This window comes from Arachis stenosperma, chromosome 9 (assembly GCF_014773155.1).
Source record: "Arachis stenosperma cultivar V10309 chromosome 9, arast.V10309.gnm1.PFL2, whole genome shotgun sequence".
In the NCBI taxonomy this organism is placed as follows: Eukaryota; Viridiplantae; Streptophyta; class Magnoliopsida; order Fabales; family Fabaceae; genus Arachis; species Arachis stenosperma.
This window is the reverse complement of record NC_080385.1, coordinates 17,559,054-17,630,106: the sequence shown is the minus strand read 5'-3', so window position 1 is coordinate 17,630,106 and position 71,053 is coordinate 17,559,054. Positions and strand designations below refer to the sequence as shown.

Below are 71,053 nucleotides of genomic sequence, written 5' to 3'. Positions count from 1 at the left end.
AATCATTCTGAGTTGCAAAGGATAGAGTGAGATGCCAAAACTGTTCAGAGGCAAAAAGCTAAAAGCCCCGCTCATCTAATTAATACTGATCTTCATAGATGTTTTTGGAATTCATTGCATGTTCTCTTCTTTTTATCTTATTTGATTTTTAGTTGCTTGGGGACAAGCAACAATTTAAGTTTGGTGTTGTGATGAGCAGATAATTTGTACGCTTTTTGGCATTGTTTTTAGTATGTTTTTAGTATGATCTAGTTAGTTTTTAGTATATTTTTATTAGTTTTTAGTTAAAATTCACTTTTCTGGACTTTACTATGAGTTTGTGTGTTTTTCTGTGATTTCAGGTATTTTCTGGCTGAAATTGAGGGACCTGAGCAAAAATCTGATTCAGAGACTGAAAAGGACTGCAGATGCTGTTGGATTCTGACCTCCCTGCACTCGAAGTGGATTTTCTGGAGCTACAGAAGCCCAATCAGCGCACTCTCAATGGCGCTGGAAAGTAGACATCCTGGGCTTTCCAGCAATATATGATAGTCCATACTTTGCCCAAGATTTGATGGCCCAAACCGGCGTTCAAAGTCACCCTCAGGAATTCCAGCGTTAAACGCCAGAACTGGCACCTAAATGGGAGTTAAACGCCCAAACTGGCATAAAAGCTGGCGTTTAACTCCAAGAAGAGTCTCTACACGAAATTGCTTCATTGCTCAGCCCAAGCACACACCAAGTGGGCCCGGAAGTGGATTTTTTATGTCATTTACTCATCTTTGTAAACCTTAGGCTACTAGTTTTCTATAAGTAGGACCTTTTACTATTGTATTTTAATCTTTTGATCACTTTAGATCTCTAGATCATATCGGGGTAGCTATCTTCATTTTATGCTATCTTAGATCATTGGGAGGCTGGCCATTCGGCCATGCCTAGACCTTGTTCTTATGTATTTTCAACGGTGGAGTTTCTACGCACCATAGATTAAGGTGTGGAGCTCTGCTGTACCTCGAGTATTAATGCAATTACTATTGTTCTTCTATTCAATTTCGCTTGTTCTTTGTCCAAGATATCACTCGTTCTTCAACTTGATGAATGTGATGATCCGTGACACTCATCATCATTCTCACCTATGAACAAGGTGACTGACAACCACTTTTGTTCTACAAGCAACCAAGGCTCTAGTGAATATCTCTTGGATTCCTGATACACGATGCATGGTTGATCGCCTGACAACCGAGTGCTCGCCTGACAAACGAGCCAGCCATTCCATGAGATCAGAGTCTTCGTGGTATAGGCGAGAACAAATGGCGGCATTCAAGAGAATCCGGAAGGTCTAACCTTGTCTGTGGTATTCTGAGTAGGATTCAATGATTGAATGACTGTGACGTGCTTCAAACTCCTAGCAGGCGGGGCGTTAGTGACAGACGCAAAAGAATCACTGGATTCTATTCCGGCCTGACTGAGAACCGACAGCTGATTAGCCTATGCTGTGACAGAGCATAGGAACGTTTTCACTGAGAGGATGGGAGGTAGCCACTGACAACGGTGAAACCCTTGCATAAGCTTGCCATGGAAAGGAGTAAGAAGGATTGGATGAAGACAGTAGGAAAGCAGAGAGACGGAAGGGAAGGCATCTTCATACGCTTATCTGAAGTTCCTACAAATGAATTACATAAGTACCTCTATCTTTATCTTTATGCTTTATTCGTATATCACTATACCCATTTGAGTCTGCCTGACTAAGATTTACAAGGTGACCATAGCTTGCTTCATACCAACAATCTCCGTGGGATCGACCCTTACTCGCGTAAGGTTTATTACTTGGACGACCCAGAGCACTTGCTGGTTAGTTGTGCAAAGTTGTGTTTATGCCATGGTATTGAGCACCAAGTTCTTGGGGCCATTACTAGGGATTATTTGAGTTATGAAAAGTAGTGATCACAATTTCGCACACCAGTGATATCATTGGTATGGGTGATATGTGGCTTGAAACTAACATGGGATGCAAGTTGCAGTTGAAGAATGTTAGGCATGCGCCAGATATGCGGTTCAATCTCATTTCAGTGAAGGCGTTGGATCAAGAGGGGTATTGCACTTCCTTTGGTAGTGGAAAATGCAAGATTACCAAAGGGGCTCTCATTGTTACTAGAGAAGACAATAGTCTTACTACTCTCTACCGGTTGCAAGCAAAGTTGTATAAAGAAGAGATGAATGTAGCTGATGATTCCTCTTCTGATTTGTGGCATATACGTCTTGGTCACTTGAGCGAGAAAGGACTAAGCGTCTTGGCCAAGAAGCACTCACTTCCAGTGAAAGGTACAACTTTAAATACTTGCACTCATTGTTTTATTGGAAAGCATGCTAGAGTATCATTTCATAATTCTGGACCTCATAGGAGATCACATGTTCTAGATTTAATTCACACTGATGTTTGCACTATGGATGCTAAGACACTAGGTGGTGCATCATATTTTGTTACTTTTATTGATGATTATTCTCGAAAAGTGTGGGCTTTTGTTTTGAAATCTAAAGACCAGGTGCTCGGAATCTTCAAACACTTTCATGCAAGTGTTGAAAGAGAAACAGGAAGGAAATTGAAATGTGTTCGAGCAGATAATGGTGGTGAATATAGGGGTCCATTTGAAGAGTATTGTAAAGGACATGGAATCAAGCTTGAAAAGACCGTTCCTAAGACTCCTCAACATAATGGAGTTGCTGAGAGAATGAATCGCACTATCAATGATAGAGTCAGGTGTATGCTCTCTCATGCAAAGTTGCCTAAATTCTTTTGGGGTGAAGCGATGAGAACTACAGTAGATCTGATCAACCTTTCTCCTTCTGTTCCACTAAATGGTGATGTTCCAGAGAAAGTTTAGAGAGGGAAAGATGTCTCATATAGTCACTTGAGAGTGTTCGGTTGCAGAGCTTTTGTTCACATTCCAAGAGATGAAAGGTCTAAACTTGATGGGAAGTCAAAGCAGTGTATCTTCATGGGTTATGGTCACGAAGACTTTGGTTACAGATTATGGGATCCGGTGAGCAAGAAGATAATTAGAAGCCGAGATGTGATTTTTCTTGAAGACCAAACTATTGAAGATCTTGAGAAGACAAATAAGCCAACAGTAACTGTTAGACGTTCTGTTGATGATGAACCTGGTCCTTCCACTAGACCTCCTATTGATGGGGGAGATGTACAAGTTGATAATGATGGTGATGATTTGCATGATTGGTGCGCGAAATTGTGAACAATACTTTTCACAACTCTCATAATCCCCGGTAATGAACCCTAAAAACTTGGTGTTCAATACCATGGCATAAACACAACTTCGCACAACTAACCAGCAAGTGCACTGGGTCGTCCAAGTAATAAACCTTACGCGAGTAAGGGTCGATCCCACGGAGATTGTTGGTATGAAGCAAGCTATGGTCATCTTGTAAATCTTAGTCAGGCAAACTCAAATGGATATGGTGATATACGAATAAAACATAAAGATAAAGATAGAGATACTTATGTAATTCATTGGTGGGAATTTCAGATAAGCGCATGAAGATGCTGTGTCCCTTCCGTCTCTCTGCTTTCCTACTGTCTTCATCCAATCCTTCTTATTCCTTTCCATGGCAAGCTTATGCAAGGGTTTCACCGTTGTCAGTGGCTACCTCCCATCCTCTCAGTGGAAATGTTCAACGCACCCTGTCACGGCACAGCTATCCATCTGTCGGTTCTCGATCAGGCCGGAATAGAATCCAGTGATTCTTTTGCGTCTGTCACTAACGCCCCGCCTTCAGGAGTTTGAAGCACGTCACATTCATTCAATCATTGAATCCTACTCAGAATACCACAGACAAGGTTAGACCTTCCGGATTCTCTTGAATGCCGCCATAAGTTCTAGCCTATACCACGAAGACTCTGATCTCACGGAATGGCTGGCTCGGTTGTCAGGCGATCAACCATGCATCGTGTATCAGGAATCCAAGAGATATTCACCCAATCTAAGGTAGAACGGAGGTGGTTGTCAGGCACACGTTCATAGGTGAGAATGATGATGAGTGTCACGGATCATCACATTCATCAAGTTGAAGAACAAGTGATATCTTAGAACAAGAACAGGCGGAATTGAATAGATGAACAATAGTAATTGCATTAATACTCGAGGTACAGCAGAGCTCCACACCTTAATCTATGGTGTGTAGAAACTCCACCGTTGAAAATACATAAGAACAAGGTCTAGGCATGGCTGAATGGCCAGCCTCTCAATGATCTAAGATAGCCTCAGAACAAAGATAGCTACCCCGATCTCCAAATACAATAGTAAAAGGTCCTACTTATAGAGAACTAGTAGCCTAAGGTTCACAGAGATGAGTAAATGACATAAAAATCCACTTCTGGGCCCACTTGGTGTGTGCTTGGGCTGAGCAATGAAGCATTTTCATGTAGAGACTCTTCTTGGAGTTAAACACCAGCTTTGGTGCCAGTTTGGGCGTTTAACTCCCATCCTTGTGCCAGTTCCGGCGTTTAACGCTGAAAATTCTGAAGGTGTCTTTGAACGCCGGTTTGGGCCATCAAATCTTGGGCAAAGTATAGACTATCATATATTGCTGGAAAGCCCAGGATGTCTAAATTCCAACGCCGTTGAGAGCGTGCCAATTGGGCTTCTGTAGCTCCAGAAAATCCACTTCGAGTGCAGGGAGGTCAGAATCCAACAGCATCTGCAGTCCTTTTCAGTCTCTGAATCAGATTTTTGCTCAGGTCCCTCAATTTCAGCCAGAAAATACCTGAAATCACAGAAAAACACACAAACTCATAGTAAAGTCCAGAAAAGTGAATTTTAACTAAAAACTAATAAAAATATACTAAAAACTAAACCAAATATACTAAAAACATACTAAAAACAATGCCAAAAAGCGTACAAATTATCCGCTCATCAATGATGAACCTACACCTCAACCTGAGGTGCCAGATGTTGAAGTTTCACCTGAACCACCAGTTGAGCCTGAATTGAGAAGATCTACTAAAGAGCGTCATCCTTCTCAGAAATACTCTCCTCATGAGTATGTGATGAACACTGAGACTGGGGAGCCAGAGAGCTACCAGGAAGCTATGTCTGATGAGCATAAGGAAGATTGGTTGAAGGCCATGCAAGAAAAAATGAAATCTTTGCATGAGAATCATACTTTTGAATTGGTGAAGTTGCCGAAGGGTAAGAGAGCATTCAAGAATAAATGGGTGTTCAAATTGAAAGCGGATGAAAGTGTCTCACGGCCAAGGTACAAAGCTCGATTGGTTGTGAAAGGCTTTGAGCAAAAGAAAGGTATTGATTTTGAGGAGATTTTCTCTCCAGTTGTGAAGATGTCCTGTATTCGAGTTGTGCTTGGATTGGCGGCTAGCTTGAATTTAGAGGTTGAGCAGCTTGATGTGAAGACTGCATTCCTTCACGGTGACATAGATAAAGAAATCTATATGGAGCAACCAGAGGGTTTCGAGGTTAAAGGAAAGGAGCATCTTGTATGCAAGTTGAAGAAGAGCTTATATGGGCTGAAGCAAGCGCCAAGGCAGTGGTACACGAAGTTTGATTCCTTCATGAAAGCTCATGGGTACAGTAAGACTTCTTCTGATCATTGTGTATATGTTAAGAAATTCTCTGATGGTGATTTTATAATTCTCTTGCTTTATGTTGATGACATGTTGATTGTTGGTCATGACACTAAGAAGATTGAAAGTCTTAAGAAAGACTTGAACAGATCCTTTGCTATGAAGGATTTGGGTCCTGCAAAGAAAATCCTTGGCATGAGTATCACTCGTGACAGGAAGAATGGAAAACTGTGGTTGTCACAGCAAAAGTACATTGAGAAGGTTTTAGAGAGGTTTAGTATGAGTAATTCCAAACCTGTTAGTACTCCACTTGCTAGTCATTTCAAGCTGAGTTCGCAGCAATGTCCTACATGTGAGAAAGAGAAAGCGGAAATGAAGAAGATTCCATATGCATCTGCAGTTGGCAGTTTGATGTATGCTATGGTTTGCACCAGGCCGGATATTGCTCATGCAGTTGGAGTTGTTAGTCGGTTTCTCTCTAATCCTGGCAAGGAACACTGGCAAGCAGTGAAGTGGATTCTCAGATACCTTAATGGTACTTCCAGAGTTTGTTTGTGCTTTGGGAGTGGCCAACCTGTGTTGGATGGTTACACAGATGCAGATATGGCTGGGGATCTTGATTCAAGGAAGTCTACTTCTGGTTATATGATGACTTTTGCAGGGGAAGCTGTGTCGTGGCAATCTCGACTTCATAAATGTGTTGCTTTGTCTACTACAGAGGCAGAATACATTGCTGTTGTTGAAGCTTCTAAGGAACTCTTGTGGATGAAGAAATTTCTACAAGAGTTAGGCATCAATCAAGAGAAGTTTGTGTTATTTTGTGACAGTCAGAGTGCTATCCATCTCAGCAAGAATCCGACGTTTCATTCCAGATCGAAGCACATAGAGGTGAGGTATCATTGGATACGTCAAGCACTTGAGATGAAGTCATATGCACTTGAGAAGATCCATACTGATGATAATGGTTCAGATATGATGACTAAGAGTTTACCTGCAGTGAAGTTTGATTTCTGTAAAGAGAAGGCGAGCTTGGTAGAGCAGCCTATCCCCACTTAGTTGGTGAGGGGGAGATTTGTTGGTGGGTCCCCAAACTAAGTGGGGCCCACAAGTTTTAAAAGAAAAAAAATAAAAGAAAACAAGAAGTGGCTAAGAGCCACGGGGAGAGAGAGTGAACTTCTTTCAATTTGAAAGAAAGGAAGCAAAGCACAGTGCTGCGGGTCGAAGGAGAAGAGAAATTTGGGGGAAAAGGGCAAGCCAACCTTGATCACATTGACTTGGTAAACTTGCTCCATTTCTTATGAAATTTTAGTATGTTATTCCTAGTGTAGAGATGAACATTAGGATATAACTTGTTAGTTGTATTGCCTTCTCTTTTGCCTGATTTGAGATACCCACTTTGTGGAGGATTTATGTTGATTCCACCAGTTTTGGTGATGTATTTTGTTGATTGTTGAGATGCCTAGTGTCACTAGAAAGACTATTTGTGTACCCATTATTCTGATAGTGGAAGATTTTTCTGGACTAGGTCCCGTGGGTTTTTTGTCCCTCTTTTGGGGTTTTCCCACGTTAAAATTCTGGTGTCTGATTATTTAATTTCTGCCATTATATTTGCTGCTTGGAGTATCTTTGGTGTTGCCCATTTAATTGCACAGGTTGTGGAAAATTTTTTTTGGTGCTTCTGCTGTTAGACAGGTTCTTATTTTAAACCTGTGTTGAGTTTTTCCAACAGAATCGTAGTGTATCCACCTCACCTACTTTTATTATATAAGATTATAAAATAGAATTTTGAATAAATACTTAATTTGGTCTCAAAATTCAAATCGTGTATTAATTAAATTTTTTAGTTTGAAAAAATAATCATTTGTACCCATGAACTTTACGAATGTTGACAACTCATTAAAAAAGGAAACTAACGTTGTATCCATCAAAGATGGATTCCATACGACAAAAGTACCCAAATCCTAAATTTATGTTGACTTTTTAATAAAATTCCAGAATTACCCCATCCTTTATCTTCAACCCCTCCTCTCTTCTTTTCCAAATCTCAAACACCTCCATTGCCACTACCTTAACCACCCTCTATTCTCTACTACTCCACTAACCATCACTACCGCCATCTTTACACGCTGACGATGACAAAAACGACAACAAGGCAACCATGCAATCCATCTGTTCCCACGCAACGCTACCACCTTCAACTGCAGCCGCCCAAACTCCACAGCGGCCCCAGCGGCGCCTCAAGTCCATGCACATATCACCTATACCTTGGCACAGTGGGAAGTTCAGAGTTTAAAGCCACTAGATTCAATCTCTAGCAGCACCGTTGCACAGATATGCCGCAATGCCTCTCCGGCCAAGACCCCGTCTAATGCCGCCACAAGATGGAGAAGCTCCGGAAGCGAAACTGAACCGAGATCCAACGCGCAAGGTCCCTTCCTGTTGTGCGATTCAACTCCTCCTAGGTCCACTTCAAGCTCATGAACTCCATAGAGAAAGGTCCTATATTTACAACAGTACAAATTACAAATTTATTATATAATTAACAAAGTTGAACAAATCTCGTGTAACTAATAATTTATTTGTTTTTATCTATACCCAAATTGAACCAATTGACTGTATTCATTGTTCAAATTCTCTCAGAAATATCCAATCATATCTAAGTTAGGATACTTATCAAGTCAGAGAATGACTCCAATAACCACAACGGCAATGGAGGTGTGTGGCGTTGACCGTGACGAAGATGATGCGGAGTTTGGGGAAGAGGGGAAGAGGAAGGGGAAGAGGGATCCGGTTGGAGAGGTTGTGTTGGTGGTCAAGTTTCTTGGAGATGGGTTCATGAAGATGAAAATGCCGTCATGGTAGCGGTGGTAAAGTAGCAGAGAAAAAAGAAGGTGGTTAAGGTGGTGGTAATGGAGGGATGTGAAAGTTTGAGTGAGAAAGAAAAGATGGTTGGGAGTTGATGTTGAAGATAATGGTGGGGTAATTTTGGAATTTTATTAAAAAGTCAACATAAATTTAGAATTTGGGTACTTTTGTCGTACGGAATCCATCTTTGATGGATACAACGTTAGTTTCCTTCTTTAATGGATATTTTTGTTAGCGTTCGTAAAGTTTATGGGTACAAATGGTTGTTTTTCCTTTTACTTTTGTAAATGACTAACTACGTTCCTTAAATTAAGAATTTTACGTCTGTTTCTGAGTGAATTGCTGTCTTAATAAGACTTATATGTACTATTAAGTATCAACTTAATATTTCAGCTGTACGCTAATATGTTCAAATTGGTCCCAAATTTATTTTTTAATATCCAAAGTAGCTTATCTTGAATTATAAAATCCTAACCCTCCTTCGCTCCCAATTTTTATCTCTTCTCTTCTGATCTTTGTCTTTTTTTCTCCTACTCATCTTTTATTTATCTGTTGCATGAGAAATCTCTTTGGTCTTTTTCGTCTTTTTGGAGTTCTTTCCCTTCTTTTCATAAGCTTTTTCAACAACACCTTCCTCTTTTTTCTTTTATTCATTGTCTTCATCGTCGTTAAGGCTGCATTTGTTTCTGAGAATGGGATAAGACAAGACACTAAGAACAAGACATCAAAAGCAGAGACACAAAATTTAGTGTTCTTATATTCTGTTTGATAATAAAATAGAACAAATTATGAAAATATAATTATTTTTTATTCAAAAAGTTTAAGAAAAAAATATAATTATGAAAAATTAACAGAAATAATGAAAAAAATGAAAAATAAGTTGTGTTTCTTATTGATGTCTCTATATCCTTCCTGTTAAGATGGACACAAAATACACTAATTCAGTATCTTTGGATACAATGTCTCTATCCATGTCTCATCTGTTAAACATGATTTTGTGTCTTTATGTCTTTGTCTCAATGTTCCATCCCTATAAATATACACAACCTAATATCTTTTTTAGTAGTCTTCTCAATCCAAAGATAAATGGAATACCGAATGAATTCTAAATGTTTTTTTACAAATTCCTTAATAATCCTCTTCTCCTCTAAGTACTCCAACGGTTAAAACAAAAAATAATATCAATCACTTGGCCATTATCTCCTATTGTAAGATCAAATTAAATCAACTTTCAATTAAAAAAATTCTTAAAACATTATAAAAGTTTCTCCTAAAGTCTAAGATCTAAGCATGCACAATGATTTAAATTGATGTACATACTTCAATGTGTTTCTAAATAAATTCATATATAAATAAATATATTGTTCTTTACCTGATTCTTCTTGTGAGTAGAAGTAAATTTAGATAATAAAAAATATATTTTTTTAATTTTTTTAATTATCTAAAAAAATGTATTTTTTTATTATTTAATATTTTTATATATATTAATTTCACTTAAAAATATAAAGTGAGATATCATATTTTATTAAATAACTAAAAAAAAAATCTATTCTCCAAACAATTTGAGTGAGGAAGAAGTTGTGACAAGACATGAATTGAAGATGTAGAACTATGGATGACAATGACAAACAACGGTGAATGCAAATATGATAGAGTGAGTAAATTAAAGAGGAAGAAAGTTGGAGTTTCGACTACTAGTAGATCAATTGTGGATGATAAAATTCTCATATTAGGATTAGCATAATATTTGGACTACCTTTATCTAACAAATGGAAGTTTTTATTTATTTATAAAATTTGTTTCTTAATATTTTCTTTGTTTATATAATAAATTTTATTTATTTTTAAAATATTAATATAATATAATTAGTTTAAATTAAATATTTATTAAAATTAAAAGATTTAAAATATACATGTTTCAAATAAAAAAAAAGATAAACTTAAGAATTAAAATATAATTAAACTTAAAAATTTTTAAATTAGTGATCTAGTAATTAGTGGTCGATTCGGTTATAGCTTATAAGAACTTGGTCTGAATTTTTTATTTCATTATTGGTGAGAAGAGAGTTTTACTTAAAAATGTTTATAAACGGTGTTTAACAGGAGATTGGAGGCGCGATGGAACAAAAATTCGTCCCCCTTGTATTGTTTCTACCGCCTTTCATAAAATACTTGCATGATTGACATGTGACAATACATTTTTATTGTATTGTATTTTTGTATATAGAAAAATCTGCCTAAATATCCGCCAGAATGTTAGTCCTCAAAATCTTGCAAAACACCACAACATCCCATAACAAGGTATTATACTAACAATTACCCAATATCCAAAAAAATGAGCTCCTTAGTCTCTACTATGACCATAATTATTAAAATTAGACTGGACCGATCGGTTTGACCGAAAATTTGGTGAATCGAACTTAATGCCGGTTCGGTCTAAGATTCTAACCGTTTAAGGTAGAGAACCGGCACAAACCGGACAAATCCGTAGTAAATAGGCAAAAATCGATCAAACTCAGTGAAGATCGGTCCGACCGAATCGCTCGATCGCAATTGAACACTAGCATTTTGTAAGTCCACTGTGCTCCATATGCTCCTGCGCTGTGTTAGCTGGGGTTTAAACCCCTTACTTGAAGGAATTAACAAAGATGATAGGACTATCAGACTGCAATGCTTCTTACTAATATAACTACAAATTATAATACATATATGATTTTTATTTTATTTATATTCAATTTATTTTAATTTTAAAGTCACTTATTTTTAAATCAATTATATTTTATTTAACTATAATTTTATATTTAATACAAATTAAAAAGATAAATAAAAAAAATTTATTAATCACAATTTATTTATTTTTTATAATTATACGATATCTATTAATATTATTTTTTCAATAAATACTTGTAGTATATAATAATAGGTAAAGACTCACATACATTTGTCTTCATATGAAATTAATAGTTAAAAATCGTTAAATAATAATTTAGTCAAATTTATCAAATTATCTAACGATTCTTAAATATCAAGTTCACATAAAAATAATAAACAATGATCCAGTGATCCACCTAACTGTTGTGATAAGAATGGGTTATCACATCTTATGTGGATGCCCATTTTCCATAAGATAGAGTTTTCCAAGGATGAATGAATTTAATGTAGTTTGAAAAAGAGAAGCCTTGCACATGTATAAATAGGAGCATAGGCTGAGGCCTTTGAACACACAAAAAAGCAATAAAATAATTCTCTCTCTCTTTTATGTTGCAATACTTCTCTCACTCTCTTTATACTTCTTATTTTATGTTTGTTACCTCTTCCTTGTTTATTTATTTAGTTATTTTATAACACGTTATCAGCACGATGCTCTAACGAAGTTTTAGGAAGACTTCAGGTAACAAATTTTTATTATGTCAAAGCTTTTTCATCTTGAATATAATGCTCTTGATATATCTGAAAATAATTATTTATCATGGATACTAGATGTTAAAATCCATCTTGATTCAATGGATCTTGAAGATACCATTAAGGCTGAAAATAATGCATCCCAGAAGGATAAAGCCAAAGCCATTATTTCTTTCGTCGTCATCTTGACGTATGATTGAAAAATGAATATCCCATATTAAAAGATCCTGCAGATCTGTGGAAAGACCTTGAAGAAAGGTACAATCATGTGATACTTCCTCAAGCCCGATATGTTAGAAAAAATTTTCTCGACCTTCCATGTCTCGAATGTGCTCCTGCAGCAGCAGTATCGAGAAAAAGAAATTTAAAAGTATTTTGAATTAATTTCTTGCTTTCTTGTTGCTGAATGCAACAATGAGTTACTTTTGATAAATCATGAAGCGCGTCCAGTTGGCGCCGCCCCATTTCCTGAAGTAAATGCGGCAAATTATAACCCCAGAAGAGGTAAATGACAAGATTTTGATAACAAGAAAAATTATGGAAGGAAAAGAAATTATGTTCATAAGAAAAGATCTCACCAGAAGTGGGATAAAGAAAGAAACACTGAGCAAAAGAAAATCAATTGAGGATAAATGCTTCCGTTGTGATGGAAAGGGCCATTGGTCACGTACCTGTCGTACCCCAAGGCACATTGTTGATCTTTATTAAGCATCCTTGAAAAAGGATGACAAAAAAAAAGAAACAAATTTTGTTTCAAATAATGAAAATTCCACCACTTATTATGATGTATCTGATTTCTTTGAGGATTCTGAAGGAGATATTGGCTATTTAATCAATGATGGAATAATTTAATATGTGTTTGTTAAGTATTCAGGTGAATAATTTTTACTGTGCATGTACTTTTGCTCATTTTATTATTATCATTTATTTTTGAAGAAAAATGACAAGGACATATCCTGAAAATATTTGCCTTGCGGATAGTGCAAGTTCGCATACTATTCTCAAAAGTGATATATATTTTACCCATCTTGTGCCAAAAGAAGAATATGTTAATACTATTATTGGCTCGGGCAATGTGATAGAAGGCTCTGGAAGAGCTATAATTTTGTTTCCCGGAGAAACAAAATTTATAATAAATAATGCATTATTATCTACCAAGTCTCTGAGGAACTTGTTAAGTTTCAAAGATATTCGCCGAAATGGATATCATATTGAGACTATGAATGAGGGAAATCATGAGTATTTATGTATCACAACTCATGATTTAAATAAAAAGGTTATATTAGAAAAGTTACCCTCATTTTCATCTGGATTGTATTATACCAAGATTAGTGCAATTGAATCACATGCCATTGTAAACCAGAAGTTTACTAGCCCAAATGAATTCATAACTTGGCATGATAGATTGGGTCATCCGGGAACAACCATGATGAGGAGAATTATTGAAAACTCTCATGGACATTCACTAAAGAACCAGAAGATTCTTAAATCTGGTGAATTTTGTTGTGCTGCATGTTCTCAAGGGAAGTTAATTTTAAGGCCATCACCAGTAAAGATGGATTTGAGTCCCCTGAATTTTTAGAAAGGATTCAAGGTGATATATGTGGATCTATTCATCCACCATGTGGATCTTTTAGATATTTTATGGTCCTAATAGACGCATCTTCGAGATGGTCACATGTGTGCTTATTATCTTCTCGCAACCTGGCGTTTGCGAGATTACTGGCTCAAATTATTCGATTAAAAGCACAATTTCCAGAAAATCCAATCAAAACAATTCGTCTTGATAATGCTGGTGAATTTACTTCCCAAGCATTTGATGCTCATTGTATGGCTAATGGAATAAGTGTTGAACATCCAGTAGCTTATGTTCACACACAAAATGGGTTAGCAGAATCACTTATTAAACGCCTCCAATTGATTGCTAGACCCTTACTTATGAGAACAAATCTCCCAACTTCGGTTTGGGGCATGCTATTTTACATGCCGCAGCACTTATTTGTTTGAGGCCAACGAGTTACCATCGGTTCTCTCCTATGCAATTAGCTTTTAGCCAGCAGCCAAATGTCTCCCATTTAAGAATATTTGGGTGTGCGATATATGTTTCCATTGTACCACCTAATCGCACCAAAATGGGACCCCAAAGAAAATTGGGGATATATGTTGGATATGATTCTCCCTCTATAGTGAGGTATCTTGAGATACAAACGGGAGATGTATTTAAAGCCCGGTTTGCGGATTGTCATTTTGATGAATCAAAATTTCTAACATTAGGGGGAGATAATAAGCTTCCTGAAAAGGAACTTAATTGGAATGCATCATCGTTGATGCATTTAGATCCTCGATTAGGGCAATATGAACTAGAAGTTCAAAAGATTATACATTTGCAAAGAATAGCAAATGAATTGCCTGATGCATTTTCCAATACAAAGAAGATAACCAAATCTTATATACCAGCGAAAAATGCCCCAATTCGAATTGATGTCCCAGTAGGACAAGTAGCCACTGAAGCAAATTCACGCCAGAAGCGTGGCAGGGCGGAAAATGCCCCAATTCGAATTGATGTTTCAGTAGGACAAATAGCCACTGAAGCAAATACACGCCAGAAGCGTGGCAGGCCTGTCGGTTCCAAAGATAAAAATCCTCGAAAGAGAAAAGAGGTAAATATTCCTATTGAAAAAGACATAGTAAAGACACCTGCAGTTGTCCAAAATTTTGATATAACGCCAGAAGACGTTCAGGTACCTGAAAATTGTGAAAATGACGAGATCTCGATAAATTATGTCTTTACAGGAGAGAAATGGGACCGAAATAAGACAATTGTCAATGAAATATTTGCATACAATGTGGCATTGAATATCATGCATGAAAGTAAGGATCTTGAGCCAAGATCAGTCGAAGAATATCGACAAAGGAATGATTGGCCAAAATGGAAAGAAGCCATGAAGGCTGAATTAGACTCACTTGCAAAACGTGAAGTCTTTGGACCTGTAGTCCGTACACCAGAAGATGTAAAACCTGTTGGATACCGGTGGGTATTTGTGAAAAAACGAAATGAGAAAAATGAAGTTGTGCGCTATAAAGCCCGACTTGTGGCACAAGGTTTTTCACAATGGCCCGGTATAGATTATGAAGAAACGTATTCCCCAGTAGTGGATGCGATAACATTGCGTTATTTGGTCAGTTTATCTGCATATCATAAACTGCATATGCATTTAATGGATGTGGTAACAGCCTATTTGTACGGCTCATTAGATCGGGATATCTATATGAAAGTCCCTGAAGGACTAAAGATATCTAAACCATCCAGTGAATATTCGCAAGGGTTATACTCAGTTAAATTGCAAAGATCTTTATATGGTCTAAAGCAATCTGGACGAATGTGGTATAATCATCTTACTGAGTATCTGGCCAAAAACGAATTCAAGAATGATGATATTTGTCCATGTGTTTTCATAAAGAAATCTGCATCTGGATTCATTATAATTGCTGTGTGCGTTGATGATTTAAATATCATTGGAACTCCTAAAGAGATTCCAACAATTATAAAAACTCTAAAGGAAGAGTTTGAGATGAAAAATCTTAGAAGAACTAAATTTTGTCTCGGCCTGCAGATCGAGCATATAAAAAATGGGATCTTTATTCATCAAACAACATACACAGAGAAGATCTTGAAAAGATTTTATATGGATAAGTCACATCCATTAAGTACCCCAATGATCGTAAGATCTTTGGATGTGGAGAAGGATCAATTCCGTCCTAAAGAAGAAAATGAAGATATCCTTGGTCCTGAAGTACCATATCTTAGTGCCATTGGAGCGCTAATGTATCTTGCCAATAATACGCAACCTGACATATCATTCGCGGTGAATTTACTAGTAAGATATAGTTCCTCTCCAACCAGAAGACATTGGAGTGGAATCAAACAAATCCTTCGATATCTTCATGGAACGGTTGATATGGGATTGTTCTATCCTTATGGATCTAAGTCACAACTAGTTGGCTATGCAGATGCTGGATACTTGTCTGATCCATATAAAGGGAGATCTCAAACAGGATACCTGTTTATATATGGTGGAACAGCTATATCATGGAGGTCCACGAAACAGACGATAGCAGCAACCTCCTCTAATCATGCTAAAATACTAGCGATACATGAGGCTAGTCGCGAGTGTTTGTGGCTGAGGAGTGTGATCCAATATATTCTGTCATCATGTGGACTGATTGATCAGAAGATAGCTCCAACTGTCCTGTTTGAAGATATACAGCATGTATTGCTCAACTTAAAGGCGGATATATCAAAGGTGATAGAACAAAGCATATTTCTCCCAAATTCTTCTTCACTCACGATCTTCAAAATCAAGGGACAATTGATGTCCAACAGATCCGCTCAAGTGATAATCTGGCAGATTTATTCACAAAGTCACTCCCAAAATCTTCTTTTGAAAGATTGGTACATCAGATTGGGATGCGCCGATTTCGAGATATAAAATAATGTCGGCAAGAGGGGGAGACTGTACTCTTTTTTCCTTGGTCAGGTTTTTTTTCCATTGGGTTTTTCTTGACAAGGTTTTTAATGAGGCAGTCCCCATCACAAAGGATATTGTACTCTTTTTCCTTCACTAAGGTTTTTCTCACAGGGTTTTTCTTTAGTAAGGTTTTAACGAGGCAATAATCCTAAATGGTCATCCAAGGGGAGTGTTGTGATAAGAATGAGTTATCACATCTTATGTGGATGCCCATTTTCCATAAGATAGAGTTTCCCAAGGATGAATGAATTTAATGTAGTTTGAAAAAGAGAAGCCTTGCACATGTATAAATAGGAGCATAGGCTGAGGCCTTTGAACACACAAAAAAATAATAAAATAATTCTCTCTCTCTTTTATGTTGCAATACTTCTCTCACTCTCTTTATACTTCTTTATATTTTATGTTTGTTACCTCTTTCTTATTTATTTATTTAGTTATTTTATAACACTAACTAGTGATGGAGTTAATTAGTTCGACCAATAATTCACTGATCGAATCAATAACTCAATAATGCAGTAATCCAGTAATCTGACGCTCGATCCCGATTCTGTTGTAATAACTATGATTCGGACTCCTTTGTCGGTAAGAATTAAGAAACACGAATTAGTAAGGGCTTTTAGGGAATTGCAGAGTGTTATCCTTTCAAGCGGGAACCAACGGTTGGAGGAGGGCGCCACTGCCAACAATGGCGTTGGTGTGTTCTACGCTTTCTTCCATCCTTTCCCTCCAAACCCATCATCTTCTTTTGGATTCTCAAACTTCAACCACACCATTTCGTTCTTCTTTCCTCTTCATCAACACAGATAACTCTTTTTCTCTTGTATGTCATGCCAAGAAGAAGCTCACTTTTTTCGACCAAATTCTCGATTACATCGAAGGTGGATGCTTCTCCACGTACCCTCTGTTTTTCTTCTTGGCTTCTTAAAATCATACTCCTCCTGTTTTTCTCACATTATAGATTAACGAAAATAAATTTGGATACTATTTTTCCTCTATAATCAAACATGTATTAATTAATTAATTTCTAGGGGGTCCAAAATTAAGGAAATGGTATGGTGCACCTGATCTCCTTCCAAAAGATGACACTAACACACAAGATGAAGAGGATGATTATCCGGGTAAGTTATTTTAGTGGTGAAAATTTAAGTACAGTTAACTTCGTTAATATGAACTTGAATGTAAAGTTGATAGTTGAGAGCATGATAATTTAATCAAATTTGTCAAACTATTTAATGAGATTCTTAGTTATTAACTTTGCACGAAGGGAATTACATTTACTTGATAGTTTACTCTTTTTTCTTTTATGCTTATTTGTTCTGAAATTTTGATATCACACAATTGTATTGTACCAACGCAGAAGATGAAATCAGGGATGCAGTGCTAGTAACAGATGGAGATAGTGAGATGGGTCAGGTCTGCTTGCCAATTTTTTTTTAAAAATTATTATTACAAGCTTTGCCTTATTATTGATATATCAAAATCTTGTAATTCAAGAACAATATTCTTATCAACAATGTTATTTACAGAGGCAGAAAAGTTGGTCCCTATTTCTACACTAAATTTACAACTAACTGAAACATTAAGCAACATTTGTATAGATGTAATACATAGGATTTACATTGAGTGGAAAGAGTTTAGTGTAAAACGTTTTACATAATCGTCAAGTTACATCCGTTCTTTTAGATGATCATTTACGCGATTAATGTAAAGGTGATTGCTCGCATATATATTGTAAGCATACATAGAATTCCGAGGTGAGAGAAAACAAACATGCGAGTCCCTCTTTTTCTTTTTTCTTTTTTTTTTCTTCTCTGCATTGAATACACCTTTGTATTCTATGCATTGTTTGAGTATATATGCGAGTCTTTTCCTAATGTAAAAGGTAATTATTTTTACTCACATGATATTACATGATTAAATGTACGTACAAAACTTCTTTACATTGGCAATGTATCAAAATTAAATTCTAAAGAGTATTGCCTCTGAAATTCTGGGACCTTATACTTCATAAATATGTATCCATTGTCTTGATTGACTTATATTAAAGTGAAAATTTTACTAACTAGTTTGGTGAAATTCATCTTGACAACTTCTATCAGATTAGGAAGATTGATTTTCCCTTGAAGTTGTTTTTTAGGAATAGTGTTATAGTTAGAGGAGTATTTAGTGCTATATTTTACAAAATATATAACTAAGAGAGCTGGAATTTTCTTTTTGGGGTTAGTAAGGAGCGAATTTTAATGTTCATATAAGCTTGATACCATGTTGTGATATCACTTTTTCTAAAAATTTAAACTAATAGGAGAAGATATACAAATATTTATATCTCTAACACACAAGCAATATGCATTACCCTGTATTAAAGGAATCCATGACATTAAAGCCTTGTTGAGTAAATGTTTTCTGGGTTTTACACAGATGGTGATATTGTCACTAATTGTGAAGCGAACTCGAATAAAGGCACTGGTAAAGGATAAACGGGCTGCACTTGAAGCCTTTGGAACTTATGTTGAGGTGGATAAAAGTTAATAACTTTTTTTTTCATTTTTTTTATAGTTCCTTATTTAATCATGATTATTATTAACTCATTGCATGATATTTGTTGGGAACAGTCCATGACAGGTGATACAAGTGACAATCGATTCCTCAAGAAAGCTCTCAGAGGAGTTCGCACAATTATATGCCCAAATGTATGTATGAACACCTTAACTCATTTGCATTTGTAAAATTTGAACAATGAAACTTGATCATTTTTTAGTGTCAAAATTTTGCACTTATAAAGACAAAGACAAAGGTGATACTATTATATTTGTTGTCCTTAGAATAATGTTCCAAATAGATAAATGATTGAATTATTTCATTATTGTTTTCCAGGAGGGTTTTCTTTCCAATGTTGGGAGCCTTCAAGGGGTACAACATATAATCCTCTTATCACAGGTACCCTTTTCCTTTATTATCCCTAGTAATGCTATTTTCTAACAAGGGTAAACTATCAAAATGGTACCCAAAAGTTTATGGTGTTGACAAAAATAATTTTGAAAGATACAAACGACAAACAAACTCTCAAAAAGTCAAAATACTTAAAATAGTGACAAAAATAACCAAATATTAAATATATATTCTAAAAAAAAAGCTTTAGAGATAATATCTTTTATGCGATTTGTTGCAAGCATTATTGGAAATAACATTTGGATAAAAATATCTAAATAGATATAAGATTTGGAAGAATATACTAGCTTTTTTCATATAAGATTTGATGTTTTATGAATGCTAATTTGATTAAGTATTTACCCAAACATCATATTGATCCTAATTTTTTTAATTTTCTATTGGTCGATTCAAAACTTTATTTCTTCAACAAAGTTGAGTCATAGGAGAAGCATTACTCTTCTCAAGGTTACTTTCCGTTGAAGAAAACAAGAAGAGTGTTTATTTGTTGCCTTGTTTTGTTTTTTTAACAAAGTAGCAGTTGTCAGTTTATAGTGGTAAAAGTGGGATCCAATCTATGATGAAAAGCAATGCAAAGAAATTGGCAGAGCAAGATGAATCAGTGTTGAAGAGCTCAGGGATTCCTTACACCATTATTAGAACCGGTGCATTTCAAGATACAGCTGGTGGAAATCAAGGCTTTACCTTCGACCAGGTACATACAACACCCTACATTTTTATTTTTCTTCTTTTTGATGATGGAAACAATCTGAGACATAATAAGTAAATGTTTCATAGGATGTTTTTACTTATCAAACCCAAAACAAAGCATGCTATTGCTATCAACTAATCTCTTCACTATTTGATATTGCTACTTGTTATTAGAACATTTCTGTGAGTGCTATTCTGATCTAATGTTAGCAATCCTCTTTCTATTAAAAGGGTTATTTCTAGTTTATGTTGGATCAATATGATACAAGTATTGAATAAGGTACAATAAAATATACAGAAATACCATGTGCACATTAAAAATCAAATACCAAATCAGCTACTATGTATTTGTATATAAATACATATGTAGTTTAACGAATTTTTATTATGTATTTTTGTATTTCAATCTGCATTTCTACTAGTGGTTGATTTTAGAATACACCTAACATGGTTGTAAAATATATGCATATAATAGGACAATCTGGCACAAAGTATCTCGTGTTATATAGGTCCGGTCGTTCGGAAAAGGACCGCATAGAAAGAGTGTAATATAGACAATTTGATTGACTTGCATTATATTTGACAGAATACTTATAATAGTCTCAATAACAGAGAAAAATAAACAGCCTCGTATTTTAGATTTAAAAAAGAGTTACAAGTAAAAGTTGAAGCAACAATATTTGATGAAAACAAAAGTAGTATTAGCATGGCATTGAACTCTATTTGATATGCACTAATATACAAAGCAGGGTTGTGCAGCTAGTGGAAGTATTAGCAAAGAAGATGCTGCCTTTGTTTGTGTACAAGCCTTGGACTGTGTCCCACAATCTGGATTCATATTTGAGGTGGCGAATGGCCAAAATCAAGTTTCAGATTGGAAACAATGTTTGACAGCGTTGATGGAGAAACCGAATCAATGACTTCAATGATCTTTCACATGGCACCCTATTTATTTTTTCAATTCTAGTGTTTGAAATTGTTGGTGAATACTAGAACCGCATTTTCATCAACACCCTGTTGTGCAAATGAATGGGGATGAGATAAGTTTATTTAGACTCATCGGCTCAACTATTTTATTCATTTTTTTTTAAATTCTAAATCGACTTAATGTTCACATGAAAGGATAAGGTTAAATCAAATTCAAACTCGACATGCATATTAAACCAATCGGGATGGCAGCATTTTCATTTGTTATGGCAGTCACCAAAGTCCCAATCAATTCATTAATACAGGGTTACAGAATTATAGTTCACTAGTCTATTTAAACAAGTGTCGCGACGGATTAGTCTTTGACCTGGGAATATCGTGGAAGACCAAAAAGAAAAGCATGTCATCATTCTTTTATTCCTCCTAATTTTTAAGCATATCATCGTTCTCTATCATCAGTTCATCATTGGGACGACATGGATTCTCTTGTAGTAGACTTGGACAACATTGGTTCTCTACTACAATATTACATATATGAGAAAGTATATGTAATCAATAGTTTTTTAGCTACAGCTAATAATTCCATTACTGTTAATATATGCATGTTGGATAATAGTCATCTTGTTTTCTTAGGTGTTGGATGAATATTAGCTAGAAAATTGAAAATTGTTGGTCATGTAGCTGGTCTTCAATTCTTAAGTCCAAAATCAACCTTAGCTTACATTGCTTTTTACTTAAAATTTTACCCATGATAACTATGATAACAAAAAAATGTGCCAGGTTTTGGATTGTATAATTTCATTAATTTGAGACTCCTTTCTGTATGTTTCTTTTATTTTTATTTTATTTTTCCTGGTCTATGTCTATGGTATTTTTAGATCTATAGATGAGAGAGCTAATTTCTCAAAAAGGAAAAAAGAAAAAAAGGTTGGGGGGATGAGAAAATAAAGGGTAAAAACTAAAGTAAAAACTGAAAATAATGGGCATTGAGTAGTTTAATAAATCTAATGTGAATTAAACTTCTGCACATGATATTGTGCTCTAATATGGGTATGTGCATAGCATTTCATTTTTACATTATTATCATTTTATTCTAAATAATTCATGTATGTCTTAGCTTGAAAGGGTAAATTATATTTAACCAAAAGATTAAAACTTTTCCATTATCCCAAGAACAATTTTTCTCAAAATGTATTATAAAAAAGTACAGTGCAAAAAGCTTGTTTCCTCTATAAAGCTCTGTAGTCTTTAACTCCTAAGAAAAGAGAAGGGAAACTGGGAAAGGGGTTGCATCCTAAAAAGTAAAAACTAATAAGCATCTCTGACCAAGAAAAAAAAAAAAAAACTAATAAGCATCCAAGACCAAGAGGCTCCAAATAAAGGCTTCATCATGAATACACCCTTCTTTAATCTTTCATTTGCTTTTTAGTATTCTTGGTCAATTATTTATTGCCACTTTTAATGGTTTGGCAGAATGCCAACTTTCTTTTCTTTTAGTAATCTTTCTACAATCACAATCATATGCAATGCCATTGCCCCCACCCAAAAGCCAGGAAAAGGTACTCATGTCTTACAACTTCAATCATATTCCATGTGATTATTAGCAGTGACTAGTTACAATATGGGTGTGTTTGGTTACCAAGATGGAGTTAGGCTACCTATGATCACTTTCTTTATTCAGACAAAAAGCATCTTCAACACATTTAGCAAAAAATAGCTCCTGAAGTTATCAAATTATTAAATATAATCCTCCATTCCAATCCTAGAAAAGCACATGAAAACAAAACAATACTCCACCCATATTCCCTTTTATTTGTCACAATCAATTTCATCACATAATTATTGTATTTATTTCATGAGTATTACCGGAATGCCCAAAATCCCACATCTAATAGTATTAAATGCCTGATGTTGTATTTGAAAATGGTTATTCCTCCTGTGATTCTCCATGTTCCTTTTAGTACTCAACATCTACTATAAAAAGTAACAAATGATTAGCACATTTAAGTGATAACAGACCAGCACACAACCTCCCATAATTTTAATCCTCAGAGTGTGTTAGTCGAAGAGCACAATCATCAATAAATGATGACATTTAGTTTGAGTTGCTGGATGATTGGATCATAGACATACAGAACCAGGAAGGAAACTAAGAATGACCCATCAAATATTATCAAACAATGCAGAAAAATTTAATCACTATCAGCAATGTCAAATAAGTTCAAGCTTGGAAAATTGAATTAATGGCCCACTGTTTTCCATTTCACGGGGCTAACGAGTTGTTTGAAATTACAATTATATGGTACATAAATTGGTACAAGAGATTAGATCATTAACTAAAGCTCTATGCCCTCCAGACATAAACCCAATATGGAACACAAAAAATAATTTGGAGAGTACTTACATAGTCCCACTCGACAATTTCTATCCGCCATTAGAACGAACATGTTGATTTAACTGCTTTCAAACTCAAATATCAATGATCAATCAGGTAGATCTAATTCTCTTCTGACTGATTTTTCCATCAGATTTCAATGTTCCACTTGAATCCCCTTCAGATGAAGCTTCCCGAGACTTGGTGAAAGAACCGGAAAGATCAGCATAGAGATCAACCACCCTTCTGATGTTGCTGTTGAGCTCTCGAATCAAACCGACATTTCTGCTCAAGTTATCGGGCCTCTTGGATTCATGGTTTTGGTTTATCTCATTGATTAGTAGCCTATTCTGGTTCAAGATATCTTGGGCTTGCAACAAGTTCTTTTGAAATATTTGTAGAATTCTACTATCTACTTGAGTTGTATTGCCTAATTCTCCAAATATATCACCTTCCATTTCAATTATGCTTATGATTCAGTTGACAAATGCACTGGAAGAAGAAGTAGAAGAATGAATGAATGAATAGAAAGCAAATACATTGACCAATATGAAGAAGAGAAGTGGACAAAAGAAGTATGAGTTATCTCACAAAATTTTAAAGAAGAAAATAAAAAGTGAGCAATTGGATGGGATGCTAAATCTATTTGATTGCAGGAGAGGAAAGAAACTCAAAAAGTTGGCTCAGTATTTTTTAGGCCAAAGAGAAGCACAAGACAATCAATACACATACTTTTATCATATTCTTTCCTCTATCAGTTAAGCAACCAAGAAAAAGGGTGCCCTGTGCAATAAGAGTTTGCATAAGATTCCGAAGACCAAGCAAATGACATTATCATCAACAATGCTAGTGTTAAAGGTCGCTGGCTACTGTTAACCTAATTATTTTCCAACAAAACATCATTTCAGTTTCAAATTACAGCATTACACAATACTTCCAAGAGTAAAAATAACCAAGAGTGAAAGGACAAAAGTACTAACACATCTTGCAAATCCATTTCATAATTTTCTCTAATCTAAATACAATCTGTCAATTAAAAAAAAAATCATAACCAAGCAGCCATTTGCAGAGCTTGTCCCTCTAATTGTAAAACTTAAATAATTGTAAATGTTTCCAAAAGCCCTTCATAGTTCCAATGAGTTCAAACTGAATAATCATGAATGAAAAAAAAATTATTTGTAAATAGAAGTAACCATTAGATATAAGATTCAATCTAGATTTAAAAAAAAAATCAAAATCTTACCTATATACAACGGGGAAAGAAGAGATATTTGGTGTAAACAGTATATTTTGATATTTCTAAAATTTGAATCAATACCTCTTAATTCAAATGTAAGATATTTATCATTTTGACTGGTGTTATATTTATTATTTTTAAACATATTTAATGAATAGAAGGCCAGATTACTAGGCACTAAGAAATACACTAGAAATAACCATAAAAACATTGTCCACTCACACAAATGTTTCGTCGAATCTATCTCTTAGGGCCGCCAAAATTGAGGATTGATCTCCCCGGGAACCTGAAATTAGCATAGAAACAATTATTCACAAGTTAAATGTGAACATACAATTTAGGATCTAATCCCAATTCTCAATCCTCTTTCTTCAACCTCATAATAAAACATTACTCTTATTAATTCACCCACTCACATAACAAAAGAAAAGTCCATACAAGAATCAATGCAAGCCACCAAGAATAAGTGGGTTGAATCATTGCAAAAAGCGCCTTTGACCATCCAAGAGGAAAACAGAACAGATCATGCCACTCAACTCTAAAGGATGAAGGAATAAACCCAAGGTACAAACTCAGAATTTCTAAGAAACAACCAAGTTGAACATTCATAAATACTAAAACACGTAAGAATGGATCCATGTATTCATTTCAAATTTATATTTAAGAGTTCAAATTAACAATAGAACACAAAATCATTTTATCAAAACAAAATCAAGCAACTAAGAATCATAAAAGTTACATTCCATAAGCAATAGAAGAAAGTATAAAAAAGAAAATCAAGAATAGAAAATCACACAATAATCACCATGAACAACCGAGAGAGAATAAGTAAATACACCTTTCAACTAATGGTGCAATTTAGTAGCAAAGGACCAAAACAGACGACAGAAAGAACCTACTTGTTATTGGGGCATTTCATCAAGCATGTTAAACGCAGTCATGTAAAGGAAAAATACATTGACCAAACGCATCAATTTATCATCCCCGTGAACACTACAATAAGATCAAGAGAAACCATAACAAAAAAGAAAACACCTACGACAAGTTAAGAGGAAGAAAGAAGCGAACCAGAGAGGCGCAGAGAGAGAGAGGAAAAGCGAGCGGCGACTGAGATGGCGTAGCGACGACAGAGACTATGGCGGAGAGAGAGTCAACGCATTGAGAGAGAGAGAGAGAAACATGGATCGAAAAGTATGAAGAAGAAGAAGAATAAGGAATGAGGGGCTTAGCATGAGCCACACCTCCCAAAGTGTTTCCAGGACCTTACTTCAAATATCTTTTTTATTTTATTATACAGATATTAATTAATAAAACTCGTTTGTTTAGTACACAAAATCACAAATTGTTGTTTTTTTTAATATTCTAAAAAATAAATTACGAATATGTTTATTTTATTATATATATTTTTTAATAGTAGTTCTCGTTTTTAAAATATTTCTAATATTAATTTGTGAGTTGTTACGATATAGATGATCATTAACCATTTTTCTAATTAAAATTACTTGATCAGTACAAATATTTAATAATAAATAATACTATTTTTTTTTAAGTTGGAAAAGTTTTTTAAAGTTTGAAAAGTTACACTTATACCAGTATAAATAGAAGACATAGTCAGAGACAATATAAACACAGCAATAATATTAAATATTCATATCTGTCTTTATGTTGCCACATATAATATATATATTTTTTTGGTATATAAAATAAAATAATTAATTATTTCTCCAAAAAAAAATTTTTAACTTTATTTTTAAGAATACAATTTTTTTTTTGAAATAAGAGCAAGTTTGTCACACCCTAGTGAACTCTATGATGAGTTCGAAAATAAAAGCGTATTGAAGAGAAAGATCAAGTAGCCACAATTTTTCTGTTTACTTTCTTTCTCGCTATTAACATTGTCGCTATGATATCAGGAAATCCATTGTTATCCATTCATTACGATGGTGAAATAGTATATGATGAAGAAGGTTCAATTGTCTTTAGATCGGGCCAACTGATAATTACCTATATGACACCAGAAGTCAACAGTTTAACAGCTTTGAAGAATTTGATATTGCATTCCGTCGGACAACAGGAATCTAAAAGGGTGAAAAAAATTTACTACAGATATCTGACCGAGTTAGATTGCAATTTGTTTTATAAAAGGTATATTACAGTTGTGTTGTCTTTGTCTTTGTTACTAATATATTTATCAGACTATCGTTGTGTGCGGTATTTCTATTGTTTTGAATTAGGTACCGGTTGCGCGACGACGAGGACGTACGATATATAAGGTCGTGGCACAATATTCATCTGTTGGAATTATACGTGTTTTTTGTTGACTTTGGTGGCCGGGGATCATCTGCAGATACTGTCGATGATAGTCCGACGAGTGGAGTTGTTAGACAAACTATCAGAATGACGATGGTGGATCTAAATATGCCACCTGAGGGTAGTTAGGAGGGGTCTAATGTTGAAGTTCGTAACGTTGACTTAATGGATGACGGTCTTGAAAGTCATGATGGTTCTGCTATCAGAGATCTGATGATGGAGCAGTATGAAGTCAACCCCGATGATAGAGACGATGTTGATGAAGAACCACCCAAAATCCCTGATGATGGTGACGAGAAAGAGGAGATGAACTACTACGATGACACACAGATTGCTCTGACACAGCTTGCCATTTCTCGACCATATGAGCGGCCGGATCATTTCACGAGGTTGAATCTTGATGCAATGACTTCGGATTGGTCGTTTACCCAAGGAGGTCCTGAAGAAGCCCCAAGCAACGAGTTTAAGATTGGACAACAATTTAGGAACAAGGAAGAAGTCATGTTGGCAGTTAAGCAGTACAGCATCAGGAGGGCTGCGGAGTACAAAATAGTAGAGAGTGACCATTGGAGGTACAATGCATGATGTATCCAGTTCGGACCCGGTTGTAATTGGAGCATACTCATATCATATTGCCGAAAGCAAGAAAGGTGGGAGGTTAGGAGATATACTGGTCCTCATACTTGCATGCAAACTTCGATGGAGCAAGATCATCATAGGTTGGATTCAAAAGTGATTGCACAACACATTTTCACGATGGTCAAGGCCGATCCAACAATCAGCATCATGGTTCTACAAGGAGGTGTGGAGAATCATTTTGGTTACAAGGCGTCCTACAGAAAGGTTTGGCTTGCAAAACAGAGAGTCGTCGCTAGAATATATGGCGATTGGGAGGAGTCATACAACAAGCTTCCTCGTTGGTTATTCGCTATGCAGATGTACTTGCTAGGTAAGATTTATTTATGGTTTAGTTACTCGCTATTAAATAATTCAGCCGTGTACCAATAGCCGACTAATGTATGTCCATTTAGGTACTTGGGTGCAACTAGTGACACAACCCTGGCTTGCCTCCACCGACACTGTGATGTTTCATCGGGTCTTTTGGACGTTTTCACCGTGTGTTGAGATCTTCAAGCATTGCAAGCCACTTATCTCTATTGATGGCACCCACCAATATGGTAAATACGGTGGAACTTTGTTGATATCCATAGCGCAAGACAACAATGCAAACATTCTGCCCATTACATTTGCAGTTTTTGAGGGGTGAGACAAAGGAGGCATGGTCGTTCTTTCTTTCGTACTTACGGGAGCATGTTACACCACAACCAGGGGTGTTAGTGATTTCAGACAAACATAAGCCCATTGATGGAGCACTAAATGCCGAAGGGAGTTTATGGAAACCGCCGCATGCCTTCCAAGCGTTTTGTACAAGACACATTGCAACCAACTTCATGACCCACTTTAGGAACAAAGACTTGAAGAAGGTTCTTATTAATGCAACATACTCGAAGTCACATTGTGAGTTCGCTCATTATTATGGCCGTCTAAGGGGCGAAAACGTAGCTATTACAAACTGGCTTGAAGAATTGCCACGGTCACAGTGGGCACATTATGCTGATGAGGGTCGTCGATTTGGTCACATGACGACCAATATCTCCGAGTGCATTAATGTTGTTATGAAGGGTTCCCGCAATTTGCCAATCACGGCTCTTGTTAAGTCAAGTTATTTTCGTTTGGGTGAACTTTTTGCAAGGAAAGGTTCCGAGGCACTGGCCCAACTTCAGGTCGGTGCTGAATTTTCACAGACATTGATGAAGGCCATAGAATTCAACTCGAAGCACGTGAACACTATGAATGTTTACCAGTTTGATCGATCAAGGACAAACTTTACGGTTGAAGAGTTAGCGGCAGTTCCGGGATCCAGGCAACAAAATTATCAGGTGCTGCTTGATGAGCGCAAGTGTGATTGTGGGTAATTTCAGACACTTCATATTCCTTGTCATCACGTGCTTGCAGCTTGCTCTTATACAAGACTTCATTGGAAGCGATTTGTTCACCTTATGTACCGCATGGAGTCGGTCTTCAATGTTTACAGATCAGAGTTTCGACCGATAAAACACGAGGATGTCTGGCCATCGTATGACGATCCACGAATCCGTCCCAACTCTCGGACGATGAGAGTGAAAAGAGGCCGGCCCGTGAGCTCCAAGATTCGTAACAACGTGGATGACGTTGAGCATAACGGGGAGAAGTGGTGCGGATTGTGTTGCCAAAGCAGGCACACGCGGGGGACTTGCACCACTCTTGGTGATGGAGGGGCATCTTCTAGTCGACGATAGTTGTAGTTGTTTTAAATAAATTATTTGTGTGCATGAACTATAATGTTATATGTCATTAAATAAATTATTTGTGTGCATGAACTACAATGTTATAAGTCATTAAAATAGTTGTCTGTCGCCGTGATATATAACGCAATGATATATAACGCAGTGATATATAATATTATACATAACTACTATTTTCATCATAAATAATCTATAAAGAACTAGATGCTACTAACCCCGCCCTCGCTTCCCACCACGTGGGCCAGCATGTCGTCCGTGGAGCCTAGGATCAAGACACACACCTGTCCCACAAGCAGGTGGTTTGACACCTCGCTGACCATGACCAAGTGGAGGGACCGGGCCAGGCACTAGAGTACTCATATGAACCCTCATCGTCGCATAATCCCCAGTGGAGGATGACCCACTAGAATGATCAGTATCGATGTGGCATGGCAAGTATGCAGACTGAGGTGGTGTAGTGTGCATCTATGAGAATGGTTGGGTCTGCTGTGGCATCGTCAGCATATCTCCAAATCCGTCCTCACCTCCCTGTAGGGCGCCTGTCATCCAGTTCGGCACCATCAACATGACATCAATCATGTCCTGCGTATCCAGTATGGGCTGGTACTTGGGCTGGGGTCCAAGATCGGATGGGCTGAAAGGTATCTGAAACTGGGTGTCGATGTCAAAATGAACGCTCGTCTCTCGCCGTGACCCCTGATGACTGGTCCTGGCCTCCGAATGATGTGACCTAGGCAGTCTCAAAGACAAGTAGTCACCAAGAACGGGTCCTGACACTGATCCCACCATCTGGCCTGCATCCTCGGCACCGTGAGCCGGCGTGCTAACAGGGTCTCTCTCGCAGGGAACCTCGTCGGGACCCTGCCTCCCCCGCCCTCTGCCGCGTCTACCTCTCCCCCTGGCATCCCCCGCCCCTACCTCTCCCTCCTTCGGCATCTGGCCTGAGCTCCAGCAAGTGACCATCATCTGGCTGATGCAGGTTTGGAGCAAGCGGATGATGTATGGGCAGGTCCTCTGGCACCACCCCAGCAGCGACTAAGTGCTGGTCACCCAGACCAAATAACTTTGTGTGCGCCCACTGCAGGTACCATGTCATATACGGGAGGGACGGACGCAGGTCTATATAATGATATATCAATAGATGATGGTCGGCCCGAGCATCCCACATCTCATGCTAGCCACCAAGCAGCTGCGGGAACCACTTGCCACGACCGAATCTCCCATCCAGCCTATGCATGTCGTTAATGTTCAGTGGCCTAGTCAGAATGTGCTGCAGGCCACCAAATTGATGTACTACCCGGTCTACCTGATGCCACTCGACGATAGCGAAGCAAAGCAGTGAACATACAACCGCCGCCGAGGCATCCACCTCTGCTATCGCCGGTGGAACAAGCCCAACCAGTTACGGGTCAGCATATGGGGTCCACTCAACTTGTTCACAAAAGACAGATGTCCGACGAAATTCAGATAATCATATGCAACAGGTACAAAAGTAAACTAAACATTAATTTCTTAAAAATAAACATTAATCACTTACATTCAGCATCCCAATCCTGTTCAACGTACGCTTGTATTGCCTCAGCCTGTTCTCACCTGTGGCATTGTCCGGCCGATACTGAACCCACCTACACAACCAACAACAATAATATTTTATCCTTTATTATTAATAAACAACTTAATAATGATATGAATAACTTTAGTAAGTGTTTATAATACCTCTCGACCAGGGGAAAGCGATGAGCATCAAAGTCATCGGGCCGTACTAACGAAATACGGTGGTAGGCCCAAGAAAGCATCAAGCTAACGCATCCTCCCAAGTTACGCTGAACATACTCTGTGGCCCGGCACATCTGGCGGTACAGCCATGCCAGCACACCCGAACCCCACGATAACCGGCCACACGTATCAAGGTCTTCCAACAGGGGAAGTCACCTGATATGCACCCGAGAGTCAGATGCATCGGGGAAGAGGATACTCCCTATCAATTGCATGATGTATCCTCTCATGTACCTCATCAAGCACTCCTCTGTGGCATCCTGCTCCAGCTCTCCACAAACCGTATTGTGGAACCAAGTGAGCTTCACAGACCACTTTGTCTGTGACTGTCTGTCCTCTGGGCTGAAAACAACACCCAAAATCTACTCACATAACTCCTCAATGGTCCGTCCCTGATGGTGTTGCTCCCACCCACCTATGCATCCACTCACAGGATCACCATCAATCTTGAGTCCCAACTGATAGGCCACATCCTGCAGGGTGATAGTTATCTCCCCGCAAGGTAAACGAAATGTATGGGACTCAAGCCTCCACCTTTCTATCAACGCCGAGGCAAGCGACCAATCGTGTTCGAATTCGACCATATAGGCCACGTACTCAAACCCGGCTCATCTCAGATATGGCCTAATATGCTCCGGCAGCCGTGTCATCAGATTCCGTCTGGTGCGCAAGATCTGAGACGCCTAGCAAACGGAAAAAAATTAATAAAAAATGGTACTGTGAAGAAATATAATAGCAAGTTCACATTTTATTCAATACAATAAAATAAAAAAAAAGGTTAAAAAATCATACCACTCGATCATGCCTCCCAGCAATGTACTTAGCGTGATCCAATCTATACATCTCATGCTCATAACCCAATAACTGTTGCTCCATCGAAACACAATCTAGTATAATAAAATCACACACTAGGTTATTAAAAAATAAACTAAATGAAAAATAGCTTATAACCCTACTAATTTTAAGTTTAACCTATTTAACTGACGTCGTCATGTAACTAATTAATTTATAACTAACTCAACTCTATATTTTATTACTCACGTTTCTTTCTTATCTAAGTTAACCTAATTAATTATTCCACTAATTACCTTTTAATTCACAATGCAAGCTGATAACTCTGACTAAATTAACTAATAATATACTTTCTTATATTCATTAACATGTTTATAGACAATAAACAGTAACTATACTAAAAAAATGGTAACATAAAATAATTTACCTAACATAACAACACTTAAAAGTACGTCTAACTAACTAACATGTAAACTGTAAATCTGTTATTCTAACCAATAAATAATCTATAACTAACAATTTTATCTAACATATAAATAGTAAACCAAATAATTCTAATTAAGATAAAAAATAGACTATTATTTACTAACCTGGAACTGAGAAAATTGCCCACACTAAACTTTACGAATGTCGAAAAGACAGAAAAGAGTAATAGAGAAAATTTGGATTGGAAAATAGAAGAAGAAAGGGACAAAATAAAAATGGTCCCACCAGCTTAAATAGTGTGGTGAACTTATCATAGAGTTTGCCGGAGGATGCGGCGAACTCTATATAAATCATAGAGTTTGCCAAGGGGTGCGGCGAACTTGCTCTTATTCCCAAAAAAAATCGTATCCTTGAAAATAAAGCTGAAAAATCTTTTCTTGGGAAATAATTAATTATTTTATTTTATATACGAAAAAAATCCTATATATATATATATATATATATATATATATATATATATATATATATATATATATATATATATATATATCATTTATTTTATTGAGATAATAATATTGGTGGATATTAATACTAGAGTCTTCTATTTATACTTCTTTATTTTATATTTATTTTCTCTTCATTATTTATTTATTTTACAACACGTTATTAGCACGAGACTTTGATCAAATTTTAGGAAGACTCGTGTAATAAATTTTTCTTATGTCAAAGCTCTCTCATATTGAATTTAATGCTTTTAATATATCTGGAAATAACTACTTATCATAAATATTAGATGCCAAAATTCATCTTAATTCAATGGATCTTGGCAATACCATTAAGGCTGAAAATAATGCATCCCAAAATGATAAAGCCAAAGTTATTATCTTTCTTCGTCATCATCTTAACGAAGGATTGAAAAATGAATATCTCGCACTAAAAGATTGTGCATATCTGTGGAAGAACTTTGAAGAAAGGTATAATTATAAAAAAACAATGATACTTCCTCAAACCTAATATTGAGTAGACACACTTGCGTCTATAGGATTTTAAATCCATAAATGAATACAATTCAGCAATGTTCTGAATTACCTTACGAATGAAATTATGGGAAAAAATAATTGATAATGACATGTTAGAGAACATTTTCTCGATCTTCCATGTTTTGAATGTGCTTCTACAGCAGTAGTATCAAGAAAACGAATTTAAAAAATATTCTGAGCTACTGTCTTGCCTTCTTGTTGCTGAACGTAACAATGAATTACTCTTAAGAAATCATGAAGCGCGCTCAGCTGGCGCCACCCCATTTCCTGAAGCAAATGCGGTAGATCATAACCACCGAAGAGGTAAATGACAAGGTTTTGGTAACAAGAAAAATTGTGGAAAGAAGAAAAATTATGTTTACAAGAAAGGATATCATCAGAAGTGGGATAAAGAAAGAAGTAATGGGTAAAATAAATCAACAGAGGATAAATATTTCCATTGTGGTAGAAAGGGTCATTGGTCACGTACCTGTCGTATCCCAAGGCACTTAGTTGATCTTTATCAAGCATTTTTGAAAAAAGATGTCAAAGGAAATGAGACAAATTTTGTTTCAAAGGATGTTGCTAAAAATTACACAACTCATTATAAAATATCTGATTTCTTTGAGGATCCTGGAAGACATATTATCCATTTGATCAATGATAGAAAAGTTTAATATTTTGGTTTGTTAAGTATTTATATAAATAAATAATGTAAATTTTTTTGTTAAGTTTTATTCCCAATGTATTTAAATTTTAAGTATGACGTATATAAATAATATTTAATAAAATATTTATATTTATGAATTTCAAAATCACTAAATGTGTCAAGTTCTGAAATAATAACAATAGTAATAATAATAATATTTTAGTATATGATACTATTTTTATGTACATTACTTTTTAGAAAAACAATTTCAATCAGGAATACAATTTTATTCTGCATGTACTGCTACTTATTTTATTATTATTTGTCTTTGAAAAAAATGGCAAGGATATATAATGAAGATGTTTGTCTTGCGGATAGTGCAAGTTCGCATACCATTCTCAAAAGTAATATATATTTTACTCATCTTGTACCAAAAGAAGAATATATTAATATTATTTAGGGTTAAGTATTTTTTTTGTCCTTCACGTCTGAGGTCAAAATCAAAATCGTCTCAGACCTTTTTTTGTTATTAAAATCATCCTCAATATTATAAAACGTTATAAAATCGTCCTTTTCTACTTCAATTTTATTTTATTTTTATCAAATTACCCTTAATAATTAATAAAAATAATATTAAAAACAAAAACAAAACAACCCCCCTAACCCACCCCCCAGGTATCTCTTCACTTTCTTCCCTCTCCAACCATTCCTCCATCCCCTTTCAGAGACTCATTATTAGCTGAAGATGACCACTTTCCCTCCTCCATGGCCGGATAATCCATTTTCCGGTCACCATTCTCAACTGCCGGTGCAGCGGCCTGCCTCACCCTTGCAGGGGACTGATTTGTTCCTCTTAGATTGGCTCTGATCCACGACAGATCTAGTTGCTCTATTGTCGGTTCGGGTTGCCGGAGACCTAGAATGCCAGTTGGAATTCTCACCGGCGTCACGGCGTCGAGTCTGATTCCTCGATAATACATTCCCCATTTGGTCCCTGCTCTGAACAAGCCTCACCGACGCACCATCACCACTTGCTTCTTCTTCTTCTTCAGTTATGGCTCCAATGCAAATTAGGGTTCCCAATTTCTCTTCAATCTTGAACAATAATGGTGGATTCAACGCTGTTCATCATCCACAATAGCAAGAACATTGGGATTATGCTTCTTCAACTTCTTCTTTTTCTAATTTTTATTCAATCTTGAACAATAACGTTGGATTCAATGCAGTTCATCATCCACAACAGCAAGCACATTGAGATTATTGGACCAATAATGAAATTGCTAGTAGTAACAATCTTAATACTTTAGGATCATGCGATTTTAGGAACAATGCTATAATTGCTGCTGTTAATGGTAATGCTATCATGTTATTGTTCTCTGTATGGAAGGTTTGGGTTTGTGGGGTTGGAATTTGGAGAAGGTTGGTGGTAGGTTCCATTTGGGTGTCTCTGAGAGGACTTCTTTGGGGTTGGGGGGTTCCGAAGAGGGATAGGAGGAAGGGGATGGGGAGGGGAGAAAGTGAAGAGATACCGGTGGGGGGGTGTTAGGGGAGGGGTGATTGTTTTTGTTTTTAATATTATTTTTATTAATTATTAAGTGTAATTTGGTAAAACAATTAAAATTGAAGTAGAAAATGACGATTTTATAACGTTTTATAACATAGAGGATGATTTTAACAAAAAAAAGGTCAGGGACGATTTTGATTTTGGCCTCAGACTTTAGGGACGAAAAAAGTACTTAACTCTTAATATTATTATTAGATCAAACAATGTGATAGAAGGCTTCGGAAGAGCTATAATTTTGTTTCTCGGAGGAATAAAATTCATAATAAATAATACACTATTGGTTACCAAGTCTCTAAGAAACTTGCTGAGTTTTAAAGATATTCGTTGAAGTGAATATCATATTGAAACAATGAATGAGGAAAATCATGAGTACTTATGTATCACAACTCATGATTCAAATAAAAATATTATATTAGAAAAGTTGTCCTCACTTTCTTCTGGGTTATATTATACTAAAATTAGTACAATTATATCACAATGCCATTGTAAACTAGAAGTTTACTAACCCAAATGAATTTATAATTTGGCATGATCAATTAGGACATCTTGGAACAACCATGATGTGGAGAATTATTGAAAATTCCCATGGACATTCACTAAAAAACCAAAAAATTCTTAAATCTAGTGAATTTTGTTGTGTTGCATGTTCTCGAGAAAAATTAATTTTAAGGTCATCACCAGTAAAAATTGGATTTAAGACTCCTGAATTCCTAGAAATGATTCAAGATGATATATGTGGACTTATTCATCTATCATATAGATCTTTTAGATATTTTATGATCATAATAGACGCATCTTCGAGATGGTCACATGTGTGCCTATTGTCTTCGCACAATCTGGCATTTGCGATATTACTTGCTCAAATTGTTCGATTAAAAGCACATTTTCTAAAATTTCAATCAAAGCAATTTGTCCTAATAATGCTAGTGAATTCACTTTCCAAGTCTTTGATACTTATTGTATGGCTAACAGAATAAGCGTTGAATATCCAGTAGCTCATGTTCATACACAAAATGGATTAGTAAAATCACTTATTAAACCCCTCCAATTAATTGCTAAACCCTTACTTATGAGAACGAATCTCCCAACCTCTATTTGGGGTATGCCATTGTACATGTTGCAGCACTTATTCGATTGAGGCTAATAAGTTACTATCAATTATTTCCTATGTAATTAGTTTTTGGCTAGCAGCCAAATTTTTTCCATTTGAGGATATTTTGGTATGCGATAAATGTTCTAATTGTCCCACCTTCTCGTACCAAAATAGGAACTCAAAGAAAATTGGGAATTTATGTGGGATATGATTCTCCCTTTATAGTGAGGTATCTTGAGATACAAACAGGAGATCTGTTTAAAACTCAATTTGCAGATTGTCATTTTAATGAATCAAAATTTTCAATATTAAGGGGAGAGAATAAGCTTTTTGAAAAAGAACTTAATTGAAATGCATCATTCTTGATGCATTTAGATCTTTGATCAGGGTAATGTGAACTAAAAGTTCAAAAGATTATACACTTGCAAAGAATAGCAAATGAATTGCCTGATGCATTTTCTGATATGAAAATGATTACTAAATCTTATATACCACCTGAAAATGTTCTAATTCGAATTGAGATCCCAGTCGGACAAATGGCCACCAAAATAAATTCACGTCAGAAGCATGGTAGGCCTATCGGTACCAAAGACAAAAATTCTCAAATAAAAGAGGTAAATACTATTCATGTTGAAAAGGATAAAGACATAGCAAAGATACATATAGTTGTCCAAAATTCTGATATAGTTTTAACGCAAAAAGATGTTCAGATACCTAGAAATACTAAAAATTGTGAAAATGATATCTCAATAAATTAGGTCTTTACATGAGAAAAATAAAACCGAAAAAAACAATTGTCAATGAAATATTTTCATATCATGTGGCATTACAAATCATGCATGAAAGTAAGGTTCTTGATCCAAGACCAGTCGAAGAATGTCGACAAAAGAATGAATGGCCGAAATGGGAAGAAGTTGTAAAGGTTGAGTTAGACTCACTTGCAAAACGTGAAGTATTTGGACCTGTAGTATGTACACCAGAAGATGTAAAACCTGTTGGATACAGATAGGTATTTGTGAGAAAATGAAATGAGAAAAATGAAGTTATAGGCTACAAAGCTCGACCTGTCGCACAAGGTTTTTCACAAATGAAGTTATGAAGAAACATAGTCTCCTGTAGTAGATGCAATAACTTTGCGTTATTTGATCAGTTTATCCACATACCATAAACTATATATGCATCTAATGAATGTGGTAACGACCTGTTTATACGGATCATTAGATTGTGATATCTATATGAAAGTCCCTAAATGATTAAAGATATCTAAATCATCCAATGAATATTCACAGAAGTTATACTCAATAAAATTGCAAAGATCTTTATATGGTCTAAAGCAATATGGACAAATGTGGTATAATTGTTTTACTGAGTATTTGGCCAAAAACGGATTTAAAAATGATGATATATGCGCATGTGGTCTCACAAAGAAATCTGCATCTGGATTCATTATAATTGCTATGTACGTTGATGATTTAAATATTATTGAAACCGCTGAAGAGATTCTAATAATTATAAAATCTCTAAAAGAAGAGTTTGAAATGAAAGATCTTGAAAAGACTAAATTCTGTCTTAGCCTGCAGATCGAGCATACAAAAAATGATAAATTTATTCATCAAACAACATACACAAAAAGATCTTGAACATATTTTATATGGATAAATAACATCCATTAAGTACCCAATGATCGTAAGATCTTTGGACGTGGAAAAAGATCAATTCCGTCCTAAAGAAGAAAATGAAGATGTCATTGGTCCTGAAGTACCATATCTTAGTGCCATTGGAGCGCTAATGTACCTTGCTAATAATACACGACCTGACATATCATTTGTTGTGAATTTACTAGCAAGGTATAGTTTTTCTCCAATCAAAAGAAATTAGAATGGAATCAAACAAATCTTTCGATATCTTCATGGAACAGTTGATGTGGAGATGTTTTATTCATATGAATCCAAGTCACAATTAGTTGGCTATGCAGATGCAAGATACTTGTCTGATCCACACAATGAAAGATTTCAAACAGGATACCTATTCACATATGGTGATACAGCTATATCATGGAGGTCTACAAAACAGACGATAACGGCAACATCTTCTAATCATGCTGAAATACTCGCGATACATGAGGCAAGTCGCGAGTGTTTTTGGCTCAAGAGTTTAATTCAATATATTTTGTCATCATGTAGACTGATTGACCATAAAATAGTTCCAATAGTTTTATTTGAAGATAATACAGCATGCATTGCTCAACGTAAAGGTGGATACATCAAAGGTGATAGAACAAAGCATATTTTTCATAAATTCATCTTCACTCATGACCTTCAAAATCAAGGAACTATTGATATCCAACAGATACGCTCAAGCAAAAATCTGGCAGATTTATTTAAAAAGTCACTTCTAAAATCCTCCTTTGAAAGATTGATACATCAGATTGGGATGCACTGATTCTGAGATATTAAATGATGTCGACAAGAGAGGGAGGCTGTACTCTTTTTTTCTTGGTCAGATTTTTGTTCCTGATGAATTTTTCTTGACAAGATTTTTAATGAGGCAGTGCTCATCACAAAGGATATTGTACTCTTTTTCCTTCACTAAAATTTTTTCCAATTAGATTTTTTTAATAAGGTTTTAATGAGGCATATTCATAATGGTCATCCAAGTGGGAATGTTACAATATGGATGACCATCAATTATTCCTCCAATTAAAATCACTTGGACGATACAAATATTTAATGATAGACAGTGCCATCTTTCCAAAGCTTGAAAAAATTAAACTTACATAAGTATAAATAAGAGGCATAGTCAGAGACAATATACACACAGCAACAACATCAAACACACACACACATATCATCTATATTTTGTTGAAATAATAATATTGGTGGATATTAATACTTATTCATACTTCTTTATTTTATATTTATTTTCTCTTTTTTATTTATTTATTTTACAACATGAGTCAAATAAAACTCATTTCTTTAGACTTATGAATTTGTGAGTAAAGTCAAAATAGAATTTAAACTCATATATCAAATAATTAAAGTTCAAATTTTAGTATTTTTTTTGAAAGCTTAATTGTATAATCTTAACAGTTTATTAATAAAGTAAAAATTTAAATTAATAAAATATAAATTAAGCAAAAGCAATATTAACAATAGAGTAATATCTATTGAACTAATGATGATAATTATTATCTAATAATACTTATAATATGAACAAAATACGAACTTGTATTATAATAAAAAAGGTTTTTTTTTTCAAAGTTAAGAGTGAAACTCGAATCCGAGATCTCTAGGTGGGGATGGGGAGATTAGCCATTTGAATTATAACTCGTTGACAAATATTTTTATCATAATTTTTTTTCAAAGTTAGGTGTAAGGCCCACATCGATTGGAGAGGAGAACGAAGCATGCCTTATAAGGGTGTAGATACCTCTCCCTAGCATGACGCGTTTTGACGAGTAAGTGTGGGGGTTTCGGCTATCATCCCTATCGTCAAAGGTAAAACCGTGAGGCCTTGTGTGCCAAAGCGGACAATATCGTGCTAGCGGGTGGTCTGGGCTATTACAGATGGTATCAAAGCCAGAACCTGGATCGATGTGCCAGCGAGGGCGCTGGGCTCCCTTAGGGGGGTGGATTGTAAGGCCCACATTGGTTGGGGAGGAGAACAAAGCATGCCTTATAAGGGTGTGGATACATCTCCCTAGCATGATGCGTTTTGACGAGTGAGTGTGAGGGGGCTTCGGTTATCATCCCTATCGTCAAAGGCAAAACCGTGAGGCCTTGTATAACAAAGCGGACAATATCGTGCTAGCGGGTGGTCTGGGCTGTTACAGATGGTATCAGAGCCAGAACCCGGATCGATGTGCCAGCGAGGGCACTGGGCTCCCTTAGGAGGGTGGATTGTAAGACCCACATCGGTTGGGGAGGAGAACGAAGCATGCCTTATAAGGGTGTGGATACCTCTCCCTAGCATGACGCGTTTTGACGAGTGAGTGTGGGGGGCTTCGGCTATCATCCCTATCGTCAAAGGCAAAACTGTGAGGCCTTGTATGACGCGTTTTGACGAGTGAGTGTGGGGGGCTTCGGCTATCATCCCTATCGTCAAAGGTAAAACCGTGAGGCCTTGTGTGCCAAAGCGGACAATATCGTCCTAGCGGGTGGTCTGGGCTGTTACAGATGGTATCAGAGTTAGAACCCGGATCGATGTGTCAGCGAGGGCGCTGGGCTCCCTTAGGGGGGTGGATTGTAAGGCCCACATCGGTTGGAGAGGAGAACGAAGCATGCCTTATAAGGGTGTGGATACCTCTCCCTAGCATGACGCGTTTTGACGAGTGAGTGTAGGGGGCTTCGGCTATCATCCCTATCGTCAAAGGCAAAACCGTGAGGCCTTGTGTGCCAAAGCGGACAATATCGTGCTAGCGGGTGGTGTAGGCTGTTACAGATGGTATCAGAGCCAGAACCCGGATCGATGTGCCAGCGAGGGCGTTGGGCTCCCTTAGGGGGGTGGATTGTAAGGCCCACATCGGTTGGGGAGGAGAACGAAGCATGCCTTATAAGGGTGTGGATACCTCTCCCTAGCATGACGCATTTTGACGAGTGAGTGTGGGGGTTTCGGCTATCATCCCTATCGTCAAAGGCAAAACCTTGAGGCCTTGTATGACGCGTTTTGACGAGTGAGTGTGGGGGGCTTCGGCTATCATCCCTATCGTCAAAGGCAAAACCGTGAGGCCTTGTGTGCCAAAGCGGACAATATCGTGCTAGCGGGTGGTCTGGGCTGTTACAGATGGTATAAAATGTGAGGTTTAGTTGTGTTAATAATTTGCTGTTGAAGTTGGTCGGTTTGGAAAAAGACTTAATATTGGTATTTGTTTGACTTTTTGAAATAATTTGTTACTGGAAATGATTTGAAGGACTGAGAGGTGTTTGATTTGATAGTTGGGACCCTTGAAGAGTAGCAGAAATTTGAGTTTTAGAGGAGATATTGCCAAAGTTTCTTTAAGAATTGGAGTTTTGATTGGAGGTAATATGTTAAAAGGGAAAGAGATTATTATGTGGCTGGTGTATTTGAGACTATTTGTTGACCCTCTGTCGCAAGATGTGACCGGACACTTTAACTCTCCGAATTCCCCCATGGGCATGCATATATATATATATATATATATATATATATATATATGAATATTGAATATTATATTTGAGCTTGGAGTTTAACTCCATGGAATACTATATCATTGATCTTGGAGTGTAACTCCATGAATATTATTGAGCTTGGAGTGTGACTCCATGGAATATTATATTTGAGCTTGGAGTTTGACTCCATGAAATATTATTGAGCTTGTGGATGCGCACACAGAGGGACTGTCCAATGGTTAACTACCAGGACATGTCGGGTTGGCTGTATAACCGACAGATGAGATTCATCAGCCATAGAACAGGCATACATCATATGCATTTGTTTGTTTGCTTGAGTGTGCATTGTTTTGGTTTGCTTAACTGTTTAATTCTGCTTATCTGCTACTTGTTCTACTTGCTGTAAATGCTTCTCTACCTGTGCTTTTCTTGCTTGAACTATATGTGTATGTTTTCTGAGAAATCCTTCTTGGCGAATGTGTGAGGAGAGAGGATTGTTCCACCAATGATTCGGAGGATTAGAGGAGACAGAACGTGAATTATTAGGTTAAAGTTAGATTCAGAATTAGAATACCTTAGACAACTTACCTAATTTCTGGTTTAGTTGAATTCTTAAGCTGAAATCTGAGTGTCGAAGTTCTAGGAATGCCTTTGGCTTTTCCGAGACCTTTTATATTAACTATGCAGGCACCTTTACCATACTGAGAACCTCTGGTTCTCATCCCATACTATGTTGTTGTTTTTCAGATGCAGGTCGAGAGACACCCCGTTGAGCGTCTAGATATCCTCATTTCAAGCGAAGAACTACCTTTTAGACTGTCATATCTTTATTTTGGGCTATGTATACATGTTTATAGAATCTCCACATGTATATTTTGTGTTTTGTCCCTCCTAGAGGTCGACTTGGAGATACAGGGGTTTATTTTGTGGATTGAGTTTTATTTTGGGTTGTGTATATATATATATATAATCATATACTCTAGCCGGCCTTAGCTTCGCAGGTCGAGTTTGGAGCTTGCTATCTAAGTTTTGGAACTCTGATATGTATATATATGTTTTCAGCTTCCTTTTGATTTTTTTTCCTGTTCGTTTTACAAATGTCCATGCGAGTGTGACACGATTTTCTGTTTATCGTTTTTGATTAGCTTATCCTTCAAGGCTCCTAGATATGATTTCATCCAACTATATCTATGTACATATCCTTTTCTTTTAGAGGTCGTAATACCTTGCCACCTCTGCTTTACGACTTAAGCGTAAGGCTCTGTGTGGTAGGGTGTTACAATTGTAAGGCCCACATCGGTTGGGGAGGAGAACGAAGCATGCCTTATAAGGGTGTGGATACCTCTCCCTAGCATGACGCGTTTTGACGAGTGAGTGTGGGGGGCTTCGGCTATCATCCCTATCGTCAAAGGCAAAACTGTGAGGCCTTGTGTGCCAAAGCGGACAATATCGTGCTAGCGGATGGTCTGGGCTGTTACAGATGTAAGGCCCACATCGGTTGGGGAGGAGAACAAAGCATGCCTTATAAGGGTGTGGATACCTCTCCCTAGCATGACGCGTTTTGACGAGTGAGTGTGGGGGGCTTCGGCTATCATCTCTATCGTCAAAGGCAAAACCGTGATGCCTTGTGTGCCAAAGCAGACAATATCGTGCTAGCGGGTGGTCTGGGCTGTTACAGATGGTATCAGAGCCAGAACCCGGATCGATGTGCCAGCGAGGGCGCTGGGCTCCCTTAGGGGGGTGGATTGTAAGGCCCACATCGGTTGGGAAGGAGAACGAAGCATGCCTTATAAGGGTGTGGATACCTCTCCCTAGCATGACGCGTTTTGACGAGTGATTGTGGGGGGCTTCGGCTATCATCCCTATCGTCAAAGGCAAAACCGTGAGGCCTTGTGTGCCAAAACGGACAATGTCGTGCTAGCGGGTGGTCTGGGCTGTTACATTAAGAGTGAAACTCGAACCCAAAATTTCTAGGTGGGGATGAAAAGACTATGTCATTTGAGTTATAGCTCGTTTGCTATTATAATACAGAAGCTTGAAAGAAATACAAAGATGATTATCAGATTGTGATTTGTGAAATAGTAAGAGAAAAAGTGATTGAACAATGATAAAAGAGAAACTAAAAGAGCGTTATATTTTTTGTATATTAGGTACAAGTAGTGTAGTGCTTTTATACATAAACCAGAGAGGAGATATTAGCTACATTTGGTGTGAAAGATACTAATCTAACTAACTTGTAACAAATTTCTAAAGATATTAATCTAGCTAATTTCCTGTAACAAACTCTTATCCTTGATCTTTAGCTATTAGTCCTTCAATATGCTGAAAATATAAAGACTGCAACGAAAGCTTTAGATATTACCGAATATGAGAAATTGTGTGTATAAAAGTAAATGCTTTAACACCTTCTGCCATTTCCTTATTTATAGGGGATTATCCCCTTTATTACAATAGCTATTTTACAATTTTATCCTTACTTTTTGCAAATCTACATGCTCTTTTCGTGGATGATTCAGGAGCTGTGACTTTCTGTGGGTTGATTCAAGGATTCTGTCCTTATTTTGGTAGCTTCTATTTTTTTTAATTCTATTATAGTTTCTTCTTTTTGCCGGCAATTTTGTAGGCCTTATATTTCCAGCAACCTATATGTTGTAGAAATATTCAAGTTTTGAAGCTAGCTTACAGTAATAGGTTATGATATAATAATGTCATTTATATCTTTACCTACTGAAAGTCCTCTTGTTCAGAATAGGTGGATTGAGACAACTTAATTTTGACTGGTTGAACATCACTAGCTGCTTTAGCAATAGGTGTTGCATCAATAGGTAGCACATTTCCTCCTTCAGCTTCTTGGTTGGTTCCATCAGAGACAGCAGCACATGTTTGATCGGCTGGTGAATCACTCTCCACTTTGCTCTTTTTGTTTTTTTGCAGTAGCCTCAGCCACCGCAACAGCAGTAGCAGCTGCAGCAACTGTATTAGCCAATCTCTTCTTTTTGCAACCTCTCTTGGTGTGACCTTTATCACTACAGTAACTACAAGTAAAATTTTCAAGCCGCCTTTTCAAATGAGTGTTATCGTTTTTTTTAGTGTCAAGCATCGATCTCTTTTCACCTCCATATTTTTTTATCAGAATCCATTCTTCTTTTCATCTTCAATTTTTCTAGTGGCCTCTTAACCTTTGGTGCACGTGGCTTATTGAACTCTGAAACCTCCCACAGAGGTTGTCCAGGTATTGGATTTATGTTATGGTTATATGTTACTTTGTATGCATCCATAGTCATCAATGGATGACAAAAATCTTCTGGTGGCTTGTTCATAATTTACTTATTTTCTCAGTATCTAGAATTGGCATGTACATAATTTTTTTCTCAAATCAACAACATGATTTTGTGGGATATCTATGAATCTCAAATTTTTCATATCCATCATCTCCTATTCATATAGGGTGATAGTTCTTGTATTTCTTTCTCACTTTTTCAACCAACTTTTGATAACTGGTGGTAGTTTTTCGACATGATTGCTCAATTTTATTTTGTTCCTTGCGATGGTTCTCATGACAAACATTCGAAGCTCCTCCAAAAGAGTAATGATAGGCTTTGTTGTTGCTTCCTTAATCTTGGAGTTGAACATCTCACATGCATTGTTGCATATGCTGTCCAACTTTAGCTTATGACTAAATTGGCACTTAGTCCATAACTCTCTTGGTCACTTGTTTAGATATGTCCAAGCATCCTCACTGATCCTTTGATCTTGTCCATGGTGTCCCTAAACTCTTGAAATGTGGTAGCCCAAACATATTCCCATAGTAAATCCCTTAATTCCAAATCTTTTTAGTTCTTATTGAAGTTTGTCCATGGATGCCAAACACAAAACTGGTGATACACGTTAGGCATCACCTCCTTTAATGCAGAAATCAAACCCTGCCATAAAAACCATTATCATAATCTCATATGCGTAAGACTCTCCATTATAGTCCCTAATTAATATCATCGATTCCCATAACAATCCCTCACTTTTAGTAGGATTTTTCATGAAAGTCCTTCACATTTTGGACAATTATGTACATAACAGTCTCCTAAATTTTTAAAATTGTGCATCAAGTCAGTCCATGTCAACATAGACAACAACAACACAAGAATCATATAGACAATTTCTAACCTAAGAACAACAACAACAATACATTTTTAGATATAAACCAAAGCTATAAGTATTTCAATATAACTATTTCAATTTTTTTCTCCCAATAATTATGCCCTTTGAATTCTAATTATCTTATAGATGACATGACATGACGCAAAAATAGATTTATTCATCCATTTTTATATTAATTTGGTCAAACTAAATAAGTGATAGATACTAACTAAATAATTCAATGTACCTTAAAACTTATTTGTTAGAAAGGAAAAGCCTTCCTTCTAATATAATTATTGTGCAAGGACAAATGAAGGTTAAAAGATTAAGTACAAAAATAACTCATAGTTAAGAGTGAGAGAAACTAGTGAAAACTATTGTTATCAAAGTTTAAGAGAATAAAAGTTTTCATATGATACCTGATACATAGATAATCCAATCGAAAACTAGTGTTATCAATATAAATAATAGTACAGAACAGTCCTAACTTGCAACAATAACAATACAAAATATAACAATTACAATTACAGCAAGTATATTCTCCATCATAAATAATAATGAAGACAAATATTGAAGTTCTTGTTGAAAAACCTTATGTAAAAATAATAGTACATAACACTCCTAACTTGCAACAATAATAACATAAAATATGAAAATTATCCCTGCAGCAAGTATATAAAAAAATATTAAAGTATACTCAGCAAGTGTTACAACAATGAGCACAAACATTAAAGTTTTTGTTGAAAAAATTTATGTAAATGTTACCTTCTACATGTCGGATATGAAGCACCATTCTTTGTCCTTGTAGTATTCTAAGTTTTGGTGAAGCAACTTGAGGAAGCATTTCCAATTATCTTTGTTTTCTACATCATCAACTGCCCAGGCTATGACATATATATGATGATTGGCATCCTGTCCAACCACGGATAGAATTTGGCCACCAAATTGAGTCTTGAAGAAGGCACCATCCAACCTAATCAACGACCAACATCCAGTTATAAACACGTCCCTACAACCACTTAAACATTTATACATTTTATCAAATATCACGGTCTCATCTGGTTGAGGAATGGTTGAAATATGAACAGTTGATCCAGGATTTACTTTTAGCAATGTCAGACCATAATCTTGCACCATCGTGTACTGCTTTTTTTCATTACCATACACGATACTCATCGCATCACACAATGCCCTAGAGATTAAATTCTTATTCAAAATAATATCAAATCTTCTCTTGAAATATGTCATCACCTTACAATACTTGTTGGGTACTTTCTAACCCTTTTTCACCTACTTACTATACACCCAATTACGGTTGGCATTCTTGTTTTGTCCTTTCTAGGACAAGTGTGATCACTGTTGAATGTCTTTATCTGCCAACAAATATCCTCGTCGTCTCTTGAGACATACGTCAGCCATGGACATTCTTTTATTCTATACACAACCTTCATTCTTTTACTATCATTGTTTTTCAACTTGATCCTCCTTCCTTCTTGAATTGTGTATTCCCTAATAGCCTCTTTAAACTTTCATTTGGAGGTGAATTTTATACCAACCTCCAGCACTAACTCTCCAAACCTACCATCCTCTCTAAACAATGGATAATCATCATCTGAGTTAATATCTATTAGCTCCTCATTATAGTTTAAAGGGGTCTTCATCTCTTTAAAATGCCACGAATTAGCCCTATCAGAATCAGCACTAAGATCAAGTCCAAATTCTGCACCATCACTCGCATTACCAATAAAACCAATGTCAACTTCTCCATCAGAGACATTCTCCACTAGTCCATCATCTTCAATAACAAGCTTCTCTTTAATTTTTGCAAATGTAGAGGTAAGGACATGTTTATACTTAAAGAGAATTCCTTCCACTTTTGATAACCATAAACCCTTCATCTAAAAATGAATAGCTACTCTCCAAACCTGGCCTATATAGTTCATCTTCTGCGCTCTTATAAGTGTCAGAAGAATCATCATCATTAACTGAGGTTTGAGTAACATGTGTTATTCTTCTCTTGAAAGCAGACCTTGTGCATGACTTTCTGGCTTGAGTGGGTTTGTTGGGATTTGTGGTCTTTTTGGGGTTGGTGAATTTAGTGGACTTTGTTGGGTTAGTGGACTTGGTAAAAATTTTTGGATTAGTGGGGTTGGTGAATTTTTTTAAGGACATGGCCTTGGTGGATTTAGTTGGGTTAGTGGGCTTGGTGATCTTGGTAGGCTTGGTGATCATGAAAGGTATAAAGAACTTGGTGGTGTTGTTGGACTTATTAGAGATATTGGTAAGCTTGGATGGTTGTACTTTAAGTATAGAAATAATGTTGGTAGTAGTAGGGATAGATGTTGGAGCTACACTTAGTCCAGGATTGGAGTTAGACTTTTGTTTATTTAGCTTAGAATTTGGAAGGGGAACATCAAGTGAAGTGGGTTTAGAATTAGAAAGTGGAGTCTTACTTGGTCCTTGCCTAACATCTTCTTCATCTAGTATTACCTTCTAATATCTCAGGAATTGAGGCGCCATGTTCATAATACACGTCAACCAACTCTTTGGTTTTCTGATCTTGGTAACACATTTTCATGAATTCATTATCAGTGTCTAGGTTCCTTAGACCAATTTATAGGCTCCTCCTAGGAATAAGTCACTGGCATTTCTGTATCTCGCCGTAACTAAATTTTTTGTGGTAGTTCCCCACATAAAATATGTCCAAAGTATCCATGGCAATATCACTCAGGCAAGCCATGTTATTTGGAGAATAAACTAGTTTTTCGTCTTTATTTTTCTAGAAACTACTTCCATGATGTATCATAATATCAATCAATTCAGTCATCTACACAATCACAAAAGAGAGCATATAACCTTAGAATAAAATTATACATCATTAGCATCATGAATCAGAGACAAATATCATACATTATATACTACTTTTTACATACTTCAAAGATGAAAACCAAAATCCAAAAATTAGTTTAAAATTGTATAGCCCTTTTTCCATCAATATCATCTCCTGTTTCATTCATAAAAAATAGAGCATCCTCAATACCCCCCGTCTAATATAGAAGCAATCAAAGAAATTCTAGAAAAATATTAGCAAGAAAGCATAATGATATTCCATTGACAAGAACACTAGCACTATAAAGCACAGTGATACATGTATTTTAAAAATAAATTGAAAAAAATTAAAACCATTAAACTCCAGTATTAATAATTACCTTGGCTAAGAACGAGAGGAGAGCAACCTCCTTCTTCTGAAATACTATGATTTTCACTCTAACATAGCCGTGCATTAGTTCAACCGAAGTGACGAAGGATTTCAATAACCTTTCATTGGCGCCATTGTTCAGAGATGAGAATTTATTTTGGGTCAAAATCGTTTCTTCTCCCTTCGTATATAAAGCGACGACGTTTCTAACGTCAAAGGATAAACGATGTCGTTTAGTCATTATCCAACATGGTAGGAAAGTTGCCATATCAGTATTCCGTTTATCTAGTCATTGTCGAAAAGGGTCGAGGGACCACATTAGTACCCGGACTTGAATATAGAGGACCATTATATGTAATTTTAAATTTCGGATATCAAAATGAGTAATCGCGTGATTTTTTTCAGGGACCAAAATGAAATTTAGTCTTGATCCTAAACCTGTATGTGAGTTTTAATTTAGTCCCTAAAATTTTCAATGTACAAATATTAACGAATGCCTTCATAGACACTCGAATGTCAAGTTAGTAGATCTCATTGACATTCGTAGACGGTCGAATGTCAAGTTAGCTGATCTCATTGAAACTTTACTTAACAAAACAAGTGATACGACACTATTTTTTTACTATTTAAATGCCAAAATCAAAATTGCATCATTTTACAGGTTTTAGCGTGACACCTTTATATCAGTGTTTCATTAGCATTTTTGTATTGAAAATGATATGAGGAACTAATTTGAGACACAATTACAAAATGGGAGCCACTCAAATAAAGACGTCTAAAATATCTTTTTTTAAAGATATTTTTTAATAATTAAAAGTTAACACATATAATTAATTAAACCGTATTATTTTTGTCAAAATTAGGCCAGACAAATTAATTTGACCGAAAAAACAGTGAATCAAATCTTGAACTGGTCTAAATTAATAATATTTTTTTATAGAAAATGACTACAATATTCTTATTATAGAAAATGACTAAAATACTCATATCATATATATATATATATATATATATATATATATATATATATATATATTAAAAAATATCTTTTTCTATACGTCTTTATCTAAGTAGCTCCCTTACAAAATTTGGAGGCTAGATAGAGATGCAAGTTTAATGCCAAATTGAATATTAACTCGAATAATAGGCTCCTTCCAAAATTAGAATTAGAGTAAAGTAATAATGAGGTCCCTGAAGATTTCGATTTTTGACAAATTAGTCCCTTAAAAAAGTATCAATTTAATCCTCTACGATAGTAAAGGGTGGACACATGATGTGCTTTTATCAATTCATCAACTAAAACCTAATAGTAATGCTTATATGTACTGTTAATTATTTTGACATGTCTATCTACAAAAGATAGTCATGTAGATAACAACTTTTGAAACGAAACTTTACTTATTTTGATAAAATTATGATAAATAGAGAAAAGTTGATAAATGATATATGAAAACTTAAAAGATAATAAATGTTTCATTATCTAAAACTACATCATTTTTTTACTCATGTGATAATAATAAAATATGCACTACTCTAAATAACGAAATACATGAATAATTTAATTTAATTTTATATTATTTATTTAAGGAAGGACATATATGTCCCCATTTACTATTTTAGAGGATCTAATTGATACTTTTTTAATCGTCACTTTACGCTTAAGCTCCATATTTATTTGACCGAGATGAGCCAAACACGAGAGGATGATACTGCCACAGTAATGGCACACCCAACTGGTTCCCAGTAACCCATTTTTTCTTCCAAACCCACCCTTTTTTCATGCATCACTCGAATCCAAGAATGGGGTTAACTGTTGGGTTGAAGGTGTTGTCTCTAGTAGCCATAGCCTCCCTCCTTGTGTTCGAGGAGTGGGTCTCCACACCCGCATGCAACTTGGTTGACCCCTTTGAAGATCCCAAATTTGAAGACGACCCTGAAAACTTGAAGGTCATGCTTGTCGCTGACCTTCTCTTGTTGGGCTCTGAGTCTGGTTATTTAAGCGTCTTTTTCAGGGACTACTACATATCCAAGTTCTTTAGGGTACTTCCTTAACTCGCCTTGTAGTTCAATGATAGTAGCTGCTTCAATTAGGTTTTGCTACTAACCTTGTGTTGGGTTTTAATGTGTTTTTTGTTTTGCGCACCAGGTGTTTGTTAAAATGTTCTGATGTGTTTTTTTATTGAATGACTTCTCACTTTCTCTTGTGCGTTTAACTTATTGGTAATTATTATGTAAGCTGCTATGTTCTGATTTTACTCACATCATAATATTAAGGGAAATGGTACTTGAGCAGTTGAGCAGCACACCGAGAGTGGGGTGTTCCTATGGTGAAAAATAAGTTTTTGCGTGTTAAGAGTATGGGTTGATGTTTATATGTTATGGACGAATAATAAATACTTAGGATATTTTACAATTTTGACAAGGTGTCAATAGGTGATATGATTGGAGTGGAAGGTTCTACTACCATTATATGCCTATATGGTACTATAAGCACCTTTTGAGAATGATATAAGGACAATAAAAGAAATTCTTAGCAATTTAGTACTTTTCTTTACTTTTTCTAGCTTTTGCATTTCTTTAGAATTAGCTAATTTTGATTCATTAGAATTGGGCCAAAATTTAAGGGTGGTGGAGGTGGATGTCGGCATGAGCTATGATATGACATTATGTGTGTACAAAAATCATTTCTCAAGTATTAGACTCCTAACTTGTCTTCTAAAGATTCATGTTAGTCTTCCCTGAAGAAGTTTCATTTAATATTGGCGAGGCAAAAGAATGAAGAATGTTTTCTTTGTTTGAATAATTAATGTTTGATAATAAATTTATGTTCAAGGTTTACTCTTGCATTTTCTACTAGTTTCTGGATAAGATAACTGTTATGAAGTATGAACTCAGCTTCAACAGAGAAATTTTTGAGAGTAGGTGTATACACTTAGGCTGCAAAAGCAGCCTTGTGCTTTTGTTAAATAGAAACCTATTTTTCAATGTGTATTTTTATTTTATTCTAAATGAGGCAGATAAGTAGGAACCTAATCACTAGGTTACAAAATATAGATATTGAGATAGTAGTGTCGGAAAAAATATATTCATAGTTCCCACTATTCCCATATTTTGGATGGACAAAAAGTACAAAGAACATCTGTCCTGAGTTAGAGACATCTTACCTGTCTCCCCTCCCAGACAGGTTTTTGTCTCTCAATGTCTCTATACTTTTATGCTGGAACTGTCTCCAACACTGCCTATGAGACTCCTACTCTCTCTATTATGTGTTTATGTAAAGTAATTGTAGTTTCAACAATGCTGCGATACACAAAAATTTAAACCCCGTCATCTTATATTTATGCAATTTTCACTATCTGATCACATACACTCTTTATCTCCTTAGGCTTTCTAAGGAACATATATTTTTGTAATATGTAACCAGTAGAGAAATTCCCTGCCTTCCTTGTTTGCGTATTATACTTCAGTGATACTTGATTAATGTGGCTTCTTGTTTATAGTCTTGTAATTGATAAATTTTACTAGTATGCAAGAGTTTGTGCTGCCAAGCATGCTGCTGAGATTGGAATTCCGGGTTACCTCATTGTTGAATTTGAACATTGACATCCACGTATTAGTTTCATTTATCCAACCAGTTTAATTTAAAAATGCAACATCTGGCCAGAAATCTTTTGAAAGTTTGAAGCCTGATTTGCTTCTTGTCTTGGGAGATGTATCTGCAAAAGGTTCTGAGTTGACAAGAAGCAAATGGACGTCAGTGCTTCAGCAGTTTTACCAAATTTTGGGCCCCTTTGTCGATCTTCCATTCCATGCTGTTCTTGGTGATAGGGATATTGGAGACTGCAGTGATCTTGATCTCAACAAAGTTAACTGGATTTCTAGCAAATTACCAGGATTGGATCCTTCTGGCTGTGGTGCATTTGAAATTAATAATATCAGTTTTGTGACACTGAATGCTGTGGCCTTACTCTGTGGTAACAATAGTTTACGGTTTGGTATTGAAAAGGTAATAGAGAGGGAAAGTCTAGAATTTCTCGATGAAACAGGAGGAATAAATGATTCTATCAACACTACAGATGCCAACTATAACTTCATGTGGAGGGTTCACTCCATGCCATCTGGATCAGGACCTGTAATTCTACTCCATTTTCCTTTGAAACAAACAGGAAACCAGCGCCAAGGTGGCATTGATACTTTAAAGAGATCACCTATCTCTTTAATTGAGGGGTTAAATGAGGTCTCAAAACCCAGGTTAGTGGATAACTGGATATCCTTCATATAAATGATATACTGCACCTTTTTTTTTCTTATCATAAAATATGCTACGGTTCAGAAAAGGTCATGTCATCTGTCATCATGTTCTTGCTTTCTTATGTAGTAGCTAGGATGATCATATAGTTTCGGATCATCTGGTTTATTCATATGTTCATTTCTTTCAGGTTAATATGCATTTTGGCCCAAAGAATTTTGATTTAATAAATTTATCTCAAATGTGTTGGACTAATATGTTAAAGCCCGATTCATTTAAGTATCAATTTGTATGTTAAATTGTTAACTCATCTTTTAATTCTTCATGTGATTTCAATTTTCATTCTTGCTCTTTTTTTTTTTGAATGAAAGCTCTCATAAGAAATTGAGTTTTATAGTACTCTAGAAAGTTAGGAGATTCATGCACACAGTCAGTAGTTAACTAGTTATGTATTTGTTTAAATAATAACATATATTTTGTAGTTTGAAGGCAATATTCAACACATTCTTTCAGAATTCATGCTGAGACTTTCTATTTCATTTTGTTCTGGTTGTATCAGGGAGCATATTGGAGCTGGTCTGTACAAATTACGTCATACCCTTCCGCAAAATGCTTCTGAGTACATTTTACGAGCTCTGAAGCCAAGGTAATCAATGTTGCTCTGAGGTTTTTACTTCCAGATATTTTTTGTGTTCATATAATAAATACACACATGATATCTCTTATTTTTTCTATCAAAGTTGCAACAAACTTGCAATTCATCTTGTCATAAGTTTGCTCTCCATTACTATTTCAGTATTTTGCTTAGTTATTTTTCTGGAACTAAATACTGCTGGAAAAATTATATAGTTTCTCTTTGCTGGTATAAAAAAGAGGTTATTGCTAGGATTTGAGACTTGATATTGATATGAGCCCTGAGCTGTTGAAAATTGAAAGATTTGGTATCCATGATGTTGTATAGTGCAAACTGTTAGGTGCCACTCATCCTCTGCCTCAAACGGACATTTTTCCTATCCGATTTCTTCCCTGTCTCTCAAATGGTTTTTATTTTTTTTACTGCACATGGAGAAAACCTGAGGACCAATGAGAACAAACAAAAACTGAGCAATTACTTGATTCTTACCGAGCCAAATATCAGCAATTGATCATTCATCCACTCCATTGATGGGAGGTCTTTTCCAAGGAGCAAGTCTCAAAATTCTTATAAACAGAGGTTGAACTTAGGGTTTCAATAATCATTCTTGTTACGCTCCTATAGGATGAAAATAACCTCTCACAAATGGTTGTACCAACCTGGATTATATTAAGTCTAACCACATGCATATGTTGTGAACATTTGGGGCAAAGGAAGATTGAAGAAGAGAAGATTGGTGGAGAAGTCGAGGAGGTACAAAAATGATTATTTACATTAGGGGTGAACAGAATGAGAGAGATAAGCGTATTATCGTCTACTTTTAAATATTACGTGGTCCTTTTCTCTAAACCTCATATTCTCAAGACAGAGTTCCATGCTCCCTAGAGGCCAGTTGCAACCCACAAAGCTTATCTATGCAGGCTATGCAGAATGATCTTTTCGGTGAAGCCTGTAATGCATCTGGCATCTGCTATTCTCACCCTGATTTTCCCTCAGTTACCCCTCTAATATTATTGACTATTGAGTTCTTTTTAGTAAGAGTTCATTTGAATAGTGGGTATTGAATATGAACTACTTGCATGGTTGTGTATTAGTATATAATTTTAGTTCTATCCTATTATTATACAGGATAATTCTTTTCTGGATAAAAGAAAAATTTCATTAAGGTAAGAAGGATAATACAAGATAGTTCTTCATTCTCTATAAACAACAGATTTATCTATAAAGCATAGCTTTTCATTCTCTCAATATGGTTGAGAGGGGAAGTCCTCTTCATAGATCATAAGCTTTACACCAAATAGATGCCAAATGTCAAATTGTATTGCACAAAACTTGCTTGTCAAAAGATTTGTCATTTAAACTGCAAGCATTATGCTCCAAGCAAATAATCCCAACAACAATGGCATATACTGCAGTGCCATAACAAGCATCATCAATAGGAGCCGATCTAAAGTTTCAGGACACACCCAGCATTCAATAAAAATACCAAACAAATCGTTATCCAGGATAATAATCTGGTTTACTGGGAGTTTGTTGCAATGTGAATTCTGAAAGCCAATTCAGTTTGTATCCTTATATTGAATGTTTAGAAATTTTGAATATCTCTACGTGGTTTGGTTTAACTTTTCCTCAAGTAATAGTGGGATGCTGCTCAAATATTGAACTTCCTTATTTTTCTAGTTGATGCCCTATCGTTTCTTAATGATAATATAGTAATGAGATCCCTTGACATGTCTGCAGGATTATTTTCAGTGCTCACAGCCATTCATTTTCTGACCATGTTCATTTCGACCAAACTAGAGAGATTACAGTTCCGGCAATGTCATGGAATGCAAGAGATGATCCTGGATTTGTGTTTGCCACATTTCAGAAGACAGGTAGAGCAATCAGCATCAGCTATTGTTCTCTCGCTAGAGAATCTCATATTCTTCTTGTCTATATCTCTATAATGGTTTTGTTTTGCTTCTTTTGTTTAAAAGGATAGTAGGAACTATTATGCAAACCACAGAAAGAGCATATCATAGAAAGACACCACAGGCAAACAAAAAAAATGGGGAGAAAAGAGTGTAGGGTTTGTCTAGATACACATTTTTTCATCATTATTGATTGTATCAATTTGACAATTTTGAAGTCCAAAATTTTTGCTACAGGCAACTAATCCAGCTTTGAGGATTCATCCTTCATTAATTAAGGCTCCGTTTGGATTGTGCTTTGGGACAAATATAGAGACAAAGAAATAGAGATGGAAAATTTAAAGACAGAAATGGGAACAAAATTGTTTTTGTATCTTGGTTGCTAAAATCATAGATACAAATATAGAAAAAAAAAGGAGAGTAATTTTTATCCATCTTTCTCTTACATTAAACAAATCTCAACTTTCTTCCACCACTCCTACTCACTAGAGATCATAGTTATCAGAACCGAACCGGTAATCGAATCGGTCAGGTTACTAGGTCACTGGATTATTGGTTCAATCGGTGGGTCACTGGTCGAATCGGTCAACCCGGTATAATTAAATAATTATATAAAATTTAATTATTTTTTATTATAACTTTATAAGTATTTTTATTTTGTTTTTATAAAAATAATTATTATTTTTAAATTTTAATATTTTATTAATTAATTTATATTTATTTTATTATTATGTTATTATAAGTAAAAATTCACATACAATTGTTTTTATGTGAAGTTGATATTTAAGAATCGTTAGATGATTTGACAAGTTTGACTAAATATCATTTAACGATTTTCAACTATCAACTTCATATGAAAACAACTGCATGTGAGTTTTACCTATTATTATATAATTTATTAAAAAAATAATATTAATAAATATCATATAATCATGAAAAGAAAAAATAAATTATGATTAATAAAAAAAATTTATTTATCTTCTTTTTAATTTGTATATATTTAATAAAATTTATAGTTAAATAAAATATAATTGATTTAAAAATAAGTGATTTTATAATGAAAATAAAGTGAATATAAATAAAATAAAAAAATGCTATATGTATTGGTGCATTTTATGATGTAGAAATGAAATTGTTTTTACATGTGTAAAAGGACATGTGTTAATGCATTAGTAGTTAATGCTGATGGTTTTTAGATGGGGAAGAATTAATTAAAGTATACAATTATTGATTTCTTGGACCCACAAAAAGAAAGAGAGTGTGTGACAATATATCTATGACATAGAGACAATTTATTAGGTTTTTTTATTTTAATAAATTGAATAAATATTTTATTTATTAAATTAAATAATTTTAAAAATTATTACCATGTAGACGAGATATATGTATTAGGTTTTTTTATTTTAATAAATTGAATAAATATTTTATTTATTAAAATAAATAATTTTAAAATTATTACCATGTAGACGAGATATATGTATTTGTAAATATAAAAATATATTTTATAAAAATAATAAAAATATTAATAATTTGTATATGGAAGGTGGACGATTTTAACCGTACTACTTCCATCTACTGACGTTTTAACCCCTAACACTTGCTTAAGCAAACTAGTGAGCTAACCACTGGACTAAGTTCATTAATTAGTTAGTTAAAACCGTCTATTTCTTCTGTTATTTTGAAACTGTCCATCTTTTCTATTATTTGAAACTGTTTATCTTTCTTATTATTTGAATTATTCTATTTTTAAGAGTTTGATTTAATTTAAATTATTAATATTTTTTATTATTTTCAAAAATTATATTTTTATATTTACAAATACACATATCTTGTTTACACTATAAACGAGATAATTTTTTATGTATCTCGTTTACAGTAAGGAGATATACGAAAATTGAAAAAATACACATATCTCGATAGTCGATACAGGTAAAATTATCTCGTTTACGGTATAAACAAGATAAGAGATTAGAATTAAGACCATTATTTATTAACAATAAATCAAATAATATGTGATAATTTTTTGTTATAATAAATTAAATAAATGTTTTATTTTCTGAAATAAATAATTTTAAAAATTATTAGAAAAATACGTCAGCATTTCTTATCTTATTTATACTGTAAACGAGATAATTTTACCCGTATCGAGATATGCGTATTTTTTCAATTTTCATAAATCTCCTTACTGTAAACGAAATACATAAAAAATTATCTCGTTTATAGTGTAAACGAGATATGTGTATTTGTAAATATAAAAATATAATTTTTGAAAATAATAAAAAATATTAATAATTTAAATTAAATCAAACTATTAAAAATAGAATATTTCAAATAATAAGAAAGATACGCAGTTTCAAATAATAGAAAAGATGAGCAGTTTCAAAATAACAGAAGAAATAGGCGGTTTTAATTAACTAATTAATGAATTTGGTCTAGTGGTTAGCTCACTAATTTGCTTAAGTAAGTGTTGGGGATTCAAATCCCGCCTTGTTATTATTTGAATTGATTTAGTGTAAATTCTAATAAAAAACGTCGGTAGATGGAAGTAGTACGGTTAAGATCGTTCACCTTCCATATTATTTGAAATGTTCTAATTTTAAGAGTTTGGTCTAATTCAAATTATTAATATTTTTATAAAATATATTTTTATATTTACAAATACATATATATGGTAATAATTTTAAGTTATCTCTATGTCATAAATACACTGTCACACACTCTCTTTTTGTGGGTCCAAGAAATCAATAATTGTGTACTTTAATTAATTTTTCTCCATCCAAGAAGCATCAGCGTAAACTACTAATATATTGACACATGTCTTTCTATATATGTAGAAACAATTTCATTTCTACATCATAGAATGCACGTTGTAACACCCTACCACACAGGGCCTTACGCTTAAGTCATAAAGCAGAGGTGGCAAGGTATTACGACCTCTAAAAGAAAATGATATCTACATAGATGTAGTTGGGTGAAATCATATTTAGGAGCCTTGAAGAACAAGCTAAACAAATTGATAAACAGAAAATCGTGACACACTCGCATGGATATTCGTAAAACGGACAGGTAAAATCGAAATATAACTGAACACATATATATACATATCAGAGTTCCAAAACTCAGATAGCAAGCTCCAGACTCGACCTGCGAAGCTAAGGCCGACCAGAGTATATAATTATGTATATGTACAACCCAAAATAAAACTCAAACCACAAAATAAACCCCTGTATCTCCAAGTCGACCTCTAGGAGGGACAAAACACAAAATATACATGCGGAGATTCTATAAACATATATACATAGCCTAAAACAAAATATGACAGTCCAAAAGACCGTTCTTCGCTTGTAAAGAGGATACCCAAACGCTCAACGAGGTGTCTCTCGACCTGCATCTGAAAAACAACAACATAGTATGGGATGAGAACCGGAGGTTCTCAGTATGGTAAAGGTGTCCGCATAGTTAACATAAAAGGTCTCGGGAAAGCCAGAGGCATTCCTAGAACTTCGACACTCAGATTTCAGCTTAAGAATTCAACTAAACCAGAAATTAGGTAAGTTGTCTAAGGTGTTCTAATTCTGAATCTAACTTTAATCTAATAATTCACGTTCTGTCTCTTCTAATCCTCCGAATCATTGGTGGAACAATCCTCTCTCCTCACACTTTCGCCAAGAAGGATTTCTAAGAAAACATACACATACAGTTCAAACAAGGAAAACACAGATAGAGAAGCATTTACAGCATGTAGAACAAGTAGCGGATAAGCAGAATTAAATAGTTAAGCAAACCAAAACAATGCACACTCAAGCAAACAAACAAATGCATATGATGTATGCCTGTCCTATGGCTGATGAGTCTCATCTGTCGGTTATACATCCAACCCGGCAAGTCCTGGTAGTTAACCATTGGACAGTCCCTCTGTGCGCGCATCCCCAAGCTCAATAATATTCCATGGAGTCAAACTCCAAGCTCAAATATAATATTCCATGGAGTCACACTCCAAGCTCAATAATATAGTATTCCATGGAGTTAAACTCCAAGCTCAATAATATTCAATGTTCATATTTATATGCATGCCCATGGGGGAATCCGGGGAGTTAAAGTGCCCGGTCACATCTTGCGACAGAGGGTCAACAAATAGTCTCAAATACACAAACCACATAATAATCTCTTTCTTTTTAAAAGACCACCTCAAATCAAACTCCAATTCTTAAAGAAATTTTGGCATTATCTCCTCTAAGACTCAAATTTCTGCCACCCTTCAAGGGTCCCAACTATCAAACCAAACACCTCTCAGTCACTCAAATCATTTCCAGTAACAAATTATTTCATAATCAAACAAATCCCAATATTAAATCTTTTTCCAAACCGACCAACTTCAACACCAAATTATTGACAACAGCTAAACCTCACATTTTATACCATATACACAATCCATCAATTATACATTCAGTTCATTCCTATCTTAAGGTCTTCTAGCCTAAGTTTTCACGTGACATTAAACATTAACTACGAGAAACCAAAACCATACCTTCGTACAGAATCAAAATATTCAAAGCTCCGGAGAAGCTTTTTGACTGAGTTATTGAAGAAAAAAATGTCCAGAATCGTTTATGCCTCCTAAAACTCCCGTTGGCCAAATTCAAAAGAAAGAGGAGTTACGTCACTGTCAACTTCTACTAATAAAAAATGGTACCAACGTGTAGATGAGGAGGTTACGAATACTCTTACCGGATTAGATTTTTGATTGGAGTTACGAATTTCAAGAAATCAAAGCCAGAAGTTTGGTGGGGTTTAAGTTTCCTTTTTTCCTCTCTCGGCTACGCTCTTCCTTTTTTTTCTTTTTCCTCGTTCTCTTACGCTCTTCCATATATATATATGGCTTAAGGAAGCCTATAAGCCACCACCTTGGCTTTCTTTATTATTATACAAGCCTTATGATATATATATATACACACAATTCCATATATAATGATGATAATAATATATATGTAACTTAATGTAAATTATAAACCGCCTTTCACTTTCATGTTTTATAATTAATAATAGTAATAATAATACTAGTAATAGTAATGATAATCATGTAATAATAATAATAATAAACGTAATAATAGTAATAATAATAGTAACGTAATAAATATAATAACAACAGTAAATTTATAATACTAGGGAGTAAAATTATATAAACTTATAATACATATAATATTCATGAAAATTATATCCAATGTTTATAATAATAATAATAATAATAATAATAATAATAATAATATAGATTTGATTAAATTTAAATTATTATAAAATTAGTTCAGTTACTAATAATAAAAATAATAATAATTTTTTTTAAAAAAATAAGGAATTCTAATTTTATAAAATAAATTATAATTTATTTATATTTATATTTTTTTTAAATTGAGGGTTGCTACATCCTATCCACCTTATAAAAATTTTCGCCCTCGAAAATTGATATAAAATGGAAGAGACTCATACTAACGTAACTTCCCTTCTTAAACATGTCAAAGAAAAATAGAAGGATTTGACATGTTTAGTTTGCAAATTCAGGATATTCTTATGGCTTAAAAGTCTACGCAAAGCGAAATATACAAGATAAACTCGATGCAGAAAGGTTATAAGGCAGGTTGGTATTAGAACGACGGGTTTATCGCTTTTAATACTCGCTTCATCTAGCTCCTAAGTTCTGCTGATTCTAATGGTGCCATCACACTTAATACTATCGAAACTGGTTCAGCCTCTGACACTAAATCTATCACAACTTACTCTTTCTCTTGACACATAACCGATTATCAATTACGGGTTCAACCTATGTCATGTCTCTTCCTCATAACTTACCATCTCTGGGTTTCAGGTAACTGTCCCGCATAACGCTCAACATTTTCGGTTCTTTATGTATAACTTAAGTTGTATACTCAAAATAATTCAACCCACTACTGCTGCGCCACTCTTATTATTATTCTCCAAGAATTTAGTCACTTTTCTAGGCTGATCAACTATCGTTCTGTCTCACCATTCAGAGGTTTTTAGTCGATCGCTCAATTGAAAATCACAAGGCTCACAACTCGGTAATGTACTACAATGAATGCTACGTGCTATTTACTACGCAAGGCAGTCAGAAATTTCGATTATCAGTGCGTGATTACCTCTAATCGGAGTATCTGCGGTTCCAGCACCATCCGCTGTCATAGTGAACACGCGTCCCTGATGTTGTGCCTTTCCAGCTTCTTGATTCTTCTTCTTTTCTGGAAAATTCCAAGACAAATGCCCAGCTTCACCACAGTAATAGCATACACCTAAACCAGCCCTGCACGGAGTATTCGGGTGGTACTTTCCACACCTTCTACAAGTTAAATCATTCGGTGGGGTCTGAGCTTGCTTTCCTTTGCCTCTTCCCTGGCTGTTATTATTACTGAATCTCTGGAAGTTATTCTGACCCAAATGTGGTTGTGGGGTATAACCGCCTCGTTTAAAATCTTGTCCTCTAGGGGCGAAGTTCCTTCCCTGATCTCTCCTAACAAAAATTCGCTGATCACTCTTATCTGATGTCGCCTTTCTCAGACAATCCTCAGCAACTCTACTTTTGTTTACCAGTTCTGAAAACACTCTGATCTCCATTGGTGCAACGAAGCTCAGAATATCACTTCGAAGACCTCCCTCATACTTAATACATTTCCACTCAGCAAAATCATCAGGCGCACCTTGACAAATACGAGAAAAGTGACATAACTCCTCAAACCTGCTAGTATACTCAGCAACAGTCATCTGTCCTTGCTTTAACTGCATCAATTCAAGTTCTTTGGCATTTCTGGCTGAATTAGGAAAGTATTTTTTATAGAACTCTGTTCGGAAAACCTCCCAATCCCAAGGAATCACAGCGCCATTTGGCTGCAGGATACGTCGTGTCCCCTGCCACCAATGCTGAGCCTCACCTTGCAGCTGATAAGTTCCAAACTCAACCCATTGCTCCTCAGGAACCTGCTGAGCCTGCAGTGCCCGTTCCATAGCTTGAATCCAATTATCTGCATCTGTGGGATTTGAGGTTCCCCTAAAGGTCGGAGGGTGAACTTTCAGAAATGCAGCAAGTGTCATGGGACCGTCCTCATCATTATTGTTTCCGTGATTACCCTGGTTTATCTGATTACCCAGTGCCTCGGCTGTCGCCTGCATAGCCGCAGCCATATTTCCCAGGGCAGCCATGAAGTCTACTGGATCATTCCCTGCCAGGCCAGGAGTAACAGTGCCTATCCTACCTCTACCTCGGCCGCGACCGCGTCCGTGAGTCGACATCTGGTCCCTTCACACACCAAACAAGTGATATTAAGTTGATCAGTCTCAATATCGCAAGTCTAATGCTTCAAGTTCCAAATGCATTCTCATGAACGTTTATGCCACATATATCAATCAGATATCCTAATAGCACATACACACACCCAGAGTATGCCCAGAAGCATAATCAGTCCATCCCTCAGGCTCTATAGGAACGAACTGCTCTGATACCATAATGTAACACCCTACCACACAGGGCCTTACGCTTAAGTCGTAAAGCAGAGGTGGCAAGGTATTACGACCTCTAAAAGAAAATGATATCTACATAGATGTAGTTGGGTGAAATCATATTTAGGAGCCTTGAAGAACAAGCTAAACAAATTGATAAACAGAAAATCGTGACACACTCGCATGGATATTCGTAAAACGGACATGTAAAATCGAAATATAACTGAACACATATATATACATATCAGAGTTCCAAAACTCAGATAGCAAGCTCCAGACTCGACCTGCGAAGCTAAGGCCGACCAGAGTATATAATTATGTATATGTACAACCCAAAATAAAACTCAAACCACAAAATAAACCCTGTATCTCCAAGTCGACCTCTAGGAGGGACAAAACACAAAATATACATGCGGAGATTCTATAAACATATATACATAGCCTAAAACAAAATATGACAGTCCAAAAGACCGTTCTTCGCTTGTAAAGAGGATACCCAAACGCTCAACGAGGTGTCTCTCGACCTGCATCTGAAAAACAACAACATAGTATGGGATGAGAACCGGAGGTTCTCAGTATGGTAAAGGTGTCCGCATAGTTAACATAAAAGGTCTCGGGAAAGCCAGAGGCATTCCTAGAACTTCGACACTCAGATTTCAGCTTAAGAATTCAACTAAACCAGAAATTAGGTAAGTTGTCTAAGGTGTTCTAATTCTGAATCTAACTTTAATCTAATAATTCACGTTCTGTCTCTTCTAATCCTCCGAATCATTGGTGAAACAATCCTCTCTCCTCACACTTTCGCCAAGAAGGATTTCTAAGAAAACATACACATACAGTTCAAACAAGGAAAACACAGATAGAGAAGCATTTACAGCATGTAGAACAAGTAGCGGATAAGCAGAATTAAATAGTTAAGCAAACCAAAACAATGCACACTCAAGCAAACAAACAAATGCATATGATGTATGCCTGTCCTATGGCTGATGAGTCTCATCTGTCGGTTATACATCCAACCCGGCAAGTCCTGGTAGTTAACCATTGGACAGTCCCTCTGTGCGCGCATCCCCAAGCTCAATAATATTCCATGGAGTCAAACTCCAAGCTCAAATATAATATTCCATGGAGTCACACTCCAAGCTCAATAATATAGTATTCCATGGAGTTAAACTCCAAGCTCAATAATATTCAATGTTCATATTTATATGCATGCCCATGGGGGAATCCGGGGAGTTAAAGTGCCCGGTCACATCTTGCGACAGAGGGTCAACAAATAGTCTCAAATACACAAACCACATAATAATCTCTTTCTTTTTAAAAGACCACCTCAAATCAAACTCCAATTCTTAAAGAAATTTTGGCATTATCTCCTCTAAGACTCAAATTTCTGCCACCCTTCAAGGGTCCCAACTATCAAACCAAACACCTCTCAGTCACTCAAATCATTTCCAGTAACAAATTATTTCATAATCAAACAAATCCCAATATTAAATCTTTTTCCAAACCGACCAACTTCAACACCAAATTATTGACAACAGCTAAACCTCACATTTTATACCATATACACAATCCATCAATTATACATTCAGTTCATTCCTATCTTAAGGTCTTCTAGCCTAAGTTTTCACGTGACATTAAACATTAACTACGAGAAACCAAAACCATACCTTCGTACAGAATCAAAATATTCAAAGCTCCGGAGAAGCTTTTTGACTGAGTTATTGAAGAAAAAAATGTCCAGAATCGTTTATGCCTCCTAAAACTCCCGTTGGCCAAATTCAAAAGAAAGAGGAGTTACGTCACTGTCAACTTCTACTAATAAAAAATGGTACCAACGTGTAGATGAGGAGGTTACGAATACTCTTACCGGATTAGATTTTTGATTGGAGTTACGAATTTCAAGAAATCAAAGCCAGAAGTTTGGTGGGGTTTAAGTTTCCTTTTTTCCTCTCTCGGCTACGCTCTTCCTTTTTTTTCTTTTTCCTCGTTCTCTTACGCTCTTCCATATATATATATGGCTTAAGGAAGCCTATAAGCCACCGCCTTGGCTTTCTTTATTATTATACAAGCCTTATGATATATATATATACACACAATTCCATATATAATGATGATAATAATATATATGTAACTTAATGTAAATTATAAACCGCCTTTCACTTTCATGTTTTATAATTAATAATAGTAATAATAATACTAGTAATAGTAATGATAATCATGTAATAATAATAATAATATACGTAATAATAGTAATAATAATAGTAACGTAATAAATATAATAACAACAGTAAATTTATAATACTAGGGAGTAAAATTATATAAACTTATAATACATATAATATTCATGAAAATTATATCCAATGTTTATAATAATAATAATAATAATAATAATAATAATAATAATAATAATAATAATAATAATAATAATAATAATATAGATTTGATTAAATTTAAATTATTATAAAATTAGTTCAGTTACTAATAATAAAAACAATAATAATTTTTTTTAAAAAAAAATAAGGAATTCTAATTTTATAAAATAAATTATAATTTATTTATATTTATATTTTTTTTTAAATTGAGGGTTGCTACACACGTATGTATTATAGTTTGTATATAATTTAATAAGAAGCACTGCAGTTGAGTGCAGTTGAGTGGTACAATCTTTCATGTTGAATATAAATAAAATAAATTGAATATAAATAAAATAAAAAAATGCTATATGTATTATAGTTTGTATATAATTTAATAAGAAGCATTGCAGTTGAGCGGTACAATCTTCCATCCATGTTATATTCAAAACTGTGACTCGAGCGGTTTGAATTTGAACCGGATCGGTTTCACTGATTTATTCCGAATTTAACCGATTCGTTTCGATTCTTTACCTTAAACAGTCTTTAACCTGGACCGGACCGGTATTAGGTCTGGTTCACCGATTTTTCAGTTAAATTGGTCGGTCCAGTCCGATTTTTACAACTATACTAGAGATCATCAATTCAAACCAAAATTTACAAATATAGGAATATTACATTTAAATAATCAACTTAAATTAAAAATTATTAACTTTTTTTATTTTGCTAATTTCATGACTAGTAAATAATAGTATTGTTATCAATAGTACCAAAAACTTCAGAAGAGTTATTTTCTCTTTAGAAGAGGTTTTGACTTTAAAGATTCTCAATGAAATAAGTACATTATAAGAATATTGAACATTAGATATATTACAATTCTATTTTAGAACGTGTATTAGATCACCTTTTCATAAAAAAATTCATGCAATATTTTGTTCAGATGGAATTTATTTATCAAAAAAAAAAATTCATACAATATTTTGTTCAGATCACCTTTTCTCTTTTTATTATTATATTATATTTATTATATTAATATTATTTTTTAATAAATGCTTAAATATATGATATAAAAGTATAAATTAATTAGTAAAATATTTAAAATTTAAAAATATTATTTATTATGAAAATAAGTGAATGATTTTCTGTGTGATTTTTAAATATATAAATAAAAAATATGCAACAAAAATATGTAATAACTCTAGAAAGCTGTTTCTTCTGTTTATATTTAAAAAAAAAACAATTATGTGTTTAGAGAAAAAGATTTCATCTATCAGATTATAACTGAATTTCAATATTTAAATTAGATTAGATATGTAACTTTGCTAAGTCAACTAAGAATTAGGTTATTGACTACAAATAACCCTTTTAAATATTCTCAATTAATAAAAATGATCTTTTATTCTAATTTTTTTATTTTTCTAAACCCTAATCCTTTTTTTACTGCAACTTGAAATTTATTACAAATAGAATAAAATATTGATAAATGGCTAAAATAAAACATTTGGACTTTAAATTTATTGAAATATAACTTTTGCATATTACATACACAAATACATTTTTTCACTAAACTATATAGATCGTGAGAGGAGTCTACTAGGGGTAGCAATATGTACCCTACGCGCGGGTACCCAACCCAACCCCACCCGATCGGGTAGGGTTGCCAACCCGATCCGCAGCGGGTAAGATAGGGTGCGGGTAGGGTTCTCGTGCAGGTCGGGTAGGGTGCGGGTTGAACCTCAACCCTACCCGACCAACCCGCACTCTATATATGTTTATGTTATATACTTATATAAAAATATGTTTTAAGTGGATGTTGAATCAAAGACCTCTCACTAAATGCAAAAGATCCTTAACCACTAAAAGAAAATCATTAATTGATAATTTAATATTTTTTTAACATAAAAATCAGTTCTATTTTAAATTATCATCAAGTTATATAATAATGTTGTATATTTTTTGTAACTCGCGAGTAGGACCGAGTACCTGCGGGTTAAGAGCGGGTAGGGTTAGATATTCTCAACCTGCGGGTAAGATAGGGTTGAATTTATATAAAATCTCAACCCGCGGGTAGGGTTAGGGTTGGATCCAAACCCTATCCTACCCTACCCATTGCCACCCCTAGAGTCCACAGATTCCAAATATACATAAACTGCTACACCCTTTTAACGATTTATGTTGATATGCAAAATAGTTGAAAACCGCGGCAATTTTGCATAACACAAAATACAACTTTTGCATATTGAATACACAAATGCGATTTTTCACTAAACTAGATAAACTGCGAGAAAGGTCCACGGATTCCAAATATACATAAACTGCTACACCCTTCCAGCGGTTTATGTTGAATTAATAGTCAATTTAGTTCTAAAATTTATAGTTCTAAAATTTAGGATTGAACAAATATATTTGTTAAATTTTTTTATTTAATATTGAGTACGTACTACTTGAATTAAAAGAATTATGGTGAATAATAGATTAACTTACTAGTCTTATTTTTTAATGGTTGATCTATATAAATACAATTAATTATTTTAAGATTGTAATTTATTTCATATTTAATATTATATAAAAATAAATTTTCGTTAAGCTTTCTGCATGCATATTATAAGAATTAATATATTTTATTTACTTATTTATATAAAAAAAACGTTTTGAAGGTCATGAGTACCCTTATAGATAATTTCTGTTACTTGGCCATCATGGATCTTTCCACCTTTTTCTTGACCTGTCAATTAGGTTGAGTATATTTATAATAACGGGTTTATACTCAAATTCGTCCCTGAAAGATTACGTGATCTTCATTTTCGTCTCCGAATAATTTTTTTAATCAAATTAGTCCCTGGAAGAATTATTTTAAATCACGTTCGTCCTTCCGTTAACCAAGTGACGTCACCGTTAGAAATCTGCTGACGTGGAATGTGAGCTCGCAGCCCACCGTAACACCTGGCATGGTATGTGTATTGCTGACGAGATATGTTTAGGGTGTTGCATCAATTTGGTCCCTAAGTATGAAATTAGTAAACTCTAATTCCCAACCTTCGAAGAACACGATTATCTTGCTTGAGCATTGTCGCAGACCCAACTGCTATTCTTGGAGGTGAAAGTTGATCTCGACGCCATGATAGGAAGCAGAAGTGGAGGATCCGGTGGTGGGTTTTCGTCGCACTCACACGGTAGTTATACTTCGAGCCCGTCCATGCAAAGAAGAAGGCAAAACCATGAAGAAACCTGTCTCTGCGGTTTAAAAACTTTGATTAAGAAATTTGGGACATCAAAGAATCCAGATCGGTTGTTTCATACTTGTGCAAGATATCAAGTGAGTTTAATTTTGTATGAATGATACCATCATGTTGGCTTTCACTCTTGTTATGGGGTTAACAGTGTTGTTCAATATTTTCAGAAAGAGAACCATTGCAATTTTTTTAAATGGGTGGAAGAAAATGAAAATGTAGCTATTGCAGAAAGTTCTAGGGGTGTCCCAGAAATCGAAGGAGAACTGGACATTGATTATGAAGATTGGAAGGTTAAATTAGCATGGAGAATAGGTAGTTTAGAAGCAGAAGTCAGAGTATATAGAAGTATTGTAATCAAAAACTAGAGGTTATAAATGACAACTTAGATTTTGAATACACTTATGATGAAAAGATAATATGTAAAGAAGCAAATGGAAAACCAGAGATATAACAAGATAATAAAATTCCTTAAATTTTTTAATATAAAGTGTTAATATTGTTGGTGGGTCCCCAACTAAGTGGGGCCCACAAGTTTTAAAAGAAAAAAAGGAAAATAAATAAACAAAGAAAGTGGCATATAAGCCACGGAGGGAGAGAGAACGAGAGGCTTGGCTCTCTCATTTACAAACAAAAGAAAAAAAGGGAACAATGTGGTGTCGAAGAGAAGAAGGTTTTGGGGGAAAAAGGCAAGCCAACTTTGATCCTATTAAATTGGTAAACTTGTTCTATTTCTTATGAAATTTTAGTATGTTATTCCTAGTGTAGAGATGAACATTAGGATATAACTTGCTAGTTGTATTGCCTTCTCTTTTGCCTGATTTGAGATACCTACTTTGTAGAGGGTTTATGTTGATTCCATCAGTTTTGATGATGTATTTTGTTGATTGTTGAGATGCCCTAGTGTTACTAGGAAGACTGATTATGTACCCATTATTCTGATAGTGGAAGACTTTTCTGGACTAGGTTCCATGAGTTTTTTGTCCCTCTTTTTGGGGATTTTCCCACGTTAAAATTCTTGTGTCTGATTATTTAATTTCTGCCATTATATTTGCTGCTTGGAGTATCTTTGGTATTGCCTATTTAATTGCACAGGTTGTGGAAAAATTATTTCTGGTGCTTCTGCTGTTAGACAGGTTCTTGTTTTAAACCTGTGTTGAGTTTTTCCAACAAAGTAGTATCTAGAGCTTTGGTTGTTTATTTTTGTGCTGATTAAATGGAGAAAAATACTCATGGACCGAATATGGTCAAATTAAATTCCCAAAATTATTCAATTTGGAAGACCCTCATGGAAGATATGTTGTATAGCAAGGACTTGTATGATCCTGTGGAAGGATATAAATCCGAAGGTACTAAATCCGATGCTGAATGGAAGAAGCTGAATCGGAAGGCAGTTGCTTTGATTAGGCAATAGTTTGATCTTAGTGTGTATCCACATGTTGACACCGAAACGAATGCTGAGAAGATGTGGAAGAAATTGAAGGAGTTATATGAGAGAAAGAATGTGCAAAACAAAGCATTCTTGATTAGGAATCTTGTCAATATGAAGCATGTTAAAGGTAAATCAATGCCGGAGCACTTGAGCATTTTTCAAGAGACGATGAACCAACTGACAAACAATAAAATCACTCTGAATGATGAGTTGCAAGCCTTGTTGTTGTTGAGTTCTTTGCCTGATAGTTGGGAAGTTCTGGTTGTGACACTAACTAACTCAGCTCCAAATGGGAAGTTGACATTAGCAATGGTTAAAGAGAGCATGTTGAATGAAGAATCCAGAAGAAGGGAGAGAGGTTTGAGTAATGCCTCCTCCCAGTCAGGAGCACTTGTTTCAGAGTCACGGGGGAGAAGTCAAAGTAGAAAACCTCACAGTTCTGACAGGTCAGAGAGTCGAAGCAAGTCAAGAGGAAAGTACAAGCCAAGAAAGGAGTTCATTTGTCACCATTGTAGCAAGCCAGGGCATATCAAGATGTATTGTAGGTTCTTGAAAAGAGAACAATCAAGGGGAAGAAACGAAAACAAATGTAAAGATAGTGATAAAGAAACTGCTGCTATTATTTATGAAGATGTTCTTATCACATATGATGAAAATTATGTGAATCTTGTCTGTGATGATTCCACTTGGATTATGGACTCTGGTGCCTCATGTCATGTCACTCCGAAACGTGAATTTTTCATTTCCTATACTACTGG

The 71,053-nt window shown here is 35.2% G+C and overlaps 5 protein-coding genes across 8 annotated transcripts; 3 read left to right on the top strand and 2 right to left on the bottom strand.

Annotated features, from left to right (window-relative positions):
• Nucleotides 1-16,944: 16,944 nt before the first annotated feature.
• On the top strand, nucleotides 16,945-21,062 carry LOC130948132 (uncharacterized). Of its 4 annotated transcripts, none has more exons than XM_057876847.1 (8): nucleotides 16,945-17,248; nucleotides 17,399-17,488; nucleotides 17,728-17,783; nucleotides 18,789-18,884; nucleotides 18,983-19,060; nucleotides 19,245-19,307; nucleotides 19,837-20,013; nucleotides 20,769-21,062. In XM_057876847.1, the coding sequence occupies exons 1-8, from the start codon at nucleotides 17,056-17,058 to the stop codon at nucleotides 20,898-20,900; spliced, it is 885 nt and encodes a 294-aa protein (XP_057732830.1). In that variant the 5' UTR covers nucleotides 16,945-17,055; the 3' UTR covers nucleotides 20,901-21,062. The 4 variants fall into 4 exon arrangements, with proteins under 4 accessions (XP_057732830.1, XP_057732831.1, XP_057732829.1 ...); XM_057876848.1 differs by having other exon boundaries at nucleotides 16,948-17,248; nucleotides 19,840-20,013; XM_057876846.1 differs by having other exon boundaries at nucleotides 16,948-17,248; nucleotides 19,840-20,013; nucleotides 20,759-21,062.
• A 2,090-nt stretch (nucleotides 21,063-23,152) lies between these two features.
• LOC130947382 (protein ELF4-LIKE 4-like) lies at nucleotides 23,153-25,830 on the bottom strand. Its single transcript, XM_057876073.1, has 3 exons — nucleotides 25,616-25,830; nucleotides 24,770-24,833; nucleotides 23,153-23,802 (listed from the first exon to the last, which is right to left on the bottom strand). Exon 3 carries the CDS (start codon nucleotides 23,766-23,768, stop codon nucleotides 23,424-23,426), a length of 345 nt encoding a protein of 114 aa, XP_057732056.1. The 5' UTR covers nucleotides 23,769-23,802; nucleotides 24,770-24,833; nucleotides 25,616-25,830; the 3' UTR covers nucleotides 23,153-23,423.
• Nucleotides 25,831-27,556: 1,726 nt separating this feature from the next.
• LOC130949170 (uncharacterized) lies at nucleotides 27,557-28,833 on the top strand. The gene is made up of 3 exons (XM_057877968.1): nucleotides 27,557-27,806; nucleotides 27,889-27,953; nucleotides 28,111-28,833. The coding sequence occupies exons 1-3, from the start codon at nucleotides 27,557-27,559 to the stop codon at nucleotides 28,831-28,833; spliced, it is 1,038 nt and encodes a 345-aa protein (XP_057733951.1).
• A 21,805-nt stretch (nucleotides 28,834-50,638) lies between these two features.
• Nucleotides 50,639-56,240, top strand: LOC130947803 (uncharacterized). The gene is made up of 4 exons (XM_057876515.1): nucleotides 50,639-51,023; nucleotides 52,648-53,234; nucleotides 53,792-53,878; nucleotides 55,607-56,240. Exons 1-4 carry the CDS (start codon nucleotides 50,763-50,765, stop codon nucleotides 55,848-55,850), a joined length of 1,179 nt encoding a protein of 392 aa, XP_057732498.1. The 5' UTR covers nucleotides 50,639-50,762; the 3' UTR covers nucleotides 55,851-56,240.
• Nucleotides 56,241-61,887: 5,647 nt separating this feature from the next.
• LOC130949169 (uncharacterized) lies at nucleotides 61,888-63,075 on the bottom strand. The gene has a single exon (XM_057877967.1). It carries the CDS (start codon nucleotides 63,073-63,075, stop codon nucleotides 61,888-61,890), a length of 1,188 nt encoding a protein of 395 aa, XP_057733950.1.
• Nucleotides 63,076-71,053: the final 7,978 nt, after the last annotated feature.

Excerpts from the sequence above, each read along its gene's own strand:
- LOC130948132 (XM_057876845.1), top strand. The coding sequence starts at position 17,056 with ATGGCGTTGGTGTGTTCTACGCTTTCTTCCATCCTTTCCCTCCAAACC. Across the intron at positions 17,249-17,398 it reads AATTCTCGATTACATCGAAG|GGGGTCCAAAATTAAGGAAA; the intron begins GTGGATGCTTCT and ends ATTAATTTCTAG. Across the intron at positions 19,061-19,244 it reads GCACAATTATATGCCCAAAT|GAGGGTTTTCTTTCCAATGT; the intron begins GTATGTATGAAC and ends ATTGTTTTCCAG.
- LOC130947382 (XM_057876073.1), bottom strand. The coding sequence starts at position 23,768 with ATGGAAGGTGATATATTTGGAGAATTAGGCAATACAACTCAAGTAGAT.
- LOC130949170 (XM_057877968.1), top strand. The coding sequence starts at position 27,557 with ATGGAGCAAGATCATCATAGGTTGGATTCAAAAGTGATTGCACAACAC. Across the intron at positions 27,807-27,888 it reads TATGCAGATGTACTTGCTAG|GTACTTGGGTGCAACTAGTG; the intron begins GTAAGATTTATT and ends ATGTCCATTTAG. Across the intron at positions 27,954-28,110 it reads ACACTGTGATGTTTCATCGG|TTTTTGAGGGGTGAGACAAA; the intron begins GTCTTTTGGACG and ends TTACATTTGCAG.
- LOC130947803 (XM_057876515.1), top strand. The coding sequence starts at position 50,763 with ATGCATCACTCGAATCCAAGAATGGGGTTAACTGTTGGGTTGAAGGTG. Across the intron at positions 51,024-52,647 it reads ACATATCCAAGTTCTTTAGG|AAATCTTTTGAAAGTTTGAA; the intron begins GTACTTCCTTAA and ends ACATCTGGCCAG. Across the intron at positions 53,879-55,606 it reads TTACGAGCTCTGAAGCCAAG|GATTATTTTCAGTGCTCACA; the intron begins GTAATCAATGTT and ends ACATGTCTGCAG.
- LOC130949169 (XM_057877967.1), bottom strand. The coding sequence starts at position 63,075 with ATGTCGACTCACGGACGCGGTCGCGGCCGAGGTAGAGGTAGGATAGGC.